This window comes from Musa acuminata, chromosome BXJ1-6 (genome assembly GCF_036884655.1).
Source record: "Musa acuminata AAA Group cultivar baxijiao chromosome BXJ1-6, Cavendish_Baxijiao_AAA, whole genome shotgun sequence".
Taxonomy (NCBI): Eukaryota; Viridiplantae; Streptophyta; class Magnoliopsida; order Zingiberales; family Musaceae; genus Musa; species Musa acuminata.
In genome coordinates, this window is record NC_088332.1 from 38,609,227 (window position 1) to 38,678,712 (window position 69,486).

Genomic DNA, 69,486 nt, shown 5'->3' on the forward strand with positions numbered 1-69,486 from the left:
AATAAACATCGAGAAAAGAATGTGTTGGAAAGAGGGCATTCAGTTGCTTTCTCATGTCACTGCACCTCCCTTATGCTTGCAAAAGAAGAGAAGAATTCAAAAGTTGCATTCAAGCCTGAGACTTTTCCTCTGTAAGATTCATATTTTTTTTTTACAGCTCTTAAAGTTGAGACCATACCCAATTTCAGCACATGATAATAGATCTATTGGCAAAGAGAGACCTTTCTTTAGCAACCTTTTTCTTCACTTTTTTTATTTGGTATTTGAAACGTGAGGTCAGCCCATTAATGGCACAATCATGCAAGTGCATATATATATATATATATGTATATATATATATATATGTATATATATATATATATGTATATATATATATATATGTATATATATATATATATGTATATATATATATATATATATATATATATATATATATGTATCTATATATATATATGTATGGTTTGTCCATGGAAGTCACACAACGAAGTCACTTGTGTGAAGAATAGGCCAGTGTTTCTTGAGTTGTGGAACGCTGGGAGATGGATGAACTGAAGGAGGGCAACCAGGAAGCTGAAAGCAGAGAAAGGAGGCATGAAAATGGAGTCTTCACATTTGTTGATTGGGTGGATGTGGTTTTGATGTTGCTAGGCACAATCGGGGCGATTGGAGATGGGTGTTCCATCAACTGCCTTCTCCTCTTTGCCAGCAATGTCATGAATAGCTTAGGTTATGGCAAGGCTCAAGACAACCATCCAGATTTCATGCACAACGTCGAAAAGGTACTATGCTCACTCAATTCTTCGATATGGGTTTGCTGATACAAGGCCAAGGATATCAAATTTGCTCATAACAGGCATTCTTTTCCTCTTTGCCAGTACTGTCTGTACTTTGTCTACTTAGGATCGGCAGTCTTGGTGGTGGCTTTCATGGGTAATGTTTATGAGCTCAGATTTCTTTTGTGACCTTATCTGGATCTGTTATATGGACACAGAGCTATGCTAATGGAATGATGTGTGTCTGCAGAAGGGTATTGCTGGAGTAGAACAAGTGAAAGACAGGTGCTACGGATCAGATACAAGTATTTGGAAGCTATTCTCAGGCAAGAGGTTGCATTCTTTGATTCACAAGAAGCCACCACATCAGAGATCATTAACAGTATCTCCAAGGATACTTGTCTCATACAAGAGGTCCTAAGCGAGAAGGTAATCATCGCTCATGAACCCTACCAATCACTGCCTTTCTTTTTCTTCTTCCTGTTTGGAACGATTGATGAATCATTGGATGTGTTCTCGATTAACGGATCCTTTGGGAATGATCTACAATATACATGATCTTTGTTACTCCTCACTGGGAACGATAAATATGATCCTCGACTTCATGTGCATCAAACAAAACAACGTAATATATGTAGCAAGAACATGAGATAAAAAGCTCAGAATGAGCTGATGTAAATTATGTGATCACGCTTCGATTTTTCTGAATTCAGCTGTCCCTTCTCCATGAGCAGGTGCCTCTTTTTATCATGCACTCCTCGGTCTTCGTCTCTGGTCTGGCGTTCTCCGCTTACTTCTCGTGGAGACTCTCCCTGGTAGCATTACCGCTTGTCCTGCTTCTGATAATTCCAGGCCTCATCTATGGCAAGTATCTTCTCTACCTTTCGCACAAGTCCCGTGAGGCATATGCCAAGGCAAATGGGATCACAGAACAGGCTCTTGGTTCGATAAAGACCATCTATTCTTTCACTGCTGAGAAGAGCATAGTGGAGAGATATGCCGCTATCTTGGACAAGACTGTGAAACTAGGAATCAAGCAGGGTATTGCCAAAGGTCTTGCAGTAGGAAGCACCGGCCTGTCTTTTGCCATATGGGCTTTTCTTGCGTGGTATGGGGGCAGGTTGGTCATGTATCATGGCGAGAGTGGAGGCAGGATTTATGCAGCTGGAATCTCGTTCGTCTTGGGTGGACTGTGAGTACCTCTCGTTCCTCCTTGGATATATATCTTAGCTTGTTCTTGTTCGATTCGTCAGGCGTCACTTCTCATGCAGATCCCTCGGCATGGCACTCCCAGAGGTGAAGCACTTCACAGAAGCATCGGTCGCGGCAAAGCGGATACTGGAGAGGATCAACAGATTACCTCGGATCGACGCTGAAGACCCCACTGGCATCAAACTGGATGGCATCCATGGCGAGGTTGAATTCGATTCCGTCCAATTTACCTACCCATCGAGACCAGACACTGTCGTCCTCAAGGATTTCAACCTTCGGGTCCCCGCCGGAGAGACCATCGCGCTTGTAGGCACCAGCGGCAGCGGGAAATCCACCGCCGTTGCGTTGCTGCAGCGATTCTATGACGTGGATGTGGGAACGGTGAGGATCGACGGTGTGGATATCAAGAAGCTGCAGCTGAAGTGGCTCAGAGAGAAGATGGGCTTGGTCAGCCAGGATCATGCGCTCTTCGGGACATCGATAAAGGAGAACATCCTGTTCGGCAAACCTGATGCCACCATGGGCGAGATTTACGCAGCCGCCATGACTGCGAATGCTCACAACTTCATCAGACAGCTGCCTGAAGGCTATGACACCAAGGTAATCGAGTGCATCCCATCAAGGATTTATGTCGGTCATGCTATGTTCAACAAGATACATCAGCAATCTGAGACTCTGTTTGCAGATTGGAGAGCGAGGAGCACTTCTATCGGGCGGCCAGAAGCAGCGGATTGCCATTGCCAGAGCTATCATCAAGAACCCTGCTATCCTTCTCCTTGATGAAGCCACGAGTGCGCTCGACTCGGAATCAGAGAAGCTGGTACAGAATGCTCTCGACCAAGCTTCCATGGGAAGAACAACACTGGTAAAATATACTGTTCATCTTCCGAGTAGAACCGAATATTTTAGCATTGAGATCGTAATAGTGCTTGCCATTGTGCTGGGTCAGGTGGTAGCTCACAAGCTCTCCACCATAAAGAACGCAGACCAAATAGCGGTGGTTGATTGCGGCAGGATCGTCGAAATGGGCACCCATGACGACCTAATCAATGACAGGAACAGTCACTACTCGCGACTGGTGAAATTACAGAGGATATCGAGCAATATCGATCAAGAACCAGAGAGCTTTAGGCCTTCTTCTGTCACGAGAAGCAGTGCGAGCCGCCTCAGCCTAACCAGAGCCAGCCCAGCATCCTTCTCGGTGTTCTCCGAAGACCAACCCTCCACCACGTCTTCTTCTCCTGCTCCGTCCTTCTCCAGGCTTCTCGCCATGAACTCGCCAGAATGGAAACAAGCCATAGTTGGCAGCATCTCAGCAATTATCTACGGTTCCATACAACCCATCTATGCCTTCTCGATCGGTGGCATGATTGCAGCATTCTTCCTTCAGGACCATGCTGAGATGCAAGCTATTATTCGTCGGTATTCCTTAATATTCTCCTCCCTCTCGGTGGTGTCCATCATCGTCAACCTCTCACAGCACTATAACTTCGCATACATGGGGGAGCGTCTAACAAAAAGAGTCCGGCTACGGGTGCTCGAGAAGATTCTGACCTTTGAAGCAGCATGGTTCGACGAAGAGTCTCACTCGAGCGGCGCATTGTGCTCGCGATTAAGCAATGAGGCCTCCCTCGTCAAGACACTGGTCGCCGATCGCATATCCCTGCTGGTTCAAACCGCATCCGGCGTGGTGATCGCCATGAGTATGGGATTGATAGTAGCTTGGAAGCTTGCTCTGGTCATGATTGCCATCCAACCCTCGACGATGATATGCTATTATGCTAAGAAGGTGGTGTTGTCCAGAGTATCAGTAGGCATGGCGAAGGCCCAGCATATCAGCACTCAGATTGCCATAGAAGCTGTCTACAACCACAAAATGGTCACTTCATTTGGATGCGCAGATAAGGTGCTTGGACTCTTTAAGCAAGCCCAGGAGGAGCCCCTTAGAGCCTCGAGGAAGAAATCATGGGTGGCCGGAATTGCGACAGGAAGCTCGCCGTGCCTTTCTTTTCTGTCATGGGCATTGGACTTCTGGTACGGAGGGAAATTGGCACAGTCCGGTGAGATATCGGCTGGAGATGTGTTCAAGACGTTCTTCATCTTGGTAAGCACCGGCAAGGTGATTGCCGAAGCCGGTAGCATGACTTCCGACCTGGCCAAGGGAGCAACTGCAGTAGCTTCGGTGTTCGAGGTGTTAGATAGACAGTCCTTGATTCCAGGATCTACCAATGTAAGCTCTCTTTTCCAGCCATCTCTCTCTGTTTTCACATCGTGGTTCGACGACTGATGATTAGCGTTCTTCTATTGTCTGGTGGAGGACAGATGGATCGTCAAAGTGATGAAAGGAAGCTGAAGAAGATACAAGGGAAGATCGACATTAGGAAGGTGGATTTCGCGTACCCGACGAGGCCGCAGTGTCCCGTGCTGCGAGAATTCAGCTTGGAGGTGAAGGCAGGGGCGAGCGTCGGGCTGGTCGGCAGGAGCGGCTGCGGGAAGTCGACCGTCATCTCTCTGATCCAGAGGTTCTACGACGTCGACAGAGGAGTCGTCAGAATCGACAACACAGACGTGAGAGAACTGGACATCATCTGGTTCCGGGGATTCACCGCGCTCGTCAGCCAAGACCCTGTCATCTTCTCCGGCAGCATCCGCGACAACATCGCCTTCGGAAAGCCGGAATCCTCCGAGGAGGAGATCGTTGAAGCCGCAAGAGCCGCCAATGCGCACGACTTCATATCGTGAGTCTTCCCGTCACTTGTGAAGCAGTACGCGCATAAGCTAACAGCTCCAATTTCTTACGATGCAGATCGCTGAAGGATGGATACGACACTGACTGCGGGGAGCGAGGAGTGCAGTTGTCAGGGGGGCAGAAGCAGAGGATCGCAATAGCGAGAGCCATCGTGCGCAATCCCACCATACTGCTGCTGGATGAGGCCACCAGCGCACTGGATGTGCAGTCCGAACGAGCAGTGCAGGAGGCCCTCGACCGGATCATGGTGAACAGGACCACCGTCGTGGTGGCCCACCGCCTCAACACCATCAAGAAGCTCGATTCCATTGCTTTCGTAGGGGAAGGGAGGGTGGTCGAGCGTGGAACCTATGCTCAGCTGATGAGCAAGAAGGGAGCTTTCTTCGACCTCGCTGCTCTATCTGCATGATGCAGGAATCAATACAGCTTCATAGGATGCGATGCATTCAGCATTATTAGGCATCAGCAAATAAACCACAAGAGAGAGAGAGAGAGAGAGAGTTTAACGAGATGTGATCTGAAATGGTGGATAGTTTCCATGACATGACATGTCTTCTCCAATTAACGATACAGCAAAGGTTTTAGAAGCATGTCATGATTTACTTGTGACTAGTCTTTTTCTAAGACTTGACTTAATGGATAATTAAGCTTCTGTTACTAAAATACATGGCATTAAAACCAATGGATTTCCTACATAAAATTGTGACGCTCCAATAAAGCGACGCTATATAAATATATATATATATATATATATATATATATATATATATATATATATATATATATATATATATATATATATATATATATATATATATATATCTGATGCAGATTTAATGGACGGAGCAATTCTTCTTCCCTTGCGAAATTACATGAAGAAACGAACGAGAGAGGGATTTCGGGAAGGAGAGTGCCCAGAAAAGGTTGAAAGAAACACCGATCTTTGCAATCAAGATCCGAGCCAGCAAAGAAAAGGAATCCTAACTGCAACTCTAGATTATCAATGACCACATAGCCCTATCATCGAGATTTGAATTCGATGGAATTCAGAGTACAAAATCGTGAAGGCAAAGAAAGGGAAAAAGAAGAAACCCTAACCGCAATTCTGTGTAAGGAGGACGACGAAGGGCGAGCGAAGTCCACGAACGCATAGATGAGGGCGATCCAAGAATCGTCGGCTTCAGTATCGGATCGTTGGCGGAGGAGGAGAATGCAGGGGCGAAGGCCGATGGCTTCTGGGAGCCGCCACCGATGGTCGTTAAGAGCAGTGTGGCGGTGGTGCCGCGAGAATTAAGGCTTTTAAAAACGGCGCCCGCTTACAACGAACGATTGGTCCCACAGGCGGGAACCACCGGTTTCCTCCAATAAAAAAGAAGGGACACGTGAGGGTAACGAACGAATGGTCATTAGTACTTTTGCAGTGATCTAATAACCCCGGAAACTTTTCACGGGCGACGTGGTCATTTCGCGATAGAACACGCAACTCATCTCGCGTTGCATGGAATAGATGGAAGGGTCTTTATGACATTTCCATCATCGGAATTTTAGTAAAATAATCAAGAATTAACTTTGGGGGAAAGTGAACAAACATAGGATTGGATAGAATATTACTACATAAACATTACATGTTGATGCTAACAAAATAAGCAATTTACCAGACCACATAATGTGTCACCCTGAAGTACCAGTCCAGTTGAACTCATTCAAGAAACGATACATGCTCTAATGCACATTTTATCAAATACATCTCGTACCGGAGACATACTTCAAAAGAATACAGATGACAAGAATATTTTAATGACCCATAGCACGCCAGAGAGAGTCATCATCTTCATATACACTTTTAGTCAATACCGGGGAAGACGGGTAGTCGAGAACCCAAAGCATTATGCTCGAGGAAGGAAGACTTGACCGACTAATTACCTTCCCTGTACGAGGCCACTGAAGACTTGGCTGTTCCCAGCCAATGTTGCCTCCCACTCGACGGAAGATAACAGGATTTGGGACAGAGAAATCACCACTTGTTTCATGTCTGGTCTTAATATTGGATCTTCATCCACACATTGCTTGGCCAGCATTGCCATCTTAGCAAAAGGATTAGGAATAGTCGAATCAGATTCTAGCATTACTAAAACATTAAATAACAGAATGGTAAAGAATTCATCGATGTCACTGCTAGTGTTATGTAAACATGTTGGGTCATACTAGTAGTTAGTTACCAAGATGGTGCAACCTCTTTACTAACTTTATAACATACAAAAAATCTAATTAAAGCATAAGAGAAAAAAATGACTTTCTTTACCGCTAGTAGAACAGCATATGACAATTTTGTCATAGGATGGTTGTTGGACCTACAAACAAGAATAAAGCAAAGGACAAACTAATTGAATGTGTCTAGCATGGAGTCCAGAATAACTTTTCAATCATTAACAGAGGTAATCCTGACATCTACATTTTGATTAACTGAATTTTGACAGATTCGTGCTTTTAAATTTTGGACAAATATGAGCTCTGTAAAACTTAGACATGAAGAAGAGAAACTTATATTAACCATCTAATCAGCTGAAAACACTCACCTTATAGACACAGTCATGAGGATACAGATCCATCAAACTGGGATCGATATAGTCTCTCAGGCTTCCCATGCTCATTGAGTTTGGAGAGTTTCTCAAAGCAGCTAACATCTGGAAAGTTTCAGCAGTTTAGAAGTGAGAGATGCTTAAAAAAGATTACCGCTGGCAGAATCAATGTCAGATGAATAACGTTTTTAAAATTTTCTTTTGGGAAAAAAATTGTCAGATGAAAACACTAGATATAGATTCGACAAGACAGCATGCTATTTACTTGCAAGTAAAACTCTTTGGCAGTTCAACAAATAAATTTTCATGTAAATAAATCTGCAGTTAAAGTTGAAGACCATGTATCAATGTTAACATAAAAGGTCAAAAGCTAGTTAAAACGGGTGATATAAAGAAGCATGATGGAAGGTAAACATTAGAACTAGATGCTGATTTGCAGATCAAATGAACATCACAAGTTTAGGTAAAATATTATTCAGTAAGTACATTAATAAATGCCCTTGGCAACAGATATGCTACTTGGAAATTTGCACTTTGTCATCAGAATTTGCATTTAAATTTCTTTAAGGTAGTCACCAGTTTATGATTCAATATTCTGGCTTTTGATTATAAGGCATTTAACCAGGTTGACAATTTAAATTGAAAAGCAACTTTCTGTAACATTTCCTAAATGACATTCAAGTTTTAATCTGTAAAAGATTCTACGTGTGAATTATTGATTCCTTTTCTTGTCCTGCTTTTGTTCTACACTTAGTAAACTTGACAAGCATACCATCTTGTCTTCAGGTTCTAGATTGCTGCATCTTTTCTCAATGCACATAACAACGTCATTCTCATATTTCAGAAGATCAAGAAAAACATTTGGTAAAAATGCATATAATCTCTAGGTCTGCAAACAGGAAGACACTAATATTCTAACAACAAAATCAGCCAATTATTTAAGATTACAAGGATGAATAATCTATTTCATCATTTAAACAATAATAGAACTTGTATCAAACAGATAAATTAAAAAAAATTTGATGTTGGATAATTTTATAAATTTAAATTTTGGAACATCTAAGCATCTGTTGCCAACAGATATTTAACAAAAGGACTTACTATTGATGCCAAAGAACGTCTCTCTGAATTAGATAAAACCATTCCTTCTGTCCTTGTTATTGCTTCTTTGCCTGATATTAGCTCAAAAAGGACAACCCCAAATGCATAAACATCACTTTTTGTGGTGGCAAGACCATCACGTAGGTATCTGCATAAATTATAAGAGGAAGTTACTACTGACAAGATACTCCACAAGGAAATTACAAAAAATGTCTATGTATCTACTTACTCTGGTGCCAAATACCCAAAAGTTCCAACAACTTTAGTAGTAGAAGCTTCTCCATCACCTGTCTTTGCAACAAGTTTAGCAAGCCCAAAGTCTGATATCTGCAAAAGGGAAGAGTTCATGCTATGAATACTTACAGAGAACAAAGCACTGGCAACACCACAATTAAGCCAGGTCAAACCTTTGCTCTGAAAGAACCATCAAGCAGGATGTTGCTTGTCTTGATGTCCCGATGAACATAATGATTTTTGGTATGCTCATGAATGTATTCTAGGCCTCTAGCAGCATCTAGTGAAATTTGAACCCTAGATATCCAAGATAGTGTCGTCTGTCCTGTACGTAAAGAGAAAGGCATGTTGTGCACCTTAAATGGGAAATCATCCAAATGACAGAGCACAATGTCTTATACAAGTGTCACATGATAGATATAAGTATAACTATATAAAACATACATAATATCTAAGATGGATGGAAGATATTAGCTGGACTTGTACACTAATGTGATCACACAATAATTCTAGGTTGCTTTTAAGCTACTGAATAACTTATCATGTTCTATATGCAAGTAGAATCACAAAAAAAATAAAAATCACTATCACTTAGAAGCCCTTTACCTAAAGATGTTACATTTGTCTGCCTTACTTGAATAAAGCTTAAGTAGACCTTTCTACAAATAAAGCTTAAGATGTTTCATTTGTCTGCCTTATCATGTTCTATATGCAAGTAGAATCACAAAAAAAAAAATCACTATCACTTAAAAGCCCTTTATCTAAAGGTGTTTCATTTGTCTGCCTTACTTGAATAAAGCTTAAGTAGACTTTTCTACAAATAAAGCTTAAGATGTTTCATTTGTCTGCCTTATCATGTTCTATATGCAAGTAGAATCACAAAAAAATAAAAATCACTATCACTTAAAAGCCCTTTACCTAAAGATGTTTCATTTGTCTGCCTTACTTGAATAAAGCTTAAGTAGACGTTTCTACAAATAAAGCTTAAGGTGTTTCATTTGTCTGCCTTATCATGTTCTATATGCAAGTAGAATCACAAAAAAGTAAAAATCACTATCACTTAAAAGCCCTTTACCTAAAGATGTTTCATTTGTCTGCGTTACTTGAATAAAGCTTAAGTAGACGTTTCTACAAATAAAGCTTAAGGTGTTTCATTTGTCTGCCTTATCATGTTCTATATGCAAGTAGAATCACAAAAAAGTAAAATTCACTATCACTTAAAAGCCCTTTACCTAAAGATGTTTCATTTGTCTGCCTTACTTGAATAAAGCTTAAGTAGACCTTTCTACAAATAAAAGTACATAGAATTTAGAACTCCTAGATCTGGTGTCTTATACATGTACCATACATGGGGTGCATTCACCGTTATTGCAGCAATACAATGTAAACCTTTTCTTAATGTTGGAGATGTTATCATCAAAATTACCACAAAAGATGCAAGTTAGCAAACTAATTACAGGAAAAAACCCATAAAATTTTAATATGGTAGAACACAATATAACAAGGATGATGTCTAAGCTTTTCGTGCTGCAAATGGATTAACTGGTTTTGTGTGCTTAAATTCACAAAACTATTTCCATCTTTCTGTGCACTAAAGGACCATGAAATAGAAATCATACCCTTGTTTTGTGGATCATGCAGATGACTCTTGAGTGAACCCTTCTCAGCATATTCATAGATGAGGAAGAGCTCATCATCAGTTGCAGCATAACCAATCAATTCTACCTTGACAAAATTGAAGTATAATGCAAAACAAAGATTAAAGATATATAAACCTCATAATTGTTAGTTAAAAAAGCACCAAATACTATGAGCTTTAAGCAGTTTTACCAGACTAGCATGATGGACCTTGCAGAGCACTTTCATCTCTGCCATAAATTCCTTAGTTTTCAGAGCAGCCATTCTTTTTATTGCAACCTCCTATACATCATTGTAACCATAAAGAAAGTCACGAACCGGAAATCAGAGATTTTTCCACAGCAAAAACCAAAACCTTACAAACCTGGTCTCGAAGGACCCCATAATACACAGAACCATATTTCCCATGGCCCAGTAGATTTGTATCAGAAAAGTTATCAGTAGAAGAAAGTATTTCTTCATGCTTGAAGACAATAGGCTTTTCCATGTCAAATGCATCACCCACCATACCTGAAGGGTAAGAGAACCTACTTGTGATACTGTGGGACTCAGAAGTAAAAGAAAGCAAGACGTTAAGAAAAATAATGACTTTTAGTCCAATGACATAAGTTATGTTTCAGCCTCTTGCAAGGCAAGAACTTCAAACACACTGAAATATCCTATGCAAACATGTAGCTATATAATAACAACAGACATGCAAATCATAAAGACAACAACCACCATGATAATAGTACCTTAACCAGCAGTTTCCCTAGAAGAAATTTTAGCAAAGATAAGCAGCTCAAATTACCATGGAAATCCTAATTGAAAAGATTTAGAAAGATTGATGCCTGACTAATTTTACAGTGCTTTAATAATCTAAATATGATGGTGACTAATCGATCATCTTTTCCTGTCATTTCTAAAAAGTATAATAGAAAAGAGCCCATTGCAGGGAAGATCAAGATTTTAGTTAATTTTATGCTAGGTTCCAATTTAAGCCATGTACAATTTTCAGGGATCTACAAAGTTTTCTATATATATATATATGTTAGTACTTCTCACAAGTTGATACCAAACAAAAGCATATCAAACTCATTCTACGGGTGACAAATACTTGAAAAGTTATTAGAGATTCGACTGTTTGACTGATACAAATCAAATACTGAAAAAAGAAGAAACTGTTTGACATAACACATGATTAGAGGAAATTTTATTCCAAATAACCAAATAACCACATATATGACGTGAAATGATATTGATCACAAACTGACCTTTGGGAATGTTGACATGGTGACTTCCTGCATCCCCGGTAGCTGATTTCAGATTCCCATATTTACAGCAGAGATACCTTCCTGAAGCACAACAGAAGCTAGTGTTCCGCAGAATATGGAACTTAAGGGACACAGGCCGATCAGGATCTTTTGTTTCATTCCTTGAATTGAAGGACTTGAAAGAAATGAATGAGAACAGTGCCACAATTATCAGAACAAGAGAAACACCCATACTCCCAAAAACCCATCCATAAGGGAAACCAGCTGATTGATGCACAGTCTTGGCTGCAAGAACACAATGGCTCAGGAATATCTTTTAGATTTCTCTAATGGATGTATATGTCTTCTTGAGAATTTAGTGAGAGTTAATCAAGGCTCCTTTTAGTTATCAAATAAGAACTAGAGAAATTGGAAATTATCAACAATTATCATTCAATGGGGAAAAATCTGTTAAAATATTCAGAAATTCTGTGAAACAAATGGCAAATTTATCTACTGCATCTCTCATCAAAATAATTACTGAGCATAAACATGGAAGAATGTGAAACATAATCTGAAATGACTGAAATAATTACCTATTTTAACAGAAAAGAAGATGCAGTATCTCATACCTGAAAATGTGGTCAATGGTGGTGAGAGAGCTGGAGCTGGAGAAGGAGCGATTCCAGTATCTGAAGAGTAAGGCAGGCCAGGAACTACAAAAGGCAAAAAAAACTCTAGGAATGAAGGTGCATCTAACAAACATAACTTGGTTGAGGTATGTAGTATATTCCAAAAAACTGAAAAATGGGTATGGAAAATACATTAAGATTGTTATCATAGGGGATTCAGCAAGAAATTTTTCTTCGAACTTTTTTTTTTGGATGCCACTTAAGCAAAAACAACAGAGGCATAAGGTGCCATAGCAATGGATCAGACTCTCGACCTGTGCAAAAGGAATCCGGTAAACACGACAGGTTACCTGGTTGGATGTCTACAATTAGTACTTTACTCCCTAACTTCCTGGACATATCCAATATACCAAAAAGCTTTCTTTATTATTATTAAGCTGACTTCATCTTCTCCTAAGAGTTCATGCTTACTGAGTACAAGGAACACCAACTCAATTCAATTATTTGGGGTAATGGCTTTTCAAAATACATCTCTAGAAGGTGTAATTGAACAAGAAAATTATCTATCAAATAAAAACGTGATCATCCACCTTAAAAGTGTGGGAAAAGAACCTATTGAGATCGGAAGGCAGCTCACCAGAATTCAGCGGGATGTAATAAACGTCGCCGACGACGACCCCATCAGGACCGGACATCCCATTCACCGTCTCGATACTGTCCATACTGACTCCGAACCTACTCGACAGTGATTCGATCGAGTCGCCGTCCTCCATCACGTAGGTCAGCAGGTAATTCCACAGCCCGCTGGAGCACCCGCAGAGCAGGTGCAGGGACACGACGGCCTTGGCCCGTGCGGCCCGTAGGGTCATGTTGGGCAGGAAGGCGAGCCCTTGGTAGGACTGTGCGACCACAGGATACACAGAGCTCACCTCCTCCCGCACCGTGAAGGTGGTGTTGGTGAGGTACTCGTTGTTGGAGAGGCACGAGCAGTTCTTGCGGATGAAGACGTAGCCAGGGCTGCTGCCCTCGTCCGCGGTGACGTCCTCAGGGAAGACGTCGAACATGCTCTGGATTTGGGAGAGGGGGACGCTGCGGCCCGCCTTGAAGGCAAGGAAGGAGGTGCAGACGCGCGTCGTGTCGGAGCAATTGAGGGGCGTAGACGAGGACGCCGAGGGAGAGACAACGATCAACAGGATCGAGACGGCGAGCGCGATCTTGAGGAGATCCATTTGCGCCCAAAATAGGACCTTTGAAACCAACAATTCAAGAAAAATATAAGAAAGTTCACAATCTCAGATTAGAAGAAGGAATTGATCGAATTCATGAGAGACAATTAGGGAAAAGAAAAGATATGGGTTAACAAAGCTCAGATGCAGGAGAAAGGAAGGAGAGGATTGGGTTTTATGGCAGCAATATTATGGAGGATGTGAGAAAGCTGAGGGTTACTGCGGTTGGACTTGCAGCCGTCACAGCATCTCCCACTGTAACCAGAGAGAGAGACAGAGAGAGATCACAAACGAACAGCAAGAGGGAAAGGGCGGGGATTACTTGAGGTACTTGAAATGCCCTGAATTGGTTCAACATATTACGAAACTACTCATAAGTAATTTGGGCATCTTATCGTCAAAGCATGTACGACGATAACGCCAATTATTCCCTCAATTTTGTCGAAATAAATTTAATATTATACATAATTCTCCACTGATAGCATTATTTTGTCCGTGTATTCACTCATTAATTAAAATTTCTCTTTCTTTCAAGTGCATAAACACTGAATGAGATTATAATTAGATTGAGATGTTGCTTGAACTATGGTACAACGTAACATTGGGAAAACGAGGATGATATATACATGGGTAGAATGGGAAATCCACAGTTACGCTCTGACGACACCCTTCTCCTAAGGAATCCAATGGATAAATATATGCAGGCCAACCCAAACAGGTCTCTGGCTCGTGACGAGATCCATCGAACGCAGCCACGGAAGCTTTCGGCCGTCCATCCTGCGGAGTTCTCTAGCAGCCCGCCGTGATCGCCGGATTCTGACCCTTGGATTCCGGAGCGCGAAGCTCAAAGCACCTCACGTGGGGTCGATACGTGTCGACCGCAAGAACCTCGAGAGATGCTGCGGTGATAAATGTCATCTTAGATGCCCACCACGCCGCTCCTGTTCGGCTGCGACAGGAACCACGTTTCTCCTCCCAGCAAACGTACGGGTGGGTCCCCACAAATGCGGTACGCGACAATGGAAACTGGGCGTTCCCTGTTTTAACCGTGACACTTGCCGCAGCCAAAAACCGCCCACGTGAGTGGAGATCTTGAGGGACGACGACGTGCGAGAGAATCGACAACGTTTGACGTTCTTGACTCAGAGTCAACACCACAGTAAGCGAGAAAATTTATTGATCGGAAGGCTAATTAATTAAACCACGAGAACAGTTCCCAAATCGAAAATTACACGTATTTCAAGCTCCACAGGCTGCTTGGCGTTCATGGCGTCAATGATCGGACGTCACAAGCTTTTCACGGATGTGTAGCTTTCGTTGCGAAGCCACAACAGCAAGATGAACCGGAAGCCCCAAGGGGAAAGGAAAGCTGAAGGACGATGGCAGAGGAAACGGGCCCCACATCCCATGCTCATGTGAAACTGTGCGGTCATATCGATGAGAGAGAAAGCAAAGCCATGATGGAAGACAGCAATCAATCTTCCAGTCTGGAATTATTCTCGTTCGTGGCGTACGCTACCAGAGACCGCAAGGCTTGTCATCGGCATCATGCCCTCCACCGCCTCCACGCTTTGTATTGTAATCAACATAAGTATAATGGCTCTCGCTTTCAGTGCAAGTGCTTATCGATCTCAGTAGAGACGAAGGAGGGAGAGTATTTTGCAAGACTGGTGCGTGGGACGGGTTGGTATGAAGCATGTGATGGGTCCTCCCTTGTGCCGGAAGAAACGAGCTGTGGTAGGTAGGCTCGGCCCCCTGGTATTCATAAGCTAATGGATTGCAGTTGGGAAGGGGACAAGGCGTGGGGACGGCGTGACTGTTCTCTTCATGTGGAGGATGATGGCGTTTTATGCGCATTCATTGGGATCGCTGTTTGTACACATGGGTTTGGTAGAGTGTTAAATGTGTAAGAAAGGATATCGTCACTTGGATGAGCAACAGAGCCTTCACTTGGTAGCCAAACAGGTTAGTGTAGTGGAAGAAACAGAGCAGAGAGAACAGGAAAGACACAGCACATTGCATCAAACACCACATGGGCTAACGGGGAATGCAACGCCCGCGATGTGTTCGGCAAAACGACCCACCGATAAAAGACGCCTTGTGCTCGGCCCGGCCTGGCAGTCTTCCTTACAGCTCTTCTTTTTTTACATTTTCCGGAATATTACCTCAAATTCCATGTCGATTCTGTGTAGCAAATATAAACCTATAGATGAGGTTAAAATTGAGTTAGACTAATCAGGATTAACAGATTTGAGTTAGACTAACGAGGTTAAAATTGATGATGACACTAATTTGGCTGAACTCACTGTTGTTAGAGTCGTTCTATTGCCAGAATCAACGCCTGGATCCCCAATTCCCCTTCCCCGTGCGCCGAAAGCGAGACATACAGGTGGGCGTACACCATCCCCTCCATCAACCCCACCATCGTCGACGCGATCGCAATCTGGTTCCCGAGTTTGGCACTCTGCCCCTTGCCCTGCTCCGCCCTTGTACCTCGCCGTTCCCATGCACCCCGAACAGCGGCCCCAGCTGCTCCGCCCGTCTACCAGCGATCTCGGCTGCGAGGGTGAGGTCGCTGGTGGTCATGTAGACGAGGATGGAGCCCGGGGCCAGGCCGGAGAGAGCTCCTTCGGAGGGATCGAGGGTGACTCGGCGGACGTCGGAACGGTAGCCGACGATGAGGAATACGACATTGCTGGCGCGCGCTACGGCAGCGGAGGAGCCGGCGAGTTCGGCACCCCGATCGAGTCCGTGATGCCGGTCCCGATCCAGCCGATCCAGGTCGTGATCGGGTATATGGTCGATCTGTCGAGAGAGCAGCGGCCATGGCGGAGCACCGACAGCGGATCACGGAGCGAGGGCGGAGGAACGCCGGGAAGCGAGCGGGCATCGGGAGTATGATCAGTGGCACATCGGTAAATAAAACCTGAACTCAATGAAAGCATGGCTAGTTACATATTATCCTAATTAGTTATCTTTACAATCTCAATATCTATATTTTCAAAAATTATATTAAAATTACGATTTTAGTGAAACATTTGACCTGTTGTTCTAATAAAATCTTTTTCTTTTAATTATAATTTTATAAAATTGTTTTTTAATCTTATATATAAATTTTAATATTTTATTTTCGTAAATATAAAAATTGTAATATAACTTTTAAAAAAATAATGATCGAAATATTAAAAATAACTAATTAATCTTTTAAAAAATAATTAGATCATGAAAATATAATCTATAATTTTTATATAATTAATATATAATTAGCCCATGAACGTATCATATAGTCTTCACAGACTTCCCCTGCGAGATAAGATAGTTGAGGACGTGTCAATCGCTTTAAGATTCGTGCCGACAGTTCAAGTGCCGACCCTTCAACCGATGGACTAATAGATATCGAGTGCAGAGTTGGGGGCCGTCGTCTCCTTCCTCGTGATCTCCACCTCGTGCTTGTTCTCATTTCGTCGTGAGTTACATCCTCTGATATATTCGAAATTTTGTGCTCGATCAATTTATGTTCTATCTCTCCTTATTGTCAATTTTTCTTTCTCTTTTGGTGCTCGTAGCAGCCTATTTTTGTTGTAGTTCTCCTCTTTCGATTGAAGTGACAGTATCTTTCCCGTGACCAAATTCTTACTGTCGATATCACTGGAATTCATGAAATAATCTAATCTAGATCCATGTTGACGTTAAGTTGGTTGTGTTCTTATTTTTCTGCTTTGTAGAAATTGTTGGATAGGGATACTAAACTGATAAGTTAGCAAGCACCGATATTGCTTATATATTCTTTCCTACTAGTGTAAGAGTTGTATGATCTGGTCATATTTTGTTTGAGCTGTGTTACTGATACAAATTGTTGCAATCGACAGGATATATAGCTGGGTGTGTTCAAGATGGTGAAGTTCACAGTGTAAAAGCTCCGGAATATGATGGACAAGAAGCATGACATCCGCAACATGTCTGTCATTGTTCATGTTGATCATGGTATGTGATGTTTCTCTTATTTAAAGTAATATTATGGTGTGAAAGGGTGCTAAGACTGGTGTCATAGTTTGCTGACAAAGAAAATGAAAAGATGTTCTCTACATACCTATTGATCATCTTCAAAGAAAAGATCTCGGTAGATTATCAGACGTCTACTTGTACATTAAGAATAAATTGTTGATGATAGATATGATCTCTTTTGCACGAAGAATTCATAATCAAAAGTTACTTTTAGTTTCTTCTAGTTTTATTCTTTGTTTGTAGTTTCTTGTCACGATACTGATTAGGTAAATTGCATTTGTCTAACAGAAGACGATGAGTAATGAGAGATGACAGATGTTTCTTGGAGCTCCAGGTTGAAGGTGAGGAAGCGTATCAGACATTTCGACAGTGTCATTGAGACTGCAGATGTGGTCATGGCTACCTACGAAGACCCCCTTCTTGGTGATGTTCAAGTCCATCCTGAGCACCGGACTGTTTTCTCTGCCGGATTGCATGGCTGGGCTTTGCCAAGAAGTATGCAGCCAAATTTGGAGTCGATGAGTTGAAGAATGAGTTGAAGAACACGGATTCTCCTACCTGTAAGCGTTGTCCAACTTTGCTATGAACCAACCGGGCAAATCATCGATCTTTGCATGACGGATCAGAAAGAGAGGTGGTGGGTGACATGCTGCAGAAACTTGGTGTCACCATGATAGCAGAGGAGAGACAACTGACGGGTAAAGCTTTAACGAAGAGGTTCATGCAAGCTTGGCTGCCGGCAAGCGATGCCCTTTTTGAGATGATATCTTCCACCTTCCTTCTCCTGCCAAGGCACAAAAGTATCGTGCGGAGAACGTGTACGAAGGTCCACTCGATGATGTGTATACAAATGCAATCAGAAACTGTGATCAGGACGGCCCTCTTATGCCGTATGTATCGAAGATGATTCCAGCTTCGGACAAGGGCGGATTCTTCGCTTTCAGACAAGTCTTTTCCTGGAAGGCTTCAACAGGAAGCAGAGTTCGAATCATGGGACGAAACTACGTTCCCGGGCAAATGAAAGACCTGTACGTGAAGAGCGTCCAAAGAAGAGACATATATGGATGGGAAAGATACAAGAGGCAGTCAAGGACGTGCCTGCCTTGTGGGAATACAGTGGACATGCTTGGATTGGATCAGTTCATCACCAAGAATGCGAACGAGGAGGAAGCCGATGCTTTTCCGATCAGGGCGATGAAGTTCTCTGTATCCCCTTTCGTACGTGTTGCCGTGCATGTAAAATTCTAATCCAGTGATATTTTTATGACACATCTTCTAACCTCTTTTTTCTTATGTATTTTTTTATCATGTTCAATACAAGATCGGTTCTTGTATCATTTATCGGGATCGGATTCACGACGTCTAATACCATATCGATTCCGATATCATTTATCATGATCAAACTTGATGAGATGATTAACTTATTGAGTATTAATTATCAAATCAAAATATTTAATCCCAAATACCCCATTGGATAGTTTTTTCTTAATGATATTTCTTGGCCGCTTCTAATATGATGATATATCAGGATCAGACTTGATAGAACAATTACCTTAATGAGAATTAATTATGAAACCAAAATATTTAACCTCAAATCAGTAATAGTACGCTACAATCACTCAAATTCAATTCTTCCTCACTGTCGATGTGCAAATCTTGCTACGCTGCAATCGCCCAAGTGAAGACAACTCAGTTCCTCTACCACAATGAGAAGCTGAGCTACAAAATCCAATCTCCAATGCCAGGAAAAAAAAGAGGACATTACCATGACATAAGGAGATCACCGAATGAACACAGAGAGCGAACATTTCTGGCAAAGAAACAGCTGCAAAGACAACAGCAAATCCACAGAATTCAAAACTTATTGTATCCCCTCCATTTATTGGTTAATAGTGAAGAGACAATAGCACCATGAAAGAAAAGAGAAAGAAACGGACACAAAGAGGGGCAGGACAGCAACAACATCCTCTATATAAGATTCTGTTGTGCTTCCTTCTATGAGGTGACCACATCGTGTTCCCTCTACCATTATATATACTACCGCAATGGTTAAATTAAGATACAAGAGAGAAAAGGATACGAGGTTTCGATGGTTATGTACAAAAGGTTGCCTGAACTAGATACCCTTTTAGGACTCTTCGACGTCTAGATACTGAGAGTGGGAAGCTGCAAGGAGAGCTGCTCCGATACTTGACCCATCATTGGCCAGCTTGATGACAACAGAAGCCGAGGCCTCTTCTCCAAGCATCTCCTTCACCGTGCTTCGCAAGCATTCGCTGAATATGTTGTAGTGTTCATAGAGCCCACCATCGATGGCAACAACCGTCCTCGGAGTGTCACCACCATCCTTGGCTGCAGAATCACGCCCAATCTTCTTCAGGATACCAACGATGCCAGCAGCAGCCAAGCGAGCCCCACGCTTGGCAATGATGTCGCATGCCTGGACTACCACTTTTCTTGTCTTGAGGGAAGTGTTAGGGATCTGGAATGCAAAGAGAAAGCAAAACACTCTTGAAAAATATGACAACTATAGCCAACCGGCTGCCAGGTACGTACAGTGGGAACAAAAGTGATCATACCCCCAAGAGCTCCTTCAGTTTAGTCCCAACTACTTTAAGATCAGGTGAGTTGTCGTGATGCATGGCTGACATGACTGGGGTCCTGCAAATCTCATCTCAAAAACTTGTTCAGAATGCTCTTGAAAAATCTGGAAGAGACCAAGACTTGACAACATAAAACAATTTTTGATCATAGGAGAGAGCTATAGACCACCAATTCAATCACATATAAGCATATTTTTACAGAATCAATAAAAATTCAACCTAAATCACTGCAACAATCTGCTAGTTATCACAAATTTAGACAACGAAATTAACCAATAAAATTTTCTTGATCTTGCTTTTAAATTTCAGTTAATGGAATCTTCAAACTTGAGTAGCAGCTCAGGTATAAGAAAACAATGGGCAAAAAGAAATTTGAGATTCAAATTTTATCTGACCAAAGCCTTGAGATATTTCTGATCTAAGAATATTAAACAAACTGCAATTCACAAATATGCCAGGTTTCAAGAACAACTTCCCACATTCTCAACTTGAGCAGTGTATCTGCCAGAAGAATGAATGAAACGAAGGAAGGTTCAAGAGAAGATCCCTTAATTGCTTTTATTTGCTATAGATAAAAAGAGGTTGGGAACAGGACCTAAAGAAAGTTCACAGAGAATTGTCATTCAGAATTTGTCCATGACAACTTGGGTATAATAGGTTTCCACTTTCCGGTGAACTGACTGAAACCAGCAGATTTCTGCCATTCTACGACGTAGACCATTTTGCCAATTCAGATAAAAGCAAATCAATTTTCAGTTTAGACTCCAAAATGGCTGAAGCTGATCTGAAACAAACTGTTCTCTGCCAATGTTATAGAGATATTTTATTGGTAAACTTTATAAAGCAACTGTTCCTTGCCTAATATAATTAATAAGTCAGGGACAATGCTTAATATTTGGACCTCATGTCAAACTATGAAAGAAAAAACAAATATTACAGAAAAATCAGTAGAAGCATTTCATTGATGTACAATGCTCTAGACTTTTCGCTGTACTGGCTCTTTGTGAAACCAACATCTAATTTGAACGGCTTCATTTTGGGTGTGAAAGTGTACCAGTGATGGTATTTGTAGCATGATTTTTGAAAGACCGCATCACCTGATCTGATAACATAAGCACTTATCTAGAATGGTAAAATGCTAGATTACCCATGACTTTCTCGCTATTTATTTCCGAACCCACCCGCATAAACTACTCATCTCAGACCCAACTCTGGTACCTACTTTCCTACCAGCACTTGTCCTAGACTCAACTAGCGAGTACCTTAATCCAGCTTAATTGGGTCATGTAGGAGCAGAACCCGACCCTTTGTCATCCCTACTAGATCACTGTCAGCTTTACATAATACTGCTATATTTATCAAAGGGAGAAAACATATTATGATAGATACCACAAAAAATTCACCTCATAATGGAGTGTACACAAGTTGAAAAAACATGGAACACTGAAAATTTTGTGGACATATCAAATATATGCAACTACCACTGGGAACAGCCTGAGAGTGATCCGATAAATATCATATCTAACACAAGCCTGAACCAAGTTTTATTTCAAAAATGACAAAATATGGTGCTTACATGTAGTCAATACATATATGACAATTTCTAACTCAATATACTGGATATGTCTGATGTACCAGCCTATGAAGTGACTTCTAAGAAGAGAAACTTGTGTCATGGCCTTGAAGCATTTAGAAGGCTTATAAAAAGAACGTAAAAAACACAGGCAGATTATGTGTGCCATCAGAGCAAACTTCCTTCTCTCCCCTCGTCTATGACTCCTCTCTTCCACAGCCAGAACTCAAAAGGCAAATTGGTCTACTATGCAGGCATATGATATATGCACAATTTGGATGCTGGTGTTCAGCCATTGTTACACCAGTCAGGTATATTTAGGTTCAAAGAAAAAGAAACAACAGAAGCAGAATGGCCAAAACTTTGATTCCAACAATTTGATAAAATTGATGGCACTAAAATCGTTATCTACACCAGTATATTTCTAGAGAGCTTATCTACATGGTCTTTGTGATCCACAATAATTTAGCCAATTAACTGCAGTAAATCTCTCCAGAATGCATTAAATCATTAATGCCTGTTTAACTGAATCTATGCACAAAGTGTAATAATTCCTTGATAACAGCGTAAATTATACCTTAGTATGAATGGGGTTTCAAGTTTTGGTGGAACACTATCTCCGAACAAGGCAGCTTCATTAGCCAATCTCAGAAGCACATTACGTAAAATTTCTCCCAGATACATTCCAGAGATCAACTTCTCAAAAATCTGTCATGACAAAATTACTTGAATATTTAGCATCTCTACAAATCCTCATAATAAAAAGGACAGTCATCTATATCCACATCACCTGTTCACCAGGGTTTAAGCTCTCGGTATCTAATGTTTGATCATAGTCTGTCGTAGGAAGATGAGATGACCTGAAATTCCCCCATTCCATGTTGATAACCTATAACAGCAAAATTTAAAAACGTAGTGGGAGTCAATAAACCTTGCCAAGAGCTATATAGTACGAACCTTGTTTTACTATATGTTGAATCTGCCATAATCCAAGGAGGAAAAAGAAATAACTTTTGAAGTCAGGCAAAAGAGTTTGTTTACCATCTCTCCTGATTTGGGTAGGAGACCATGCCACTTAGGTATCGCATGGGCTCTCTCTACGTAGGCTGCATTTGTACCAGTGCCTAATATCACACCAACAATTACATCATTGTCATAGTATCTTGCCCCAGCTAATGTCCCGATTGTATCATTAACCTACATTAAAAATTACTTCCATTGTTATCTCACCCAATGTCATCTAGATAAGACCATAGCAAAAATTGATTAACCACATAGTCAAGGAGCCACATATTGAAATCTCAGTCAATTGAGCCTTCATCTCAAACTGGAAGAAGGAAAATAACAAGAGGAATGTACCAGTGCTGAAACTCGCATATCAAGACATTGTCTTTCTATGGCCCTGGTCAATTCCGCCACCACATCTTCCCCAACCTGCATTCAACAACAGCAGCAGCACCTACGTTGAGAAATGATTCTTTTTAAACCAAGGAAGAGATTAAGCATACACATAAAGAAGGGCTGGTTGAAACCTTTTGTCCATTTAAAAAGGTGAACTCAAAAAGCATGGCTTGGGCCACTAATGGCTACTTTAAGGAATGCTAATTAGCACATGGCAAAGAAGATATAATATCTCAAGGAAAATAAAAATCTGCTCAGAAATTACCGTGCCCTCAATATTGAAACCTTTTGTCCATTTAATAAGGGTGCCTGATGCAATAGAAGTTTGCCTCACTGGAAAAGAGAAGGTAAATCCAAGTTCCCTCTGTCTACCGACAGGAATGTGAAAATCTTCACCTTCAGAAGCAACAAACTCTGCTAAAGCTGAAGCAATAAAATCAAACAGTTCCTGAAAATCATACTCAGATTTTAACAAAGTTAGGTACCGCCAGATATATAATATGGATTAAAAGCATAACAACCAAACACTTCACTCACATCTGAGCCTCCAACCATTAAATGGGGTGGAATTGAAACCTCCTTAGGTTCTTTCTTGACAACACGCTGTTCCTTTCCTCCTAGTTGTACACGCAAGACACGGAAGTTGGTTCCTCCAAGGTCTAAAGCATAAAACAATCCTGTCTCATCCCTGTGAAAGTAGTGTTCTAGGTGTCAAAGATATAATTTTGGAGTATAGATGCAAATCTATAGTGTGCCCAATAAAGTGTAGAAACAATATAATCCCATGCTCTAAGTTCATTTTTGAGAAGTGTTTTTCTTTGTATATATAGAGCAGTAAACAAATGTGAAAATGTTACATGTAATTACATAAACTACCTAAGTTTGACATCCCAAATGACAAGTCTGAAGCAATGTCTATTTCTTTATAAAAGATAATCCATTTCTAACATACTGTGAAAATCTTATTGTTCTCATGAACAACTTGCAAATACCATATGCATAATAAACAACAATGTCTTTTGAATATCCCAAACTCCACATGCATACTTACAGAAATTGGTAACGTGGTTCCTCCCAAACTAAAATTGAAACTTCTCTTTTCGATAAAACAAACTATTCCTTGATAACACCGAATGGAATGCTTGAAAAGGTAGCTTCAGCTAACCAAAAGTCCTATGCCAATGCTTGTGTAGCCTTAACATCAGAATGCATGCCATGGGTGAGAAATTAAAACAATCCATCTACTTGAACTTTCACTGCTCAGTTGAGACTTAAAATAGTCTATCTAATCAAAGTTACACTGATCTAGAACCAAATGTTATGTCAACACTACATGGTGCTTGAATCCCATCCTAGCAACTAATGTTTGAAAAACAACAAGGACTCTGAGACCCAGAGACCAGGAGATAGCTGCAAAATGGCAACTTCAGCCAGGTTTTCCCAAAGAGTGAAACCTAAGTTTTTTCTCCCTTAAAACTACCAAGATAGATAAGTTCAAGACCTGGCAAAGCTAATTTATGAGGAAAACGTCAGCTGATGCAAAATAAAATGAGGTATGCAATGGATCAATTATTATAAGAATTCCACCATTACGAAATGTCATCTGGCCCTGACATCAACCTTATTGTGCTCATCCCAGCCGCCTAGGGAAGCCTGCAGATGGATAATGGGCCGCTCGATTGTGGCTGGAATTCTATTCATATAGTTGTTGCTTTCTCAATGAGGCATAAAATTGGAGCATAGGAAGCAGGAGCCCTAGTCATATAGTGGATTATGCTTGTTATAGAGATGCAGGGCTAACAAAAGGAATATGGAGATATATAAATCCATGTTTAGGAAAAGGATATAATAAAATGATACTGCTATTCTAGGAAACATATTACAAGTAAATTATTAGTAACGAACCAAAAAAAATTACAACCAAAAAGGAATGGCTCAAATCTATGCTAAGAGTATATAAAGCATCGTCTAGCTATGTGTACCATATTTTCTTCTAAGTTTCACTTTTAATAGCATGATCTTGTGTAACTTTATGGTAATATTTGTAGGCCAGCCCATCCGTATATAAAAATGCCCCTATCATGATCTATGTGACATGGGAACCTCTAGTAAAGGCAGCCTTATGCACTCAAAGATTGAGAAAAGAACAAAGTTCATGTCACTGCATGCAAACCAGGATTTAAGAGTCAAATAATGCATTTGACATCAATATCCTCCCATGTTTACAGTAGAAAAAGGATGACTTTTACGGTTGGTTCTACTTGAACTATTGGATTCTAACCTGATCTGAGGTAGTTGTCATGGAAAATTAAATGGCTGACCCATCTTGAGTGAACTGAGATTATGAGACAGGAGCTGTTTTTACACAGTTAAGGGTGAAAGGCAGAAGGTCACTTAACAATACAAGCAAGATATAGAACGAACTCCACTGGCTCAAGGCATAACATCCAACAAAATGTACAGATAACCTGCCATAAGCCAAATTAAAAAAGAACACCAACCAAGAGATGTCCTAGAATAGTTCATTCAGACTATAATCATGAGAAATATATTAATGTCGGAGCAATTATTTGAAAAAGCAACAAAAAGAGATGCTATTTTCTGATTTTTTTTCATTTTACAGTATATATATATATATATATATGTATATATATATATATATGTATATATATATATATATATATATATATATATATATATATATATATATGTGTGTGTGTGTGTGTGTGGGTGTGTATGTATATATACATACATATATATACATACATATATATAAATATACATATATATATACATACATATATATATATACATACATATATATAAATATACATATATATATATATACATATATACATACATATATATATATATATATATATATATATATATAAACACACACACATATAGGTGGTGTGGTTAGGCGAGATGTGTATCGTCCCAAAGTCAACCATTCATAATCCAGGCACAAAAGAGAGGTATCATATATGGAGGAAGCAGAAACGCATCTACAGTACAAAAGAACAAAAACGTAGGACCTAATGAGCGCAAGGAAATACTTTTCAGGTTGCTCAGAAATCCAAGAATTAAAATATTTTCATCAGATATGTAGTTGAGTGGCCATGAAAAAGGAAATAAATTAAGAAGCAACAAAGATATCAAGAACAACTGCGAATTGCCTGTTAGGACAGGAGCCGTGAAGAAGGGAGAAAGAGATATCAAGAAAAAATGATCCTTGCAATCAAAACCAAAACTCTTCTTGCCAGAGAAGACACAATAGGCATATTCACAATCACAACACAAGCTGGGCAAGGCCCCCACCTTAACCCCCACACCCTATGAATCCAAGTACGATCTAGATATGCAAGCAGGAATTTACTTAAATTATTGATGTCACGGAGAAAAAAGGCATTTACGACCTAATAACAAGCCACAATTTCAAGAATCCGATGAGAAATGCAGCTGGATTTCAAGAATCGGTTGAAGAAATTATGCTCCTTTTCATCTGATGAGGAGAAAGATGGGCGGTACCCGGTGGGGAGCTTGTCGACGTAGCTGATGAGCATCTTGAGCTTGCTCCCGCCCTCGGAGGCGAGCCCGGCGTGCATTTCCACCATCATCGCGTCGGCCACCTGCCGCAGCTTCCCCAGGGGCGTGGCGCACCGCTCTTCGAGCTCCTTGAGCAGGGCCGCGGCACGCGCGCACCGGCCCGAGCTCCGCATCCGGTGCCGCACGACGAGCGCCGCCACCGCGCACGCCGCCGCGGCGCCCACCACCGCTGTCGTCAACGCCACTTTCCCCATGTCCCTCCCCCCCGATCTAGGATTCCAAGCCGATCCGACAAGCCCCCGACGACGTCCCAAGTAGGGTTGCGGGCTCCGTCTTCCAAGATCCTTCCTTTGGACGCCAAGAACGATCGAAATTACAACAACAAGTCGGGATTTCGGAGGAATGTGCAGCTCCCTACTCCTAATTCGGATCGCCAAGAGGTGAAAGGAAAGATCTCGGAGACCAGCACGAGACTTCGCTGCATCTGGGAACGGAAGAAATCTGTGTAGAAGATATAATAGAATAAAAATAATATATTAAGTGAAAACCGCCACTTCGTTCCATTTACAGTTTATTGGGTCAATTACCAAAAAAATTCTCAACAACACAATTTTTTCAGATGACGTCCCATCATTTATACTATAAATATCTTTTATATAAAAGAAAACAAAAGACAGTCGTTGGTCATCGTTGACTTGGATTATTTGGGTTGAACTACTTAGTATCTTTGACTATATAATATTTAAATTTTTTATTTATTCTTCTTAATTTTTAGATTATCTTTTTTTTTTTCCAAATTACTTTACTATCCCGATTTCTCAATTATCTCCTCCTACCACTTCATCGTCACCTCCTTGTCCTTTTCTCCTCTTTCTCCCACTCCATCTCCTCGTGATTCTAATCGACGTCGTCTCGTCTAAGGTTTAGACGTGAGACATCAAGGATAAATATTTTAATTTATGAAATCTTCTACGAGGCTCTGTGGTCTCCGATCATATTTTCGCAACCAAGTGATCGATTCATCTGGTTGTGATGCAATTGTATTTTTTGAGAACGTGTTTCGTCACAATAGATGGTAGATAGATAGCAGCAAAGAGTCGAGCACTGAGGAACGTAGGTAGAAGAAGCCATTGTAGCAGCCAATAAAGTCATGCAGCTCTGATGCATTACCTTCTGAACTGCATCTCTACGGGGCGCAGTTTAATGTACTCGTCGTAAATAAAATTTTCTCTGAGATATCATCGGTCTTGAGACTACCTTGCTTATTTTCAAACTCTCTACATGCCTGTCATTGGATATGCTAAGTAACAACATATTAGTTGTATATTACTTTAACTGACAAAGAAAAATAACTTATGTTTTAATTTAACAATCATAGGTGTCTCACAATTATATTTCCCTTTTTTTTTCTTACCGGTACCTGATATTATGTACGTTTATATCGTAGCTTAGGGAATAATACAGTTTGATCTTGTCTCAAAAGCGTAACGTCATCCTTGTAGATCTTGTCTCAAAAGATCCGATTGTGTAACGTCGTCCATGTCTCAAAAGCATTTTTATGGTCGAGATAGAACTTGAATCGTTTCATCTATACTGTATTCCTACGTGATAGATCGATATTGCGAAGGAAATTCTTAACTCAACCCCTCTAATGCTTAAGTTAGTTAGTAGGTTTTTTTATGTAAAGAGTTTGATCTTTTTTTTGGATTACGGAGTCGGTATTTATACCTACGGAGTCAACCTGAGGGTACATGGGCTATTGATGGCTGTCGATATCTTATTTGATGTGATCGTACGGGTGAGTATGTTCCTAACAATTTGGGTGGACATGTTCGGACCCTCGTTATGTGATGTCGAACCATATAATCCTGATAACATAGAGTTGGTCATACATCGTCCGCCAGGTTGGATATTTTCAAAGACATATGTTAAGTCGTTTATTATTGAAATATTCCCTATCAGTACTTATTTCTTCCTCATGCGATACTATAAAGGTAATATTTCTTAACAATTATGGGTTATATCGGTTCGTTTTCAATTCTAGAAACTGTACTACAAGTTGTGGACAGACTGCGGGTGGTCGGTCAATCATGGACTTCTATATGGTTAGTTTTTCTACAAGCTTTCATTTTCTTGAACAGGCACAGTATTTGACTTGCCATGCATCACAAGGGTTGATGATAAATTTGTCTTAATTCGCTAAGAAGCATCCAAACTTTTGATTCTCTGTATTGGTCAAATTATATTTTGACTTTTATTTTATTTTTTTTTCCAAAAAAATGTATGATTGCCAAATTTGATTAGTGTAGTACTGTGGCACAAAATTGAGATCAAAATATTAAAAATAATTAATTTTGAAATATATTTATCAATGTTGAAACGATATACTTTTATGTTCGCATGTAATCTTCGAAACTCGAATTGAGGCTACTACGTAAAAGAAATTATATTTTGAAGGCAACTCGAATTGAGATAAATCCTTACGTTCGCCATCGAAGAGTTCAGCTGGCCAGCACTTGGCTCAGCCTGCGACGGAGTGTCACCGACGTGCCTTCACGATGCGTTTCTTTCTCCTCGCAGTCCTCGCCGGAACGCAGTTTCTGGGCTCACGGTCGCGGACAAGATTAGCGGTTTCCACTCAGGGCAGCGAGTGAGCTCCGTCCTTCACGGCAGCGCACGCCAAGGAACTCGAATCGACGTAGAGTTCCACGACTGAAGCCATCCGATGCGGCGTGACAGCCGATGATGATCTCGTTGTCGTGATCCATTAACGGAAGCTACCTCATGACTTCCTCTGGCCTTTGGAAGGAAGAAAACAGAAACCCAATTCAAATCGCCGATCGGTGAGGCGACAACGCCACGCGTTAACGTCCTCGTTGGGTTCCCCATACGACTCGCCGTTGTCCCGCTCGAAGATGATACGCAGCCGACACGTGCCCGTTGCCCACTGGCTGTCGACCGTTAATTACCCGCCCAAGATTCCGTTTCACATGCCGCCGCCTCTGTTATAAATCCACCCGATCTCCCGACGCCTTCTTCACAACGAGCGCAATGTATGCTTCCTCCGTCTCCCACCCATCCCACCACCCTTCGTCGTTCCCGGCCCGACTTCCGAGCCGGCAGGCCGGACCGGGGGTTCCAAACTGGCCGAGTTCGATCCGATCCGCCGCATCGAGGAGACGCGCCTGCTGTTGGCAGTACAGCGGCGGCGGGCTGGTGGACCGGAGCATGATCGTGCTGAGGAAGAGGATCCACGAGATGAAGATGGCGGAGAGCAATTACGAGGCGCCGTCGGGATGGATGGACTGGGAGAAGAGGTACTACACCAGCTACCACGCCGACGTGTGCGAGATCCTGTGCTTGTTGCAGACGCTGCTGATGGGCACACGGCCGGGCGTGGCCATCGGGATGATGGCCGTCCTCGTGTTGAGCGTGCCCACCTCTGCCATGTTTATATCCTTCCATCTGATCGCGGCCGCGAACTCGATCCTCGCCGGAACGCACCTCGGTTGATCGAGGTTTTCGTGTTCCATCTGTGTGCTACCGAGTCTTCGTTTGACAATTCTGTAGCATATTTTTATTGTTTCATCGTGCCATGGATACGATCGAATGCTTCAGCAAATGCTAATCGGTGGTCTCCCAACAACTATTGTGGTGGCGCACACAGTTTCGACTGCATCGGCTGTCTGTTTATTTGGCTCTCGAGCGGCGCCGTATTCTTTATCATTAATTCATGAGCAAAAGACCTTCTTCATTTACGAATGCAAGGTTGTCAGACTTGTGGATCGACATATATGTAAATCACTGCCCTAAGTTTTGATGAAAATAATATGATAGAAGATAAGATTAATTATTAAAAAAAATTTATTAAAGAAATGAAAATACTTCGATACATTAACATGTTCCTTCTAGAAAGGATTTTCCTCAACAGAATAGAGGAATTTTCTCTATCAAATTTAATATAAGCTTTCTCTCGCTAGATGTCCGGATCCTAGAACTGGATGACAGTGGAAGCTATGCTGTGTCTATGAAGTGAGACTGTAATAGTTTATGATGAAGCCTGAAATTTATTTTTTGTTTTTCCTTCTTTTTTACGAATATAATAAATAAATCTTGGATTTGCTAATGACAAAGTGCAATTTACTTAGAAAAGCTTTCTATGATAACGGGGTTTTATCCCTCATATTTAATTTTTATCAAAGGTACTTTTTTTTTCATGATATAATCGAAGTATCCTTCATAAAATCAAAATATTCGTTGATGAATCTTTTTGACTGAACTGATTTGTATGATATGAACCAAACTAGATCAGTTCAAAATAAATTAATATTTGATTTGTTCAATTTGGGTTTAGATTGTCCCTTGTTTTTTTCTTGAATTACATCCCTAAACCCTATTTGACAAATGTAATAGGAATGTCAAAGAGGTCACTGTAGTTGACCTTTTTTGTCATTAGTCATGATCACCGTTAGCATCAAGAACATCGTCACCCAACATAGCGGTCAAAGGAGTCATAGTCGTCGCCTTTCCGTTGGGCCTTGGTGATTAGAGTGGCCTTCGTCGACGAGGTAGGAGGTCATTGTCGCTATCTTGGTGAGTGTTAGTGGTCGCGATCATCGTTGCTAGGGTAGGAGGTTGGCCTTGCCTTCTCCATGGGCCTCAATGGTCGCGATCAACATCGCTAGGTTAGGACATCATCGACAGGGTAGGACGTCGCCATCACCTTCCCGCTAGTTAGTGTTATACTCGATCATAGCATAACACAACCTAATGGTGATGGTACCATCTATATCCAATGGTCTACTGACTATGGGCGATGGTACTGACCTAGACCAGGTAATAATATTGCCTAAACTATAATACCATTTTGAATAATTTAATTTCTAAAATTATTTTAAAATAAAAATAATGCTAAATATATTAGAATCATGTTACGATAGTTATAGAGAAGTTTAGATAAGTTTGGTGAAATTTTCTTAAGTAATACTTACTCAATCACATATTCAAAACATAAATCCTATATTTGAACAGAAATCATCTAAAAATTAAAAGAAGTTAGAAAAAGTGAAACTAAATATTCTAGAATCATATTATGATATTTATAAAGGAGCTTCAATTGGTTTGGTAAAATTTTTTTGAGTTACACTCGATTTAATATTCAAAACACAAATCCCTTATTTGGACAATTAATCATCCTGAAATAATAAGATATAAAAAAATGATACTAAATATACTAGAATCAATGCTAGGATATTTATAATGAAGTTTGGATATATTTAGTAAAAAATTATTAAGTTGCATTTCTTGTTATACTCCGTTATACTTAAGTTATACTTGATCATAGATTCAAAATATAAATCCCATATTTAGATAATTAATCATCCTAAAATAATAAAAATTGATACTAAATACACTATAATCATGTTAAAATATTTACAAAACAGTTTGGATATGTTTGATAAAAAAAATTTGAGTTACACTTAATGACACTCGATCATAAATTCAAAATACAAATCTCCTATTTGGATAATTATCATCCTAAAATCAAAATAAATTAAAAAAATAACATTAAATATACTAGAATCATATTAGGATTTATAAAAGAGTTTTGATAGATTTAGTAAAAAATTATTAAGTTACACTCAAATTTTACTTGAGTTATTCTCGATCATAGATTTAACCAAAAGTATCCTATTTAGATAATTAGTCATCTACTCATTGAAGGGTGGAAACACATTTAGCTTTCGATGACAAATCACACAAGTAAACATTTACATTAGCATTAAAATGCTTGGAAGAAGCTAAGGTTATAGCGTGAAGTAAGGTAATTAAAAATTTAGTAGATAATGTAAAAAATCAAGATTAATAATTACCAAAATTTGCATGATTTTTGGAAGCTACAGTGTTGCTGTATTCTCATCACCTATTGCATCTTTCATTTACTAACACGAATGAACAGTTCATACAAAATTCAGATTGAATATTTTCCATATAAATAAAAAGCCTTTTGATTATTGTAATATATAAGGTAATATAAAGATTTTTTTTTCCTCACTATAAAACCTATTTTTGTGCTTGGTGATGTGATGTTGTCATTTCTAATTGGAGAGGAGAGGAGGTTGTTGCTGCTTAGTGATGTTACCAATGAAGCCGCTATAGAGAAGTCGATGCCAAAGAGGAGAGGATGTCATCGACACTAGTTGCCAGAGAGGAGTAACGGAGTCCACCACCGTCATTGCTCATCATGGAGAGAAGCAAAGAAGTTTGCCACCATTGTAAAGGAGCGTTGATCGTCATTGTCACCTACACTAGGGTTACACTCGTTCAGTGCAACCCCTCTTTGTCTTTTGATTCAAATCCACATAATCTCAAACCGGACTTGATCCGTTTTGCTAGATCCAACCCGATCGTAATCTCGACCGAACCAAACTAACCCTTGGATTAGTCAAGTTTGAATTAGGTCACCCGGTTCAATAAAATTGATCGACGTGATTTATTGAATCGGACACATTAGGTATTTTAGAAAAAAAAAAAAAAGAGGCACATGGGGTACCATATGATAAAATACCATTATTAAGAGCTTTTTATATATATAATGCCTAAGCTTATTAGCAATATTTACTTGAAAATAAAAATAAATATACGATTTTATTTATTGGAGACTATAAAAATTTTACCAGAATGCCATTGCACTTGGACATAATTTACGATGATAGAATCGAGACACATGTACGATTCTAAGTGCTGCATGGATGGATATAGGTGTTGTTGGCGCCACATGTGAATTAGAGGTAATCTGAAGCTTGCGACTGAGCTCTTACATATGATAACGTTGCATCATATAAATGCTAAAACTCCTTTCTTTTTATGGTGATATATATGCATTTTGCTCGCATTTGTAATGTTTTATAGCTAAATATCTTACATGCATGCCTTGGTGTCGTAAATTGAGACTATAAATCTTGAATATACATTGTACAAGTCAAATTTGTTCGGCAATCCTATGCAAGTTAAATCGAATCGATGTGCTCTTCTGACGACAAAATATGCTCCAAATTGAATTTTGCAGAATAATAAGAGTGCTAAAAAGTATCCGACAGAATTCTCCTCGAAGGTGAAAACTAATTCAAATCGATCATCTTTTACACCATTTATAGTCTTCTGAATCGCCTTAAAGACCGACCATTATGTTGGGAGTGATCCATGTCACGACAACATCAATCGATGATGTGCTGTTGAGTTCATCGATTTATGTTCCCTCCAAATCATTAGGGGGAATTCCCCTGATGAGATTCTATGCTTCACTGTACATCGAACTGTTCGATTCCACAGTTCCAATGATGTGATCCCTCGTCGCCATCTCTCAACCATACAGTGACTCGCTACTCTCCTACAGACATACCACTGTGGAAACACAGTGAGTTGATGCTTCTTGTCCCGGGAAGTTCTTCTTCCAGCAGAGTACCAGTTCGAACTCTGCTGCCCTCCACGATCCAGGCATCTGTTTCTGAAGTCATTGATGCGGTCATGTGCCTCTACTTACGTCAACTCCTTGTAGCTTGGAAGAGAAAGAAGAAGACGACTTCTTTGATCCCATCCTCGTTGACCAAAGTATTAGCATCACCGCCCACCATTAAAGGTAAGCTACTCACGTCTCTGGCGCGATTACCCGAACAGCGCCAATGATAAGCTCGTCTTCAGTTCGAAATATCATCTGACACGAAAGCATGAGAGAAACACCGGCTTCACGCATCCCAAGCTTGTTGTGGTTGGACCAGTCCAGCTGAGTCCGAGCAATAGATTAAGCTTCCTTTGGATCCCTTGTTCTGTAGATGACATAGCGGAGTGAATGCGTATCAGATGCATGGCGGCAGCCAATGGAACCTACCCTGTGAAAACCCACGTCTTTGCACGTGCTCCGTCCGTGATATTTAAGCTCAAGTGTCTTCGGTCTCGTCACCTCGCAGGAGACGGAAGTGTCTGCGTAGCAGTCTCTTCCGCAAGAGGCTAAACTTCGACTCCGCATTTTGGGATTTGCAATTGCCTTCGTGGGAGCACGCACTTCCGTGTTCCTCTGCGTTACATCATCGTCACCAGTGCATCGAGACTCTAAAGCACCTAATTGTAGTCATATCCAACGTTTCCCTTCTCTTCTCCCCGTCCAAGTACGTTTACTCTGCACCACGGTATCACATCGCCGGTGGCCCTGTAGTTACTAGTGAACTACTCCTTCCTTGGGGCCTTTACTGCTGCCAAGCCGGCGACCTCTTTGACCAAACCTTATGATCTGAGAGAGAGAGCTCTGCGAGCGAGAGGCCTGACGACAAGGACTGTGACGCCAAAAAGGGTAAGATACGGTTCACCAAACCCAGGATCTTTTTCTTTTGCTTTCCTCTATGGCTCTTAAGAAGAGAGCCAAAGGAAGGAAGCATTAAGTGATGGGGGAGACAAGTACGGCTCATTCGTTTGCTTCATGACCGAGGTGTGTATAAGACCTACGGTAGCGGATCGCTCGTTTGCTTCCCTGTTCTTTACCGTGATTATTTGCTTCCTGCAAGAAGTCGAGTGATGTGTATGTATCTTTTCCGAGGAGATCGACAGCTGCAGAAATGACAGAGACTTGCCGTGGTAGCCACATCTAAAGCTCCGACATAGTCGTAAGCATTGGGCTTAGTTTTATTACTTGCTGTCGCTTATCTTTGTCATCGTACGAAGCATTGCCTGCTAAGCAGAGAAGAAAGATCCACGCTTTTACGTTCTTCGAGGTGCGTTTCACACGTCCATTGTATGTAGTAGTGTTGTGTAGCAGTCGAAGATGAAGGCTACCGCGAGAAAGGAACAACCCATTGATGATGGCAGAGAGAGGACGTAGTAAAAATGTTTTCCCCTTCCTCATGTTTGAGACGGTCCCTCGTTGCCCTCTCTGCTCTTTCCCTGGGCAAAACCTCTATGTTACCGCCATTTGTGCTGATAAATCTGAGTGGAGATCACTGGAGGACACGAAACGAACTTGTAACTTTAGATTCTCTCTCTCTCTCTCTCTCTCTCTGCAGGAGCTCCTCGGTAATGGGCAGGGCTACTAGGTGGCTGAGGAGCCTTCTTGGGAGGAAGAAGGATCCGAAGGTCCACAAGGACACTGCCAGCACCAATGGCTACGAAATGAAAGATAGGATGCGGTGGAGCTTTGCCAGACCACGGCAAGCGGAAAGCATGTGTAGCAGTCCCGTGTCAGCGACGGAGGCGGCGTGGTTGAGGTCGTTCTACGACGACACCGAGGAGGAGAGCAAGCACGCCATGGCGGTGGCGGTAGCCACTGCAGCAGCTGCCAATGTGGCCGCGACGGCAGCTCAGGCAGCGATGGTGCGGCTGAAGGGCCTGGGCAGAGGAGGAGCAACGCCCTGTAGCAGCTACCAGTGGTGGGCTGCTGTCAAGATCCAGACTGCCTTCAGATGCCACTTGGTAAGGCTAAATCTAGTGGTCTTTGCCAACAGAATCCTCCTTTCATCATCATTTCTTGAGGCTGTCATTGGACAGGCAAAGAAAGCTCTTCGAGCACTCAAAGGCTTGGTGAAGCTGCAGGCTCTGGTAAGAGGCTGCCTCGTGAGAAAGCAAGCAGCCATAACCCTCCGCAGACTACAAGCTCTCGTAAGAGCTCAAGCTGTTGTTAGGCCTCGAGAAGCTCGTGTTCTGCCCCACCAAAGTCGAAGATTCGATGCAGAATTCTGCCATCGGACATCCTTTGTAAGACGGAATCCTCGAAACACATCTATGCTTCGTCTTCCATCAACAAGCGCCATCATCTTTGCACATTCTTCTTCGCAGGGAAGGTTCGATAACAGAGGCGATAGGTGCAGGCACATCGGATTAGAACAGAGCAATGACTTGGATGCAAGTCCAAAGATACTGGAGATGGACACTTACCAACTCAGGTCCAAGTCGTTCCGGAGAACAAGTTCTAACTTCGACGAATCTATGGTACCAATTTCCTCTCCACTCCCATACAAGGTTCCATCTCGACTCTCCATTTCCAGCTGCCGAAACCCTGACAAATCCCCCAACTCCAAGACGGCACAAAACACTCCTCGCCTCAGGCCAGAAACGCCGGCGACGAGCACGACCGCCGATATGGTTCCACGGCAAACCCCGAGCCCCTCAAGCTGTCCAAACTACATGGCAAACACGTCGTCCTTTGCGGCGAAGGTGAGGCCACAAAGCACGCCAAAGCAGAGGCCGGAGAAGGCCGCCAGCCCGAGGAAGAAGAAGGTCCTCGCAAGCGAGACCGAGTCGAGGACAAGGTCTCCCTTACGAGCACATAATGCGTATAACCTCTACAATGGAACGGTTGGGAAGCTTGATAGGTCTGCTAAGACATTGAGGAAAGCAGCCAGGGATCACTACATAGATTGCATGTGGTGAATCAGTGGTAGAAACAGAGCAGCTGCTTCATGAGAGCTTCTCTTAGAAATGTAAATGAGGATCCAAGACCAGACAGAATCTGTGTTCCCTAAACTCTTCCTTACCAGTAAATTGTGACAAAGTGGAGGAAGGGATGTGTAGATTCTCCTAGTCTGATTTAAATCTGCTGTATCTTCAACTCCAATCTTCTTTTGTGTGAATCTATATTAACATGCCATTCAATCTTGTCGAAAGAGTAAGCTGTCAAAACATGCCCAGTAGCTTTCTGCCTTGATGTCCTCATCAAGTTCTTTTCTTTTAAGTTTCATTTAGCATCCTTGGTTTTACAAGGAACTTTATTCATCAATCCTTGATTATAAATGCCAGCCAAGTGTAAATGAACACATGCCAAATGTGTGGCCATGGAACAAAAAACTGGGACAGGAACCAGAATATTGTCTTGCAAGGACAGGGACATTGAAGTACCTGGTAGGGTAGGGTTATCATGTTAGCACAAGTAACATAGGAGCAACTAGAAAATGGATTTGTCTGAATAAACTAAGAACAAGTTCTCTGCTAAATCTCTCTCTAAGGACTGATCAACTAGCCATCTTTTTCCTTAAACCATTTTCAGATTGAGCACAAATTCCAAGCCCAAGAAGAAGTGTGCAGGCAGGCATGGTATGCAATTGCTGGGTAGGAACAAGTGCCAGGCAGAATCTACCATGACATATTTCATAAATCTTTTACAAGTTTACAATGAGAAAATAAATTTCAATACTACAATTTAATCATATTCAGTTAATTCAGAGAGATACTAGGCTTTATGCATGAGAGATAACATACTTTTAGGCACTAAAACATAATTTTATTATCAGCAGAGGATAAAAAAAAAAGGTAATGAAAGGGGAAGTCATGTCAATATTGTGATATATGAACTTGGAAGTAAAATACCACATTCAGAATATGCTGGACTTACAGATGAATAAAATCAATAAAACATGAAAAACTTGATCACCTAAATCACCATACCAACTTCATCTATCACATAATGGGGTGACTTGCTGCACAAGGGCTCCCAACAATGCTAGATTTTGAGGATGAGCAGTGCATTCAGCTTTGCTCCTGCAAGTAAAGAACTTGTTTATTATTTACTCTACTATGAGTTAGATTAATGGCATACTTCATATACTGATGTCATGTGATTAGGAGTAAATGTAGAACATGAATTTACTGCCAAACATTTTACAAAGGTGGTCGGAAGCACTTTTATGCTGTGATGCAGTCATGTCCTTTTCAAGGATGACAAGGACATTCGATCACATGAATGATGTGAATAATGGACATAAAATGCACTAGATAATAAATGAGGCTGATACGATTAAGGTACAAAGGATGTGTCAGCTGATCTTTGAAGAACTATTCAATAATAATATGACAACAAGTGCACAAAAATTGTAAACTTGAGAAGAGAACTTACATTTACCACAGCAAAGCTCAAAATCCAACCACAAAAAAGATTGAATTTCTGCCAGAAACAACCATTAATCCTATCTTTCGCATGCAAGTCTAAACCAAAGGTTGTTCTACAATTTTTTAGTCTCATAAAAAGGAAATGGAAGTTGAATTTGCAGCTGCAAGGTTTCTTCAGTGGATGGAGGAACAATGATATAATCAGAGAACCAGGTTTTTCTATCTATTTTGTTAATCTTTATTCTCCAATTTTAATTTAAAGCATTTAAGTTGGCTTTTATGCATCTCTTGTGTGCATTTCTCTTCATCATTTGTCAAGTTTCAACCTGTAAGTTCTGCACCAAGATATACAACTCGAGAACTAACCACAATCTCATTCCCCACCTTTGCTTGCAGATCCCTTTGCACAACTAATACCAACATGTACTAGTGTTATTTTGGATATATAACTTCCCATCATTTAAATCTGGCACCAAGAGTAACCTATGTTGTCTTATCTGATGCATCATGATTATCCAGCTAACAAGTCAAGAAGATAAGATAGACGAAAAAAAGAAAAGAAACTCAATCTCTGCTTGTTTTGTCAAAGTCTCTGAGTCCATACGAAAATTGAATAGGAGGAGGGCACCAATGGAGACTTAGCTTTGAATTAATTGGACAATGTCCTCATATATGACTCAATCAAACCAAGTTTCTTCAATTTGGCAGTATCGATGTGACCATCAAACTTGGATTCTTGCTCTCTTACAAATATTTGTTCTCTGTTGATGCAAATTTCTGGCATCCTTCCGGCCATTTAATATAACCTACAATTGTTACTTCTCATCCCCATTGTGTCTATTCAAACATCAATCATAACTTCATGTTTCGTAGGATTCATCTAAAACGCATAGACAACTAATAAAATAAGATGGGGTTTTGTCCAACCTTTTTATCGATCTCCTACAAGCGCTTCCATGCCTTCGATCGCGTGCGCAGAGAGGGAGTAGCCTCGTGCCTTCGATACAACGACCGGAATATGAAAGAGGAGAAATCGGAGGATGTGAACTCCGAGGTCGGGATCGGGAACCCTAATTTTAGCACGGGGGAGACGTCAATCATAAATTTATTCTTTATTCTTATTTTATTATCTGCTGTGTTAATTTTATTTCACTTGTTTATTTAAAATTTGAAAATATTTTAATTTCAGAATTGACGTTTAATTATTAAATGTTTTTGATAATCTTAATCAGAAGAAAATACGTCAATAATGCCACGCAGTGACGTCAGAATACGATAAAACCGGAAGAAAAGAAAATTAATTTTATTTGAAGAATCACGGAAGATTTTTTTGTTTTGTGAACACCTATGACGAGGGGAGAGACAACAAGTGCTGATGAAGGAAGATGATCACAGTTTGATCCACTCAGACCCATCAATGAAGCTCATGGAAATGAACGGCTTGGCTTCCTCGTCCGTGAGCTCTCTCGACCATGACACCCTTCCTGCGTAGCTCGCCCCTGGGCCCGTGCACTTGTATTGTCCATAGAACACGGTCCTGCCATGAAATCAACACGAAACACCGATCATTTCACGCTTGTAATACAAGACTGATCCAATCTGCGAGTCTCAAACAGGGATTCAGGGAAGCAAGTGCGATACACGTCTGAGAGCACTGGAGAAAAAGGAGAAGGACGTGGATTTCTAGGTGGCTAATAAAGCATTGCACACCTCGGAAAAGCTACAGATAAAGGCTTGAGGACGCATGTTCAAAGGCCGGCCCATAGAGGGGACCGGTTTTAACTGTGGTGCATTTCATCAAACAGGAGGCCCCTTGCATCACAATCGATATGTTCTATCATTTGGATGAATAATTTCGATGTTTCTGTGTTTGATTCCGACTCAGACTGCAGGACTGAGAGTTCTGAGCAAAACCCGTGTGGTGTAGGCTGTACTTCATCGGACGATTCCACCCGGTTGTCAGTGGACAGATCCACAAAAGCGATGTATCACTACGGGTGGTGGACGTACATGAGGTTCAACAAGTACAAGGCATCAATTTTGACCTAAGATATGTAAATGCTTTACGTCGAACACCCTGTGGGCAAACGCAGCTTTGATCAGTCCTTCGTCCCCATCTCTCTCTCTCTCTCTCTCACGAATTAATGAATCTAAGTAACAAAGAAATCAATTGAAAAAGTAGAACGAAAGTAAAACAAACGAGGAAGCAAGGGCTTACATTTCTCTGTTGGGGTCTCCCCAATTGTACCACCCTCGGGGGAGTATGATGTCGTCCATGTAAGTGTAGGCGAAGATGACTCTGGAGAAGGTTCCCCACGCCCGGCCAAGGTACAGCGCCCCCGACCCCGTCACCTTGCAGTTCACGAACGAGAACCCCGTGTCCTCCAACAGGCTCATCCGGTTCTGCGCCGTCAAGGCTCCGTAGTTCTGCGCTATGGCGTGCACATGACACCCCTGGTTCGCGGCCCCCCAGCAACAGCAAGACAACAACAGAAAACAAAAACACAGTATCAGAACCTCTTCCTCTTCGACATGTGAACCGAATCCTGAGGCGCAGCGGTGCCTGTTCCTAGGCGCCACCCGCCACCTGTTCGTCCCAACGACCGGTCGCTGCCCTCTTTGTGCAACGTGACAAGCACAAGGTTGCACGCAAAGCTAACACATCCGCGTGCCGCGGTGAAAAGCCCGATTCCAACTTGATGTTTACGGGCGCAAGCAAGCGTTTCAGTGTTAAGAGGACAAAGCAGTGCCAAGCACCGAGATAAAGCCAGGTTTGTAAGCCATGCGCCCCGCCTTGTTAGGACTAATTATTGGCGGGTGCTGTCCCTGTTTGGAGCAGAGACTCTCAGCACGAGTTAAAGTTGCCGGCAGCGGCAGCGGCTGCTACAGAGGATGGTGTCGGTTGCCACTCCGTGGAGGAGGGATACGATGGCACAACCAGGGGTGATGTGGCATCTAGTTGGCACCCAACTCCAATGCCACAGCACCAATAAAAAAAGCCAATAAGTGATTCAACCCTGCTTGGAGTCGCAGGCTAGAACATCGGAGGACGACTCCATGGAGGTAAAGGGAGGGGATTAGATCGGATGGCTGACCTCGTAGAGGGAGAGAGCATTTCCAAAGATGAAATCCACGGAGCCCTCGATGTAGCAGTCCTTGTAGTAATGCCTGCCAACGTGATCATAGAGCGTGTCCTGCGCCCCCAGAAACTTGCATCCCACAAAGGCTGCTGTGTCTCCTGATATCCTCAGCGACACCGCCTGCTTTCCCATCGCCCCTGGCGGTGGTACAGGGGTGGTGTTCTGAAACCCCAACAAAGCAAGCAAGAGAACAGGATCAGGACGCCACACAAACTCCATTCTGATGGAACACGAAACACATACCTTGAAAGTGATGTTCCTTGCGATGAAATAAGGAGCATTGACGGCGAAGGTGGCTGAATTGAAGGTCCCAATGGGCTGCTTCTTTGGCCCGAGTGTTTCAGCTGTGTCACCCCACTGAACCACCGTCTTGTCTGCTCCTGCTCCTTGGATGGTGATGAAGGCTCTCATCGGTGACACGTTCACCTTCTCCCTGATTCACGAACAGACAACCGGTGGGTGCTCATTCCATCCACGAAAGCTTACACGAGGAAAACGGTGAGCTCAAGAACGTCACTCACGTGTACGTGCCGGCAGTGACCTTGATCACAACCCTCACCAGATTGATCAGAGGAAGCGAGTCGACGGCCTCCTGGATCGTCGTGAAGTCCCCGACCGACGGGTTCTTATCGACGGTGAGCGTGTATGAGGGGAACGCCTTGTTCAGCGCCCTGCCGAAGACGCTGTGCCGGAGGCCGCCGACCAACCTGACCCACCGCATGAACTGCTGTTCCACCATCCCGGCGCTCGTGGAGTTCACCGGCGGCGGCGCTCGGCGCCCCGGCCGGAGTCCCTTGGTGTGGCAGTGCACCTTGCCGGAGTCTACCAGCACCAGAAGGATTATGATGAATGCCACGGACTGGAACCTGAACATTGCGATCAGGGAAGGGAAGTGACGACGCTGGGAATGTGTCTGCAGGGGAGAGAAGTAGGAGGAGGAGAGGGGAAGAATTTAAGAGAGATCACGGGTTGTTCCACTGGGAAATAAAAGGAGCAGAGGCAGAGAGAGAGGGTTCACAGGTGATCCCTCGACGCAGTTAGGGTGCTTCTTTTAAGCACATCTATGTAGTGGCGTTGGTCCTCGTCGATCCCTTAGCCAAAAAGAAGAAGAAGAAGAAGAGATAGAGAGAAAAAGGGAAGTTGGTGGTTCGATTTGTGTCCGGGATTTGGATTTGCTTTTGTTCTCTTCTTGTTCTATTCTCCTGCTCGTGATTGTTTACGGAGCTAAGAATGTCCCTAATATATTCCAAATGCTACTGTATGTCGCCGACGTTACTGTTTCCTTCTTGCCCGTTCTGCTGCTGCTTCTGTAGCAGCCCGTGATCTCCCTCTGACCTGCCAAGAACTATCTATGGCATGAGCTCATGTGCTTCCCCTTTCATCTCTCGCCACAAGCACTGAGAAGGTGGGCATGCATCCACGACAACCCCAGCCCGAAACAGAGGAGGGAGAGTACGTGAGCTCGGTGGGGTGGTGGTTGTCGATTTGTTTAGATGCAGGTCGTGAGACTCGGCAAGTGTTGGTGATGATGTGTGCTTGTTGTTGCTTGTGGCCATGTCGTCACACGGCAGTGGTGGTGCGGGTAAAGGCAAGGAGGTGGCGGGCGGAAGCCGACACGAGAGCATCCGAACCACTAGCTTATGCGGTTGGGTCTTACGAGCCATTGTGCTTGCACTGTGACAGAGCCAGTGGCACTTCATGATCATATTATAATAAGTTGTCTCAGTGGTGTGCAGTGTGGGATGTGTGTCTGAAAATTTTATATTATTTTTTCTTCTTTTTGACTAAAAGAAATCTAAAAATTAGGTCGAATTAGAGTGACCACTGATAATTAGATACGAAAGTTAGCTTTAGGGGATAGTTAATGACCAAATTTTAATGGGTGCCTTATCCACTGTGATTAGTAGATGACAACAGAGTAAGCCTATCCAATAACTTGAACTAAATTAATTATCCATTAATTAAATTTGGGTGTAGTAAGAAAAGAATATGAACTTTTCATCACAAATTGAATTATAATCGATTTTTTTTTGGATCAATTACCATTGTTAGTAATTTAAATTACATAATTCAAATATATTTTGGTCCGTTAGTAACTACAAATAATAACTAATAGTTATTTTTTTTTATTTTGTTAAATAAATAATAATCAATGATTCTAAGGTTAAATTATATATTTATTACCTCTTATGGTTAATTATATTTAGTATCATGATCTCTAATTTTAAAGAGTTATATTAAGATCCTTATACTTATAAAGGTGAAATATTGAACCCCAATTCGCCTCACGTTGTTAACTTTATCGACAAAAGAAAATCGCATATATCACGTGTAAAAAGGGGATGAATAAAAAGGATAAAAAATTAATTTTATCATCCTCATTTGTTTCAAATTATTAATTTCATAGGAGGAGAATGGTAACTTCGGTAGCATCGATAAAAGGTCTTTTCTCCCCTTCGACTATTCTATCCTTCCAGACGACATCGATGACACACGAGACCGGTGGCATTCTAAAGAAGATTCAGGCATCGCTTCCGACCTCTATGAAGTGCTATCTTTAATTTACTATCATTCCGTTCGACTTTTGTGAAGTGCTATCTTCAACTTCGCTCTCGTCTGGTTTTTCTCTCTTCCGACTGTGTTATCTTTTCGGAAGACATACCTAGTGGTGACGATCGATAGCGCATGAGACTAATGACATTCTAGAGGAGATCTAGGAAAGAATCACAACATGTAAAGCATATCTAATATTATGTCATCAGATATTCTACTACATGCCAAATATCATCACATGTTATGTTTGTGTGATCAACATTCCTTGTTGTCGTGTTGTTACCACTCCTTTCCACCATTTTCATCAAAAATAGTCTTCCATCTCTTTCAGTAATTGGAGAGGCCAACCAGATAACATCATTCCCAGTTATCGGACGAGGTTCATAAGATCTGACAAGGAAAATACAGTGCCATTCGAAGTCATATACTCCAGTCCTTAATAATACTGAAAAATTACCAACAAGTAAGAGGACAAAAATACAAAAGAAGTCCGTAAAGGAGGAGTCTTTGTCTTGCCTTTCTATTTCCTAAGGCACATGAAAAAGAAAAGATGAGAATGAGAATAGACATTTTCGATATGCTATCTTTATTTCCAATCCAACAGGAGTAGGATGGAGCATCATTTCTGGTAGCTCTCTCAAATGGATTCCAGTGTTGGGTTCTTTAGAGTGCTTGGTTTTTCCCATCCACTACTTTGCCAAAGGAGCCAAAGTTGCAGGATGCAATGGCATGGTTGGTCTGATCATTATGATTCTTGCCTCACATCGTCGTCCAATGTTGTCCGAGAGATAAAGAACAAGTGGATATATATTTCATTCATCTCAGTCACGAGGCTAATATGAGATCGTAACCACGATTGTTGTGATGAATGAGATTGCTGTGTACTTGTTTCTGTTGCCTTCACTCTTTAGATGATCAATATTTGTAGTCAACCCTCATGAAACCCTACAGCAGAAAACACACAGATGAGAATAAACTTATGATACGTGAGATAGGCTGACCGCATATGAACTCGTCCTGATCTCGGGACTGTGTTTTACAAAGTATAACATGTTCATTTTTGTAGTAAATCCGATTCATTTTAAACTAGAAGATAAGATTTTCCTAACTATACGAAGAAATCTCTCTATTCTATTGAGGTTCGCTGCGACTCATGTACATACGTGACTCTGTTCGATGGTATAGAATCTACAAGAAAAAGAACTTACAATGAGCAGATAGTGAGGGAAGTGCTGATGAATCACGGCGGCGAGGAAGGACTGACCGCAGAAGCCATCAACGAGCACATCAAGGCGGCCAACTACAGCCCTGCGCCGGGGCACGACAACGTCTTCCTTTACCGTCTCGAGCACCTCGTACAGGAGAATCTCATTACTTGCAGCGACTCCGGCCTATACACCCTCACCGAGCAAGTAGATGCGAGTTCGGTCGACAGGGACGCATCCGAGAAGCACATTAATGTTCACGCCCATGCGCAGTTTGGAATTTAAGATCATGTCTTGTGTCTCTTCCTCATGCCCTGTTCTTACGCACAGATGGTTCAAGATGTGCCGATGAATCAAGCCGGAAAAGGACTGACTGCAGAAGCCATCTCGAGCACGTCAAAGCCGGAGGCAATGACGTTCCACCAGAGCAAGACCAGCACCACCTCGACACGCTCATCCAGAAGAAATTGGTCACTCCAGGCCAGTCCGGGCTTGACACCCTCGCTGAAACAGAGACTTCCGGTGGGCCGATCGCAGGTCCACCGTCACCACTCCACCATCGGTACTTCTTCCTTTGGAATTCGATCAAGAAATCCTTTTTTTATTCTTGCTAACGCACGCCGGATGTGGTTGGTTGATTGAAGATGGTGAGGGATGTGCCGACATGCCACGGCAGAAACGAAGTTCTGACCAAAGAAGACATCAACAAGCATCTCAGGGCGGGGACCTACGACCTGATAAGCAGATAAGATTTCCTCCAGTTGAGGAAATCTCTCAGCAGTTGAGAAGCAGATAAGATTTCCTCAAGACAGTTGAGGAAATCTCTCAGCAGTTGAGAAAAATCCTCCAACGTGTGTATAAATGACTGTCAAGAACTCACTATCAAAATGTATTAGGCAATTATATCTTATACATTTCATAGTTTCTTCTACAATTTCTATCTTTCTATCTTCTTCGCTTAATTTCTATCATGGTATCAGAGCTGTTTGCCTAGAGCAAGCCCTCTTCTCCGGAGTCCAACCATCCCTCTCGTGGCGACGCCTCCGCCCCTCAGCCGTAGCCATTCGCTGCAGCCTACTGCAGCACTTGCGGCTGCTAATATCAGATCCTAAAGGAAGCACAGTCACGGCCTTTGTTTCTACCGCCGGCTGCTGCTCCCTTGCCAACCGAAGTCTTCCGCTGAAAACTCTGCTGCTCTTCCGGCCACCAAACTCCAATACTGCATTACTGCAACTATCTCCAACATTGCAGATTTCTCCAGCATCGCTGCAGAAATCGCTGCAAGCTGCAGAGATTTCTTCCACCTCGCTGCAACAATCTCTCCTGCACTCTGAATCGCTACAGCCTACCAGTGCCTCTGGAAGAAGCAGCAGCCCTCTTCGGCATTGCATACAGCTACTCTTCTACATCTGACGTCTTCATCATCTACCTCCCGCCACAGCCATCGCTACCTTTCTTGCTGCAGATTGCTCGCCCATCACTGCAGTTCATCACGCTGCAGCCTTCTCTGCAGTTCATCACGCTGCAGCCTTCTCTGCAGTTCATCGCGCTGCAGCCTACTCTGCAGCGCATCGATCTGCTTTTCTCCTCCTCCCTTCCTCCTATATCTTTACATCTTCTATAAAGATCACTTGACCCGCCACAAAATATCTGGGATGTCTTCATTTTCCTCTTCCGTTATTCCTGTCCCTATTTTTGCAGGGACTCTGAGCACTTCTCAAAGTCTTATCACCATCAATGCTGCAGCACTCATTCCCTTCAAATTATCCAAAGGCGGCAACTTCGCATCTTGGCGGGCACAACTTTCTAATCTTTTATTTGGCTATGATCTCTTAGGTTACGTTGATGGCTCTCTCCAGTGTCCACCTGAAGTGATCGACATCCCAGGCGAACCCAATCCAGTGCCAAATCCAGCCCACCAACTATGGTTACGTCAAGATCGCCTCATCCTCCAAGCTATTCAAGCTTCCGTTGCTGGATCCATTGCCCCGCTGATATCCTCATGTACGACTGATGTAGAAGCATGGTGCAAATTACAAACAACTTTGGCAAATCGCTCGCGTACTCGCATGCTCGGACTTCTCTCCAATCCGATGAAAATGAAATAAGAGGGAAGTACTATTGCTGATTATCTACAAAATATCAAAGTTATCATCGATGATTTAGCTTTGATAGGTCATTCTCTCAGCGATGAAGAAGTCCTAATCCATACCCTAAATGGCTTAGGAGGCGAGTACAAAGAACTGACAGCAGCACTTCGGGCACGTGATTCACCAATATCATTCGAAGAACTTTATGATAAGTTGATCGACTATGAGACGTACTTGAAGCGTGATGATAAGTTGCCCGGACCACCTATTACAACTCAGGTCAATCAAAAATCCAAGAGGAAGAGCAACCAGTACAATAAGCACGTCAACAACGATTTGGCTAAGCTGCCTCCTAGCCTTATGGGGCCCAGACCAAACCCTCCTTACCCATATCAAGGTGGTAACTTTCATAATACTCAGCCGTCGCGTCCTGACTTCACAGGCTGCCAACGAGTTGTTTGCCAACTATGTGATAAAGTTGGACACTCCGCGAAAGTCTGTTGGTCTCGTCCCAGACTCCCTACTCCATCACAGTGGCCTCAGGCGAATTTCATGGCTACTCCAACTCCTACTCAACCTAATTGGATTGTGGATTCGGGCGCCTCTCATCACATCACCTCTGATCTTCAAAACTTGTCCATCCACAACAACTATGACGGAAATGAAGATATCATCATCGGTGACGGTAAAAGAATTCCTATTACTCATTCTGGTTCCTCAACGCTTAGTTCACTTACCACAACCTTTACACTCGATGATGTTTTGTGTGCACCTAACATTAAAAGAAACCTCATTTCCGTTTCTCAATTCTGTAAACAAAATAATACATCAATTGAATTCTTTCCTAACTTTTTTCTTGTCAAGGATTTGAGCACGGGGGCATCCTTGGTCCAGGGCCAGAACAAAGACAACATTTATGAGTGGCCATCCACTTCACAAATTACCCTTCCTACTGCTCACTCCTCAATCGCAGCTCCGGTTGATGTATGGCATCGTCGTCTTGGTCATCCTTCCCTTTTTATTCAGCAAAAATTACTTTCTCGTTATTCTCTTCCTACCTTGAAAATCAATAGCACTATTAATCATTGTGATGCTTGTCTTCGCAATAAAAGTCATAAACTACCTTTTGGGACAACCTCCATTTCTTGCTCTAAACCATTTGAAATCATTTATACCGACGTGTGGGGCCCTGCCCCAATTCCTTCTTTTGACAAGTTTCGTTTTTATGTCATTTTTGTAGATTATTTTACTAAGTACACATGGTTATATCCTCTCCATCATAAGTCTGATGTTTCTACTGTATTTACCAACTTTCGAAAGTTGGTCGAGAATTTTTTTCAATCTTCCATTAAAATAGTTTACTCTGATGGTGGAGGCGAATATCAAGCCCTCACATCCTGTCTCTCTGTGGTATACAACACCTCAAGTCACCCCCACATACTCCCCAATTGGTTGGTTCTGCCGAACGCAAACATCGGCATATCGTTGAAACTGGTCTCTCCCTTCTACATCAAGCATCCATGCCACCATCTTTTTGGTCAGTAGCTTTTCAAACTACAGTTTATCTCATTAATCGTATGCTCACTCCAGTCTTACAATACCAGTCACCATTTGAAAAATTATTCCACAAACTTCCAAACCTTCATAAACTCAGAGTTTTTGGCTGTTTATGTTATCCATGGCTCCGTCCCTATGCGTCACATAAGCTAACACCACGATCTAAGCCTTGCACTTTTATAGGCTACTCTCTTGAACATAATGCTTTTCGATGCTATGAACCCCAAACTAAAAAGGTCTTTATATCACGTCATGTTATCTTTGAGGAGTCTGTCTTTCCTTTTCAAAATAATCCTACCATGTAAACTACTCCGATAAACATACATCACTGGAATATCCCTCCGATCTCATCACACGAACCTCCAATGACACCGTCCAGTCCTTACTCTCAAGATTCACATACTACTATTACTCCAGTTCAACAGCTTCTCACTCCCTCTATTCCTCCACTCCCTTCCTCACAAGTTTCCCCTATTAATGAAGTCATACCCTCGGCAACATTGCCACTGGCTTTACCTTCTCCTAGATCTAGTGACATTGTTGTGCCGACGGTTGACCCGGTCCATGACAGTGACTCGCCCTCGGCTATACCACCAACACAATCTACCACTTCCACCCCCCTAGACATCCAATGACAACACGCTCCAAAAGTGGTATTTTCAAACCACGTCAAGTCCTTGACTTACATGCTATAACAAATTCCTCCACTGAGGCCAGTGAACCCACTACAATCACTCAAGCTAAAAAATCTTCTCACTGGCGTAAAGCCATGTGTGACGAATATGATGCTCTCCTCCATAACTCTACATGGACCTTAGTACCCTTTCATCACACACAAAATATCATCGGGTGTAAATGGGTCTTTCGAATTAAGCGGAACCCAGACGGATCCGTTGCCAGATACAAAGCACGTCTAGTCGCCAAAGGGTTTCATCAACGACCTGGTGTCGACTTCACAGAGACATTTAGTCCCGTTGTTAAACCCACGACAATCCGTCTTATCCTGAGTTTGGCTATCTCAAAGGGCTGGCACATACGACAATTGGATGTTAACAATGCCTTTTTACAGGGGTCACTTACTGAAGATGTCTTTATGCAACAACCTCCTGGTTTCGTTCATCCTCAATATCCGAGGCATGTCTGCAAACTTCAAAAAGCTATTTATGGACTTCGTCAAGCTCCAAGGGCTTGGTATAACGAGCTTGGCTCGTTTTTTACCTCAATTGGCTTCATCAATTCAAAGTCTGATACCTCGTTATTCATTTGCCAGCACAATGGAAGCATAATATATCTTTTAGTATATGTGGATGATATTATTGTCACAGGAAATAATCCTTTGAAGACTCAGGCATTTCTAAAGCACTTGGCCGATCGATTCTCCCTCAAAGATCTAGGAACTTTAAGCTACTTTCTGGGAGTGGAAGCAACATTTACATCTTCAGGTCTCTTCCTATCACAAAGAAAGTATATTCAAGATTTATTATCAAAGGCAAACATGCAGGATGCGAAAGAGGTTACAACTCCTCTCTCTACCAGTGAATCACTTAAATTATGTGATGGAAGTCCTGCTACAGATTCGACTCAGTATCGACAAGTCCTAGGCTCCTTACAGTACTTGGCTCTCACCCGTCCAGATATTTCATTTGTCGTCAATAAGTTATCGCAATTCATGCATCGACCATCTACTACGCATTGGTCTGCGGTCAAACGAATTTTGCGGTATCTTAAAGGGACTCTTAATCATGGCATTTTTCTTCGCAAAAATACTTCACTCCATCTCCATGCCTTTGCTGATGCTGATTGGGCAGGGAACTTTGATGATAGAACATCTACGTCCGGATACATTGTCTTCCTTGGAGCTACTCTAATCAGTTGGAGTTCTAAAAAACAAAAGACGGTTGCACGATCTACAACTGAAGCTGAATACTGTGCCGTCGCCACCGCCGCTGCTGAACTCAATTGGGTCACAAATTTGCTTAAGGAACTCAATGTCAACTCCACGGTTATTCCTACAATATATTGTGATAATATTGGAGCTACTTATTTATGTGCCAATCCAGTGTTCCATTCCCGCATGAAACACATAGCCATCGACTTCCATTTTGTGCGAGATCAAGTTGCCAGACATCAACTCCGAGTTTCTCATATACATACAGCAGATCAACTAGCCGACTCACTCACAAAGCCTCTCGCCCGTAAACTATTTTCATCTCATCGGTCCAAGATCGGCATCCTTCATGGAAGCTCAAAAGCAGATAAGATTTCCTCAAGGCAGTTGAGGAAATCTCTCAGCAGTTGAGAAGCAGATAAGATTTCCTCAAGGCAGTTAAGGAAATCTCTCAGCAGTTGAGAAAAATCCTCCATGCTGAATGTGTATAACCTCCCTACTGAGTATGTATAAATGGCTGTCAAGAACTCACTATCAAAATGTATTAGGCAATTATATCTTATACATTTCATAGTTTCTTCTACAATTTCTATCTTTCTATCTTCTTCGCTTAATTTCTATCACGACCTTCCGTCGGAACAGCTCGACCAGCTCGTGCAGAAGAATGTGATCGTCCCCCGCCAAACCGTCGTGAACACCATCTCCGAGCATTTGGACGTGCGCAAGCTGAAGCCGCTCGTCGATCCAGGTCGTCCGATCGACAGGGACGCAGCGAATCGGAGCATGGAGAAGGTCGTGGATCACATGCGCGCGAGCGAATCCCAGCATGGCTTATTACTTCCGGCGGAAGAGGCGACAGCCCGACCTTCAGAAGGCCGTAGCAGAAGTCCAAGCTCCGCAGTCCCAACACTCATCAGGTAGTACTGCACCCGAAAAGTAGATTGTAGGAAAAAAAAAAGGATAAAATCAATAATATAAAGATCATAAATAATAAAATAATATTTTTATTATTTTTTAAGAGATTATAAATAATAAGGGGTTATGAATAGTAAAAATGAACGTAAGTTTCTTTATAGAATAATCAGACCTAAGTTGTGTTTCTTCTTATGCTGGAAGTAATCTTCTTCCTATATATATACACTCCTACATGACTCACCAACCATCGCACTACGCTACCAAATCATGCCGACCTTCGACGAACAAGGACGCATGGAAGAAGGCCGATGGATGGACCACCGCTGCTTCCACGACCAAGCACGCATCGAAGACGGCCATCAGCGTTTCTCTACTCTTACTGACGTCCGATGTTGTAACTGGTTGATCCAAGATGGTGAGGGATGTGCTGACATGCCATGGCGCAGACGAAGGCCTGTCCGCGACAGCCATCAACGCGCACCACAAGGCGGGGAAGCACGACGAGATATTCTAGGAGCAGCTCGACTTGCTGGTGCAGAAGAATGTGATCGTCCCGCACCGAACTGTCCTTTACACCGTCGCCGAACATTTGGATGTGCGCAAGCTGAAGCCGCCCGGAAAACCGAGCTTGAAGAAGGTCAGGAAGTGATAGAACAAAAGAGAATAGATTCCGACAGTTGGAGAAGGGAGAGGCAGATTTAGAGATGTAAGGAAACCTCACATAGTTATATTTCTTCTCCATATAATAATAATAATAATAATAATGAATAAAAGAAGCTGCTACAAATCAAGCCATATGAATTAACTTAAACATAGTAGCCATACAATTCAAGCGATCGAAACAGGAAACCAGTAGAAACTGATGCAACATGTTCAAGCTTCCTCAGAACATGAGGCTCTAATTATGAGCACCACCAGAGAGCGCAGATGACTCCACGCCGGTGTAGTTCACTCATTTCAGATCACAAGCATCAAGAACAAGGAGGAGGAAAGGATCATCGATCAATAAACAAATGAAAGAATATGGGCGATCGATCTCCAAGTCTGTGACAGGAAGAGATGCGAGCGGATCATGAACCTTTAGAGGCTACAATCTTGCTGGTCTTTGCAAAGCTCCTTCCTCAGCTTCTGGGAGAACAGCTGACAGGCGTCCATGCTAAGATCAATGGCGGCAGAGAGGGCTATAAATAGCGCGACGTCGGCCATGCACGACACGTGCTGCACCCCGACCTGCACCGACGGCTTGCTCGCCTTCCCCTCCCCCTCGACGGTGGATCCCATCACGAAGCCTCCGAGGAATGGCCACGGACCGGCCACCACGTCCCCGATGACGCTGGGATCGATGCAGAAATGGCCACCTTTGCGGACGCTGAGGGAGGACTCGGCGATGGGCACGCCGCCGATGGGTCCGGTGTCGGGCACCAGCTCGAACCTGCAGCCCAGGGCGTCCACGGCTCCTCGTTCTCGCCAGGCCTCGAGGCGGCCCCACGGCTTCCAGTTGGTGGAGGATGAGGAGGAGGAGGAGGAGGGGGGGACGATGGCCCGGAGGATAAGCCAGGCGCCGGGGTCGGATCTGGAGACGCGGTCGGAGCCGGGGGACGGCACGAAGGGCGTGACCATGGACGCGGCGGCCACCTGGGATCCCGAGAGGTCATGTATCGTCACAGTCCAGCCCTTGCGCTGCTCCCTTCTTCGTTGGTTCTTCTCTGCCCCTAAGGAGCCAAACCAGCATCTCATGCTATTGTTGTGGGAAGCAGCATCAGATGGCAGTGATCTGTGTTCAGAATGAAACTAAGCAAATTCTTCACATACAAAATGAAACCTTTCACTACAAATTTTTACTTCTTGTCATAACTATCTCTGCAATTAAATAACATAACGTTACGTCGTAATCAATTCACGTTAATTTTGTTTCCATTTTTTGGTACATTGTGATTGTTAATATCTGTGATTTCTTTTGATTTTAGAAATATTCATTTACACTAAATTATTTTTTTCCTTTCCTCTTCTGAATTATAAGTTTTATTTTTTATTTTTTAAAAAATGAGTATTGTTATTATTATTATTATTTGCTTAAATAAACATAAAAAAAAGGAGGAAAAAATAATATGTGCTGCCACGTACATAGACGAGGATCGGGTGCTCCGCCTACGGTCGATGGAGAAGCGGCAGCTGAAGACAGGCTGCCGAATACATCCGCTGCGGCTGCTGCCGCAGTTACCCGGTATCTGATACACCACCGGGCTGCACTCCGGCTCGCCGCCAAACTGAAACACGAACCGGGGGTCCGGCTCCGACCGCACCACCAGGTGAAGGCGCGCCGCCGACCGCCCGTGCCCCACCATCACCCACCCGCTCTGCGCCACCGTCGGCCTTGCCGGCGCGATATCCAGGTCCACCGCCACCCGCACCCGCCCCAGCAGGCGCCCCGAGTTGAACCCGCACGTGCTCCCCGTTCGGCCCACGTAGACCGACACGGTCAGGCTCGCCCGCTTGCCCGACAGCCGCTGCAGCGTGGCCGGGTCGAGGCTGATGGCCACCGGTGCGGAGGGGACTGCGGACGCGGGCGCCTCCATCAGATTGGTCGTCGACGTGGGGTCGGCGGCGACGGGGAGAGGGGTGGTGTGGGACGAGGAGGGGCAGTCCTGGAGCTCGATAGAGCAGAAGCATGGGGTGGTCGAGGGGTGCACGCCCGGGCCGGCGGGCCTCGATATGGCCGGCAGCTTGAGCACGAGGGATTCGACGATAAGCCGAACGAAGGGACAAGGATCCATCTCCTTCACCCACTTCTTTCCTCCGCCCTCTTCTTCTCTCTGTTGACCCTTAATAGTGATGTTATTGATGGTGTGAGAGTCCCTTCATTTGCGTAAGCTCAACCTTGTAATGAGCAAAAATGACGCACGTATATATATATATATATATATATATATATATATATATATATATATATATATATATATATATATATATATATATATATATATATATATATATATATATATATATATATATATATATACACACGTGAGACGTCACATAGAGGTATTAGCTCCATTTATTGCCACATAATAACCCTTGTCAATGGTCTAGTTACATTATTTTGGAACTATGATATAATTATTTTTAGGAAAAAGAATTATTGTAACGCGGTATAAAAATATTGTAACTTGGTTAGTTCATTTTATGAATCGGTCCATATGAAAAAAGAAGAAAAAATAATAGAGGATTGAAAGTATTTTGGATATTAAGGAAAAAAAAGTTGTTTGAAAATTTTGAATATAGGAGCACTTTTGAGAAAAAAGAAATCCTTTAAGGATGAATTTTCTTCGAAAAAAAAATCCTAAAATATAATGGCCAAAATTCCTGATTTAGGCGATTGCCTTTTTTTACCCAGAAATGGAACAGTATAATTAGGTTGCACGATTCCAAGTCAATACATCCCCTTCGTGGAAGTTGGTCCCTCAGAGGTTTGCACCGATCTGTGTGGGAATCCGCCGGAGGCAGAGGCCTCTGGTGATGTAGTGGGTGGCGCCCGTGATGTTTACGGGACATGGCGGGCATTAAGAACAATGTCGCAATCCTCCACCTGCGCCTGGGTCCCCTGGATTGCAGGGAAGATGGCGGGTCCCTGCGGGAAGCATGCAGATGTGGGAGTTTTAATGGTCACTGTTACACAATGCGTGATCTCCTGGACTTCATTCATCCACCACAACTCACAGCGATCAATGTTTTCATGCTCAATGATAGGATTAACCTACATCTGTAACACCATAAACTTTATCCGAGATGACTCTGAATCCAAATAGATTTTAGGTATTCTATCCTGCTGAGTTTTCTGCCTCGTTAAAACGCACTCATTTCCCGAGTTCTGGCAGTAATCTAATCCATGAGACGATGCTTTGATGATAAGATTGATTTACGTGTGTGCGAAAGAGAGAGAGTAGGAATATGACCCGGGGGGGGAGGTGCGTAAAGATTAGATATGGCTAGGCTGGATATGGTGGGCAAGATGCTGTCTTGGGGCCCTCGACACAGCTGGATACTGGCTGGCTGTGTCGGACCCAAGTTTCCATGTGAGCATGGCCGCATGCCGACGCAGAACAGCGATCCCTGGCGTCCACACTCGTTAAGTCGGACAACGAGACCGAGGCTGATCTGACGTCGTCGCCATGCGCGACGAAGAACACGATGCACGCCGACATCGTATCCTCCGCTCTTCCGCATGACGGGCGTTGCGGCGGCGGTGTATAAGATACATGGTGTACCTCTCTCATGCTGCGTCCTTGGCCTTCGTTCGAACACACGGCGTTGGGATTCACGACGCTTTTGCTCGAAGCACTGCGTGTACTGCGTCCATCAAGTCAAGGGAGCTTCTGATCGGGGCTTGATGGGGAACGTAAGGATGTTGCAGGTTTCTCTTCTGTCCAAACTCCGAACCTATCATGTGTAATGTCTCCAGGTAGAGAGGTCAGATACGGAGAATATGTGATATTTCTATCTATAAGAATTATTTCAGTAAAACTGGACGACCAGTAATACCAAAAATGATTACGTGGTTGATTAAGATTTTAAATTGGATGATCAATAATACCAAAAGCTTTAACTCTGACATTCCATACTAGGAAAGATCCAAATACATAACTCATAACATGCGAGTGCATCAGACATCCTACTCGTTTTGCGCATGTAGATCCAAATCTCCAGGTTTGACCGGTGCATCCAATCATACATATGCTTCCGGTGGATATCCCTGTTATTCGTCATGGCGCCGACGTACTCTGATGTGGCCTCTTGGAGAAGCGGCTACGTAGGGCATGTGCGATCGTACATCCCCGACGCTGAGCATGTGGTTGGTTCCATGGCTCGTGAAATCATTGGCGACAACCAGAAGGCGTAGCACCAGTACAGGATAGGATACGCACGCATTCATCTAATGGCAAACTGATTGGGAGAGAGAGTTCCAAGAAGAAGGATGCCATATCATACACGTATCTGCAAAGTCAAGAACTATAAGCAATTCAATACGATGACAATAACAGGTTTTGTCTGAAATCTTTTCGAGCACTATCTTCAATCTAAAGAAATAATCGTACATCTGCACTTACTAGTGTGGGAATTTTAAGAGCAGGATAAGTCTGGAAAACCATAGCATGCTTGAAGGAAGAGATGAGGTCCACTGGATAAAAATCTGTAGCGTCATCCAACTTCAAGAATTGCAGGAAGTTTAGCAGAAACCAATTAGACATTTGTTTGAAAATTTTCTGCACAATGAATTACAAATTGGTAAGATAACAATTTCTATGTGAGTTTAGAACTCCAAAATCTAAAGCTGAAACCTAATTTTCTACATCCACCAGAAAGCTAAATTCACAGAAGAACATAGAGGATTGAATTGGGCTGCAACAATATAAATTTGGAAAAAAAAGGAGCAGTTAAGTTAGAAGGATACAGTCCTTATTATGTCAAACACTAAAATTATGAGAATTCTTGGTTGGAACCCTCAGATAACCACTTATAATCTCAAACAGAGTCATAATGCTACTTCCGATGAAGTAGAATTCACCGAAAAATGAACCAGGATTGAGTAGGGTCACCCATCATAATCTCAGACCACACAACTCAATGACAACCACAACTGAAATTTTGTAACACATACCCAAGACCCGATCTGAGAAAATTTTGCATGTTGACCATAACCTGATCCAAATCCTACAATTCGGTTCTCAAGAGACCAAGAGATATCAAGATTCATAATCAATATACATTCTGTTACAACGCAAGCCAAGGAACTCGCCGCAAGCCATACCTAAACATGAGCAACCACTAATAAGGTTAGATGCCAACATGACATTCTTCTCTGACCTAGATTTGCTCCTCCATCAAACTGAGATATGAAGAGGATTACCTATAAATAGAGCCTCCCAAGATGCTTTAAATGCTTAATTACATAGAGCCAAAAATCATCCTCAAGCCTTTCCTGCTAGTTCATGAAAACCAACAATTGCTAGCTAAATCTTATCTAAACATGAGCAAAGCTATCCATAAGAAGTATCCAATAATGTTGACTGTCTATCAGACTAGCTCAATTATTTAATTTTTCTAATTTACTACTACTTCCATTCAAATAATACATAAACTTGAATTTTTGACCTATGAACTACACACACTATGCCTTAATAATTAGGATGTCTCAAATAAAACAAAATCTTATGGTTAAATGAAACTTCCCTTGAAACTAGTATCTGATCTAGTTTCATCCATCGAATTTATGAACAAGGAGAAGTGAAAATAGAATAAGTAGATCCATCACAGAGGATCTTTTGGTCATCTTAAACTAATTGAACATGAGTTGGAGAGAAAAATCAAGATCTTGTACTCTAACTAGCTTATAAACAATTTCGCTGCTGCAAAATCTCATGTTACTTCCAACAAATTCTTTGTACCAGTATCCAATCCCTTTGTAACAGTTTCATGGCAACCTGTGCTAGACAAATGACTCGACTAGACCAAGCTTTCTTGCCAAGTATCCATCTTATTCATGCTTCAAACTCCGAAAGAGAGTCAATAACTTCATGCATTATTATAAATCAAACCATATAGGTTTGCGATGTTGAAATTATAACAAAAGTTTGCTAGCATTATAACGACTCAACTAGATAAAGCTTGCTTGTCAAGTATCCATCTTATCAATGCTTCAAACTCCGAAAGAGAGTCAATAAGCTTCATGCATTATTATATATCTATGCTGAAATTATAACAAAAGGTCACAACATTCAAACGATTTACATGATATGAAGTCCACTCTATGACAAGTTGACCAGATAATGAAGCAAAAGCGGACAAAAAAGATAGCATAACATTCCTCATTGTGAAAAAGAAAGCTTTGAAATTTCTGAAATTTCAGATAATTTTACCAGTCTCGCTTCAAACAACAATGAGTATGCATAACATCATACACAATCCAAGTTTTTTGTATCCTTATCAAATTGGAAAACTAGAAAAAAATCTCTACTACTTCAAAATACAAGAAGTATACACTCATCATAACAAACACAATTAGTTTTTGTTTCCTTACACTATCAAGAAATCAGGAGAAACAGCTTAAGAGTATATTCCCCAAGCGTTCACCTGACAAAATTCCCCACCTTGCATCTAAAGTTAACCACATCAATATACGTTTTCCTACTACTATGCTAAGAGCTATTGTAGCTACGAATGCTTAAGCTTACAAAAACAGCATGAAGATAAAAAATCTACACAAAGATAATGATGAAGCTCAAAGGACAGAGCATTACTATCTTTTGACCTAAAAAACCCAAAAAGAACGAATTAGGATATTGATATTTGAAACCCACAACAACCGTGGCCACACACCCAGATTTAGTTATCGCCTAAACCAACAAACGCCAGATTCATAAGCTGCAGAGCAGATCCACCAGACAGCAAGAGGAAGCACGGCCACCTGGTTCCAAATGCACGATACAAACGAAAAAAAACAACGCGACGATCAGATTCTTGCATCGAGCAAAGCCCTCCCTAGTCCACCTACCGAAACGAGATGGAGAGCTAGGGATCGGAGAACCGATACCTGGGCACGCAGATGCAGACGCTGATGCTGCCGTCGAGTCCGTCGATCCGAAGCATCAGACGATCGTCGACGTTCGTTTGCCACCGCTACGGCAATCTTCCCCTCTTCGGCGCACTCTTCCTCGCTCTCGAGATCGGGGATTTGGTTTCGGGTGTTCGTTAGCGATGTATATAAAGGGCGAGCCGCCTGGTAACACGCGGGCGACCGACATGGCGCTTTCGGGCGTTCAGATCAAAATTTTCGAACTGAAACGGGTCAAATCGGTTGACCGACCAAAAATCCCGGTTCAATTTGGTCTGGTTTAATTTCGAACCGTAACTAAATAGCTGAAGTCTGAAAGATCATCAACAAGGAAAGCACAACTGAAGACCACAGCAATCACAGTAAAATTACCGATAGATGATCTATTTCAGCTACTGTTAAACAAGCTCTCAGATTATAATGGACCTTCTTAAAAGAACTTCTACTTGTGCTGACTATGTTTGCAGAAAAACTATTCACTGATAAAAAGCCAGTAACACAAAAAAGCTGAAAGTTTATAGAACCACAAAAGACCAATGGAAAACTTGCATTCTAATTCAGTCAAAAATGGGCAACTGAAAATGTAAGTATAATCGGTTGCCTATTACACTCTATATCATCTGGCAGCATTTCACTGACTGCAGGATAAGTTTATTCTCCTTCAAAATGCTCTATTTTTTATTCCTCGCGCACACTCTAATTCAAAGAGGAATTGGCACAAACTCTAGAAAGCACATACTGCTAGGATCCCGCTGGTAACAGACTGGCTACCGGCAAAAGACATGAAGTAACAAAAGAGGCAAGAAAGCTTCCTCATCACTGTCCCAGTTATCTTATTCTGATTCGGCGCCTTGCTTTTGTCATTACAATTAACCATAAATTCGTTATACCCTTCGAAGTCTGCCTCAGTTACCAAAACTGCATCGCTTCCAGCAGGGCAACTTAACGAATGCCTTGGGTTCCACTCGAATCCACCAGCCACAATATAGGAATCTGCTAGATCATCAGCAGTTGCAAGGGCTTTCCCTCCTGCGCGTGCACGACATGATGAGCTCCTCCGAAATTTATCATCCACAACACAATAACCTTTTATATCATCTTCAGTTACAAGAACTCCATTCGACATGTCTGAACTTTGACTTGCGGGAAGGTCAAACTTGCCCCTGCTAAACTCTTGAACAGCCTGGACAATTCATATGTACAAAGTTGAGGCAAGAAATAAAAGGTACCTAGCTGAAGTACATCACAGTTTGTGCGCACTGAAGAATCAAATTGAACCACAAAGTACAATAAACATAGAAAAGCATAAACTTTGGAGCCAAATATATCCAAATGGATAAAGTCAATTATGTTGAAGAAATCCCAGTATAAACTAGGTAGCATCCGTGCACCCCAATTCAGGTACCAACTTAATCTTTCAATAAACCACAAGCATGTAATATACTTATGTCAAAGGTGACCTATATGAAATTCCATACCTGCCACTGTGCAGGAGCCAATAGGACCCGGGGCCTTTTAGATCGCACATATTCAAGAGCTTCCAGAGGTGTCATATTCTTATGTTTAATCTGCAAATATAGAGTAGTGCATGAATTTGAACGTTCTTGTTAGAGACCAAAAACTTCATTATGTTGTTCAAACAGAGCTAGATAGGCTAACTGTCACTGAACTAGATAAGCTAATATACCCCAATGAAATGCATGATTTACAAAACAATTTATCCTCAAAGGATGATAACTACCAGATAACACAAGACGACGGTGGCACTACGTCCTCTTCCTGCTTTACAATGAACATATGTCATTGTCCCACTGGATGCATTGTCTGAAAGATAGAAACCGGTCTTTATCAAGCTTCAAAGGAAATAAATAAGAAAGATACCCAAACACGGGAACCAAAGTCATCATTTGCCCATACTTTAGAAATGATAGATTCTTGCAAGAGTAAATGGTGATGCAATTTGTGTAATCTGATGTAACAAGATGGTTATGCTATTATAATACATCCAGCAAGAAGTCATAAAATAGGCCATAAAATTTAACCTATCATTCACTTGAAATCTTCCAGAGATTACAAAACTTTTGAGTGTGTAGTGCTCCCACAGTTCAAAACGTAAATTCCACATCTTGGCATTTGGTTAACGACATGAAACCTCACTTTACTTTTCCAAAACATACCCCTGCATCAACTATTTTACAAGAAAACCTTCTGGGTAACCAAACTGAAGCAGATAGTGGAAACCTACCCACATGAACACTAACAAAAATAGACGATTTTTCTACCATGATGAACTAAGCTGAAGCCTTATATTGCTAAATGATTAGTAAAGCACAAGAAACAGTTTCCATGTAGTTGTGATAGAAAAGACTATGCACAAGGACCTAAATCTCATCAATTGAATGTCCACTAGTCATGTTTTAACCACTATTTTGCCTCATATGCCATCTGGAAAATTAGACAACCAATTTCGTTTAATCTATCAATGAACCACTTATCTCAAGAATAACCAACTAGACATATAAAAGAAGAGCATGTGAGCCTACAGCTAGCCTTTATCTATGTGCTATGTTACTTTAAAAAAAAAACAAAGAAAGAAAAAAAAAGAAATGAAATAAGAAAGAACAAAGAGTGTTTTAGCTGTTGTTTGAAGGCACTGATTACTTAGCAAACCCTGTTTTAGCTGTTACGATAAGGCCCTTAATTTTATTGCTTCCTGTTGCTTTAGCTATGTCCATATGTAAGTCAAATTATATCAAGGGGAAACAACATATTTTTCTATTATATGATTGGTTGATATCAAATGCTCCAGATGCCATGGCAATTTGGAGATGCATTTTGCAATGAAACATATGAATTTGCTAGCAATATGGAAGTAGGGATGAAGAGAAATCCTTACTATGGATGAAATCAACAGCTAGGCATATGTTCGCAAGAGATGGGGCAAAAAGATAATCTCTTGTAGGAATCACTAGGTGATCAATCCCATGAGCCTGAATGGAACAAAAAAGGAGTAAACAGAAATGCATCACTTCAAATGAAAACAAGCCACAGATACTAGAAACGAGGCCCAAAATAACTTGTTTTATAAACCTACTGCAGTACACAATTAAAATTATATACAATTGAGATAGAGTGATATAGAGCCCCGGATTGTTTAACAGTTCATTTCCTCAACAAGTCTATCAGTTTTCTAATGATAATACATACACCAGGCAGAAAAGACAAAAATTACAATATTTTGAACAGATAGTTGAACCTTACAGAAGAACTGCATCGCACAAAAACACAAATTTTGCCTATGCAAGGATGACCAAAATGCAATATTTACCTTGTACAACTTTGATGGAACCAAAGTTTCATATGGTTCATTCAGAGTAACGACTCCTCGAACTCCAATCTGCTGCAAGCGAGGGACGTCTTTGGGAAATGGTACAGCACCCAACAGTACGAACTGAAAACACACAGAGCAAAGCCACAAAGAGTTTCAAAAGCTCAGAATATCAATATCCTTCAAGTACGAACGAAAAGCAATATCCAAAATCCCAAACTCATATAACACAACCCAACAGAGCTAAGAATTTCAAATTCATAATTGCCGATTTTGTGAAAAGATAGCGTTTTTATGACACTAAGGGTACCAAATTGTGGCCACTGTAGTTGCTTCAAAACTGAATCTCGAAGCAGGAAAACAGTCCACAAATATCAAGATGTGTTTAAAGAAAAGAAAATAGCTACCTGATCGATCTCATCCCACCATCGGAACTCAGCCTGCATCTTGTTCCGAACGACATTGTATACGAGGGTGGGGTAGAAAAGAATCCGAGCTCCCGCTCCCACCAACGCCTTCTTCGTCCTAGAACTGGCGATCTGGCGGTCGCCAGAAGCCCCCGATCCCGCATCACCGAACTCATTGGTACTCATGATCGTACACACAAATTAGAACCCTTCTTCGATCGAGATATCCAAGGCTCGGCTCTAGACAAACACTCGACAAGCAGAAGGTACCTCGATCGGGAGCTCGGAGAGAGAGGGACTCGACCACGGATAGAGAATCCGCGGAGAAACTTGGAGAAAAGGAGAGAAAATCGCTCGAACCACGCGGCAAACCGGGGCCGACGAGGACGGACGAGCCCGGTGACGGACAACGGGCGGAGGGAGTGGGTTATGAAAATACCGATCCATCCCCCCAAAACGACGCCACCTTCCCGGGAACACACTAATTAACCCAATCCACCGCAATAATTACAAGGAGAACTTAGCTCCGCGAGATCAATCCACGGTCGAGATATCCTGGTGCAGGATAATTTCGACGTGATCGCGGGTTCTACGTACGACCTTCCCAAACTGGTACCTCGCTCAGTTGACCGTCCGATCCAGATCAAGCGGCATCGAGTAGGGCGCTTTCTGAAACCGGCGACGTACGTTCAATTCTGGGCGCCCACCGATACCACCCGGTGGGCCCCCGACGCGGAGAAAAAGCAGGGGAAGAACCACAGCAGTGGATCCGCCACGTCAAGCAGGATATCCCGTGGGGGCCCCCCAGACGACGGCGAGCCCGTCAATGTCACGTCACGACGCAGGTGGCCAATTAGGGGAAGATGACGCCGCGTGATGGAGCCAAAAGGCGCGATGGGGTCGCGGGCGCCGAGACGGTTTGGTGTCCGTTGCCCGCATCGAGACACTGTGACGTCCGTCTTTCCAACCGCTAAAACATGAGGACGTTTGGATCGGCGCGATGGGGTTAGGTGCGCTTCCACCGACCGAGTCGGTGAACCGCATTGAGAGCGATTCAAGAGGGTCGCTGGAATCGGACAAACGGGTCGGCACCCGCAACGCGGACGGACTCGCCGATCGAACGCGGCCGTGCTAAGTTTGGGCTGCACTCTGTCGGCTTGTAATTGAGCTTAGAAATCAACACCTCAACGAATACATTTGTCTGAGGGGATAGTCATAAATTATCATGTTCTAACATTCAGAATATATTTTCATTGATTACGACTAAGACAAAAAAAAAAGGGGGTAAATTTAGGAAAAATCATAAAGATTATACTAACAAACACAGGAAAAAATTTCGCATAAAGTCGTCAAAGTACAATTAACCTTTGGATTTGAAATCATTGTTTATATTTTTTTGTTCAAATAACAATTAAAGTGAAGCTAGTCACAACAACGAATCTTTTTATGATAAATAGTAAAGAGATTAGGTAGTATTAAAATAATAAATTTTAGTATTATTTGTTTATATCCATTTTACAAGTTCCTTATGGGCACTATTGTATCTAAAATAGTAAATTTTTATTCATCGTATTATTTAATAACTTATAATTAGATATTGTTAAAGAAATATTTGTTACTATCACATTGTCCAAGGAAACCTAGATATTGAGTATAAGATTACGTTATAAATAATCATGGATTAGGTAGTACTAAATTTGTATTCCTTAGATTTTTTAAGCCATCATCTAATAATTAAATAATTGACTGTTATATATTCAAATGGGCTTAACCATAAGAGTGGGGCTAATTATATATTACCTCCTATAATTAGTTATAGAAAGTAAAATATTTAACTTTGTTTTTCCTTACATTGTCTATTATGCTGATAGAAATATCATAGGGTTTACTACTGAGTATGTGCTGACTCTACCTCACTTTGATTTATTACTGGGCACGTGTGGTATTTTTATTAGCAGAGTTGATGTGAGAGGAAATAAAATTAAATATTTTACTTTTATAAATATAAGGATTCCAATATAACTTTTGAAAGCATAAAAATTAAGATACTAAAGATAGCTAATTGCACAGTGCATCTTTTTCTTGATATACTTGTATTATATTAAGTTAGAAACTTTTTTATGATAGGGTCTCATGACTTCATAACTATGATTGATTTGATACATTATCAATTGTGAAGTGCTATAGACTATCAAGTTGGTTATTAAGAAATATTTACATAGAAGAAGCTCAATATTAAATCTCATTATTAGTAACTCGAAACCCATATATAGATGTATACTTAAAGATTTTTCACTTTGAGATTTTAAGAATCAAATCGAGTCAGTTTGAGTAGTCATCATCAAACTATCTACATGAAATACCTATAGAGTTGAGAATCTTGTGCATCATTTTTGTTTTAGCAAGTTAGCTCTACTATGAAGTCAGCCAATATAAGGTGATAAGCTCTTCCAACCCGATTGATCATTCGAAGAGTTGACTCGAGAAATCTATATTCGAGCAAACTTGATAAAATGATTAATCCGTCATCATAGGGACAAAGTGCATCTGAAAGTAAAAATAGAATTATCTTTTCGAACACCAACTTTTCAAAGTTTGATTATTGGTGTCATACTAATTTGATGAGAAGTTCGATCGATGTGTTCGACTAACGAGACATCCGAGTTGGTACGATTATTGGTGATTGACTTGACATTCATTCATTTATTTCAACCCTCTTATCAACATTCAAATCTCAAAAAAAATTATTAATTATTAAATCATAGGATTTTTCTATTAATAGTTAAAATATTTACTAATTATTAAAAAATATTTTGATTACTTGCTCATATTTAGTGAAAAAGGTTCGATCGTTGTTCATATATAAGGGTTCTTACTTTGATGGTTAGGAGATTATCGATGTAAGGACATGTTAGATATGAGTGCTGACATGAATGCTGACCTGAGTTGGCAGGCATTTTCTAATCATTAATGAATCATCAGCATTAAATTAATATTTTATATATATGAATTTTACTGAATTAGATTATGAATGAATTGATACATCACCACTAAACCAAAAATCTTAATTATAAATCTCATAAAATTTTGGGGTAACCATGTGACAGTGATTAGATTATGAGATTGCTAAGGAGAATGAAGATGAGTTGAGACCTAAAGAATATATTTTTAGAAGCACATTTAAGTGCATTTCCGAGCCATTGGATGAAGACATTTGAAACCAACCTGGATGAACATGTGAAGTCCACATCTATGAGAGCTCAGGTGCCGAATGACAATGACATCGCATCTTTTTCGGGACTCTAATTGATTTATTTCTTTTGGCATAGATTGGACACGTCGATGTTTCTAATTTCATGCAGTAGTCACTGAATCTTATCATAAATTTAACTTTCAATTCTATTATAGTCACAAAACCACCTAATAGCATAATTTTAATTCTCTTCAATATCATTTTAAAATTAACATATAAATGAAGAAAAAAATTAATGACCTTAAGAAATCAAGCGGCCCATCAATTTTACTCGATAATAATTTTTAATATGAATATACGGTTTGGATTGAAATGAGGGGAAGTAAATTAGTACTTACGTAACGAAAACTTATTCAATAAAGTCGTGTCAAAAATGTTTAACTTAAAAATATACGAAAGCATAATGAACATAGTGAGAGTAAGAAATCGGTTTACAATGTAAATGAAAAGTATAAAATAAATGTAAACTAGATTTTATAATGGTTCGATCATCCTGACCTATGTCTATTCCTGATTCCTCTTCACTCGAGGTCATTGGCTTTTACTATCGATCTTCTTTCCAACGGGTGAAGATCAACTATCCTTACAACTCTTTCTCATTTTCATAAGCTCAAGAGAAAACCTTTACACCTCTCTCTTTTAAACCTCACTCCTCCTTTAGAAATCTTCTAACTCTAGGAGAGATTTCTAACTCTACGAGAAAGAGATTCACTAACTATAGAGATATTATAACACTTTTTTTTTCAAGTATATTTTTCTCATTTTCTACTCAATTTCGTATTTTACTAAGCAGAAAACGGTGAGGTATTTATAGACCCCAAATGACTTCAAAAATGGAGCAAAAAAAGGTCTTATCCTGGGTTTCATGGGTCCTAATGGTACTATTGCCTACAACACTGACATTAGGCGGTACCATCGCCTAGACTGGAGGTACCATCGCCTGATATAGTCTAGGAGATTGTGTTTAGGCGGTGCCACTGCTTACAGCTTGCAAAAGTGTGATTTAACTTTTCCAACTCATAGGTGGTTCCACCTAACCTTTGGTTACCGAATGGGCATTCCACTTGACCCAAAACAACCTCAACTTAGGCCCAATGAGTCCCTAATTGAGTTAGAATGATTATACTAAAAATTAACTTAATATGACTTGACTATGACCAATTAAGGCATAACTAATTACAAAACTAGAATTCTATGCTGTCCGACATATAATTGGTTCATTCGGTGCTTCATCCGATCTTTCGATGCATCATCCTCTCCTTCAGTGTATTGCCCAATCGGTATGTTGACTTCCCGCAACTTTCGATCACCTTTGCGCAATATCTGATCCTTCGACCCGATGCCCGAACTCATGGCACGAAATCTTTTTTTTGTCGATATGTCGATCGATCCTCCAGCTCGACGTCTAATCTCTTGACATGTTCCACTCCGGCCCAACATCCGATTCTTCTTGCTTTAATCGAAGTTAGTCCTATGTCACTCAAAACATAAATTAGATCGTTAACTCATTAATTGATTTCATCGTCAAACTCCGAGATTCAACGAATATAATTATTCACTCAACTCAATCGTGATTAAACACGTGGTAGTTACCACGGTAAGGAAAAAATGAACTAGTATACAACCGAGCAGCATCAACATAATAAAAAATACTAGAGGATCTCGTTATTTGGTCATCTCGTTTTCCTAAGTTGGCTCAAACTTAATTTGTTTCATGGTGATAAAGGAATCTTAAAAAAGCTCCGGTGGTAATTCGTGTTCACTTAGAAGTATTTTTTTATTATTTATTCTTTGATCTTGATATAGTGAGATATGAATTTATTTACAAATCTAGATATTACTTGATAGGGGATTTAACACGAAGATATTTCCATGTCACTATCTAACTTGGATGTCCATTAGTATCACATATTCCGATATAATTATAACCTACCTAATTCTTAAAAGATATATTTTTATAGACAAATCCAAAATGATCATAATAAAACATTTAAGTATCATTGAATGATACACAGCAAAATGATAGTTTTTGGTCATAGACCACAAAATAAAAATAAAAACCTGGTTGATACATTTATCATTTACTCTGGCTTTTACTGATGGCCAGTAATTATTTTTCATCATCATTCACATAAACAATTACTCGATGCAAGCGCAAGTAAAACCAAACAAGGCTAGACTGCAACCAAAGACCATTTTGAATGACTCAGAAAAGAGGGAAGAGTGGTGATCCCTAAATCACCTTGCCGATGGATCAAAAAGCTCATATGTTCTTGCAAGGTTATCTATCTCAAGGGCACTGTTCTGGCTTGCATCGCTTTCTGTGTGTAGGTTCTCACTGCAAGTGACCAGGCTCTCGGTACCATCACGAGAGGTCTCCAGCTCCAAGCAATCTTTTAGCTGCATCACAACATCTCCCATGGTTGGCCTCTGATGTGGCTCTCGTGATGTGCAGTTCAGTGCGATATCAGCCGACTTCCAGGCAGAGTTCACTTCATACATCCCAGCTCCCAAAGAACCACCCCGAAGCTGTGCACATCGCTTTTCTCACTGAGCCGTGAGGTGTTGTAGTAACTGCACAAGAAATACAACAGTTTCCAGTTATCTCCCTTTTCAGTTACTCAAATTTGTATATACTGATGCGCAACGAGGATTGTTGGTTTAATATAAAGAAGATCATATCATCTCAATGAAAAGATTTCATATAAGCTAAGATCTAAAAGAAGCTGCACAAGATAAAATACAAAGCTCTAGTATTGTGACTCCTGCTTGTATCATTTCATATCAACAAGCCATCAGTCTATAACAGGAAAGATCAGTGCAGATAATTGTAAGCGCTTGTTACATAAATAACTAGATTTGACAGTCTAATTTGTAATGCCTTCCTAAACAAATGCATGGAAAATGTGAATTTCTTGCAATTGCAAATACCAATAAAGCATGCTGTAATTTTGCTGTATTTCTAAAAGAATATCTTTCTCGAGTCTTAGAATATTAGAATGTGCTCATTTAAAAGAAGAAAGAGATAGAGTATGTGCTTTTTTCAATTATACAAATAAACCATTGTTTCACAAAAAATAGAGTATCCACTAATGTAAGAACCCTTCAGAATTCATTATTTTCCTTCTGGCTTGCCCTCATTGTTCTTAACTTGCTACATTATATG

The 69,486-nt window shown here is 41.5% G+C and overlaps 9 protein-coding genes and 1 long non-coding RNA gene across 13 annotated transcripts in view; 4 read left to right on the plus strand and 6 right to left on the minus strand.

Annotated features, from left to right (window-relative positions):
• The first annotated feature begins 473 nt into the window (after positions 1-473).
• On the plus strand, positions 474-5,324 carry LOC135676866 (putative ABC transporter B family member 8). Its single transcript, XM_065188521.1, has 9 exons — positions 474-779; positions 876-930; positions 1,024-1,202; positions 1,508-1,965; positions 2,045-2,585; positions 2,671-2,850; positions 2,935-4,215; positions 4,308-4,723; positions 4,792-5,324. Exons 1-9 carry the CDS (start codon positions 540-542, stop codon positions 5,141-5,143), a joined length of 3,702 nt encoding a protein of 1,233 aa, XP_065044593.1. The 5' UTR covers positions 474-539; the 3' UTR covers positions 5,144-5,324.
• A 990-nt stretch (positions 5,325-6,314) lies between these two features.
• On the minus strand, positions 6,315-13,641 carry LOC103989130 (lysM domain receptor-like kinase 3). The gene is made up of 11 exons (XM_018827415.2): positions 12,788-13,641; positions 12,151-12,234; positions 11,540-11,824; positions 10,651-10,796; positions 10,479-10,568; positions 10,268-10,373; positions 8,822-8,973; positions 8,644-8,741; positions 8,415-8,562; positions 7,311-7,418; positions 6,315-6,818 (listed from the first exon to the last, which is right to left on the minus strand). Exons 1-11 carry the CDS (start codon positions 13,377-13,379, stop codon positions 6,654-6,656), a joined length of 1,974 nt encoding a protein of 657 aa, XP_018682960.2. The 5' UTR covers positions 13,380-13,641; the 3' UTR covers positions 6,315-6,653.
• Positions 13,642-14,723: 1,082 nt separating this feature from the next.
• On the plus strand, positions 14,724-18,718 carry LOC103989801 (uncharacterized). Its single transcript, XR_010514456.1, has 3 exons — positions 14,724-16,291; positions 17,246-17,360; positions 17,670-18,718. It is a non-coding gene; the product is annotated as an uncharacterized LOC103989801 (long non-coding RNA).
• Positions 18,719-19,231: 513 nt separating this feature from the next.
• On the minus strand, positions 19,232-27,019 carry LOC135676867 (hexokinase-2-like). The gene is made up of 9 exons (XM_065188522.1): positions 26,490-27,019; positions 23,496-23,646; positions 23,224-23,406; positions 22,917-22,991; positions 22,599-22,754; positions 22,348-22,446; positions 22,135-22,265; positions 19,961-20,042; positions 19,232-19,863 (listed from the first exon to the last, which is right to left on the minus strand). Exons 1-9 carry the CDS (start codon positions 26,759-26,761, stop codon positions 19,510-19,512), a joined length of 1,503 nt encoding a protein of 500 aa, XP_065044594.1. The 5' UTR covers positions 26,762-27,019; the 3' UTR covers positions 19,232-19,509.
• Positions 27,020-29,558: 2,539 nt separating this feature from the next.
• On the plus strand, positions 29,559-30,020 carry LOC103989802 (uncharacterized). The gene has a single exon (XM_009408748.3). It carries the CDS (start codon positions 29,559-29,561, stop codon positions 30,018-30,020), a length of 462 nt encoding a protein of 153 aa, XP_009407023.2.
• A 5,332-nt stretch (positions 30,021-35,352) lies between these two features.
• LOC103989803 (protein IQ-domain 26-like) lies at positions 35,353-37,329 on the plus strand. Its single transcript, XM_009408749.3, has 3 exons — positions 35,353-35,966; positions 36,042-36,248; positions 36,330-37,329. Exons 1-3 carry the CDS (start codon positions 35,385-35,387, stop codon positions 36,921-36,923), a joined length of 1,383 nt encoding a protein of 460 aa, XP_009407024.2. The 5' UTR covers positions 35,353-35,384; the 3' UTR covers positions 36,924-37,329.
• A 2,324-nt stretch (positions 37,330-39,653) lies between these two features.
• On the minus strand, positions 39,654-42,902 carry LOC135580818 (probable pectinesterase 53). Of its 3 annotated transcripts, none has more exons than XM_065188524.1 (5): positions 42,037-42,880; positions 41,759-41,948; positions 41,471-41,677; positions 40,594-40,829; positions 39,654-39,912 (listed from the first exon to the last, which is right to left on the minus strand). In XM_065188524.1, exons 1-5 carry the CDS (start codon positions 42,387-42,389, stop codon positions 39,765-39,767), a joined length of 1,134 nt encoding a protein of 377 aa, XP_065044596.1. In that variant the 5' UTR covers positions 42,390-42,880; the 3' UTR covers positions 39,654-39,764. The 3 variants fall into 3 exon arrangements, with proteins under 3 accessions (XP_065044596.1, XP_065044595.1, XP_065044597.1); XM_065188525.1 differs by lacking the exon at positions 39,654-39,912 and adding an exon at positions 39,954-40,452 and having other exon boundaries at positions 42,037-42,902; XM_065188523.1 differs by having other exon boundaries at positions 41,471-41,948; positions 42,037-42,889.
• A 9,599-nt stretch (positions 42,903-52,501) lies between these two features.
• LOC103989135 (uncharacterized) lies at positions 52,502-54,605 on the minus strand. The gene is made up of 2 exons (XM_009407901.3): positions 53,848-54,605; positions 52,502-53,497 (listed from the first exon to the last, which is right to left on the minus strand). The coding sequence occupies exons 1-2, from the start codon at positions 54,495-54,497 to the stop codon at positions 52,804-52,806; spliced, it is 1,344 nt and encodes a 447-aa protein (XP_009406176.2). The 5' UTR covers positions 54,498-54,605; the 3' UTR covers positions 52,502-52,803.
• Positions 54,606-59,888: 5,283 nt separating this feature from the next.
• On the minus strand, positions 59,889-63,495 carry LOC135676868 (phosphatidylglycerophosphate phosphatase PTPMT2-like). Its single transcript, XM_065188526.1, has 6 exons — positions 63,068-63,495; positions 62,661-62,783; positions 62,229-62,322; positions 61,074-61,156; positions 60,811-60,900; positions 59,889-60,515 (listed from the first exon to the last, which is right to left on the minus strand). Exons 1-6 carry the CDS (start codon positions 63,251-63,253, stop codon positions 60,057-60,059), a joined length of 1,035 nt encoding a protein of 344 aa, XP_065044598.1. The 5' UTR covers positions 63,254-63,495; the 3' UTR covers positions 59,889-60,056.
• A 4,873-nt stretch (positions 63,496-68,368) lies between these two features.
• The window catches only part of LOC135676869 (putative leucine-rich repeat receptor-like serine/threonine-protein kinase At2g19230), a 7,308-nt gene continuing 6,190 nt past the window's right edge, over positions 68,369-69,486 (minus strand). For both annotated transcript variants that reach the window (XM_065188528.1, XM_065188527.1), the window contains one exon: positions 68,369-68,894. The gene's annotated coding sequence lies outside the window, so the exon portion shown is untranslated. The remainder of the gene's footprint in view (positions 68,895-69,486) is intronic.

What these genes read in the sequence shown, in the direction of transcription:
- LOC135676866 (XM_065188521.1), top strand. Translation starts at nt 540, where the DNA reads ATGGATGAACTGAAGGAGGGCAACCAGGAAGCTGAAAGCAGAGAAAGG. An exon ending in CTGAAGGCTATGACACCAAG is followed by an intron (nt 2,586 to 2,670) that starts GTAATCGAGTGC and finishes CTCTGTTTGCAG; the next exon opens with ATTGGAGAGCGAGGAGCACT. An exon ending in AATGCGCACGACTTCATATC is followed by an intron (nt 4,724 to 4,791) that starts GTGAGTCTTCCC and finishes CTTACGATGCAG; the next exon opens with ATCGCTGAAGGATGGATACG.
- LOC103989130 (XM_018827415.2), bottom strand. Translation starts at nt 13,379, where the DNA reads ATGGATCTCCTCAAGATCGCGCTCGCCGTCTCGATCCTGTTGATCGTT. An exon ending in CCATGTCAACATTCCCAAAG is followed by an intron (nt 10,797 to 11,539) that starts GTCAGTTTGTGA and finishes CTTACCCTTCAG; the next exon opens with GTATGGTGGGTGATGCATTT. An exon ending in ATGGGGTCCTTCGAGACCAG is followed by an intron (nt 10,569 to 10,650) that starts GTTTGTAAGGTT and finishes AATGATGTATAG; the next exon opens with GAGGTTGCAATAAAAAGAAT.
- LOC135676867 (XM_065188522.1), bottom strand. Translation starts at nt 26,761, where the DNA reads ATGGGGAAAGTGGCGTTGACGACAGCGGTGGTGGGCGCCGCGGCGGCG. An exon ending in TAATGGTTGGAGGCTCAGAT is followed by an intron (nt 23,407 to 23,495) that starts GTGAGTGAAGTG and finishes TATGATTTTCAG; the next exon opens with GAACTGTTTGATTTTATTGC. An exon ending in AACTGAAGGAGCTCTTGGGG is followed by an intron (nt 19,864 to 19,960) that starts GTATGATCACTT and finishes TTTGCATTCCAG; the next exon opens with ATCCCTAACACTTCCCTCAA.
- LOC103989802 (XM_009408748.3), top strand. Translation starts at nt 29,559, where the DNA reads ATGTATGCTTCCTCCGTCTCCCACCCATCCCACCACCCTTCGTCGTTC.
- LOC103989803 (XM_009408749.3), top strand. Translation starts at nt 35,385, where the DNA reads ATGTTTTCCCCTTCCTCATGTTTGAGACGGTCCCTCGTTGCCCTCTCT. An exon ending in CTGCCTTCAGATGCCACTTG is followed by an intron (nt 35,967 to 36,041) that starts GTAAGGCTAAAT and finishes GTCATTGGACAG; the next exon opens with GCAAAGAAAGCTCTTCGAGC. An exon ending in TCTGCCATCGGACATCCTTT is followed by an intron (nt 36,249 to 36,329) that starts GTAAGACGGAAT and finishes TCTTCTTCGCAG; the next exon opens with GGAAGGTTCGATAACAGAGG.
- LOC135580818 (XM_065188523.1), bottom strand. Translation starts at nt 42,389, where the DNA reads ATGTTCAGGTTCCAGTCCGTGGCATTCATCATAATCCTTCTGGTGCTG. An exon ending in GTCACTGCCGGCACGTACAC is followed by an intron (nt 41,949 to 42,036) that starts GTGAGTGACGTT and finishes TTCGTGAATCAG; the next exon opens with GGAGAAGGTGAACGTGTCAC. An exon ending in ATGCTCTCTCCCTCTACGAG is followed by an intron (nt 40,830 to 41,470) that starts GTCAGCCATCCG and finishes GCCGCGAACCAG; the next exon opens with GGGTGTCATGTGCACGCCAT.
- LOC103989135 (XM_009407901.3), bottom strand. Translation starts at nt 54,497, where the DNA reads ATGGATCCTTGTCCCTTCGTTCGGCTTATCGTCGAATCCCTCGTGCTC. An exon ending in AGCACCCGATCCTCGTCTAT is followed by an intron (nt 53,498 to 53,847) that starts GTACGTGGCAGC and finishes TTCTGAACACAG; the next exon opens with ATCACTGCCATCTGATGCTG.
- LOC135676868 (XM_065188526.1), bottom strand. Translation starts at nt 63,253, where the DNA reads ATGAGTACCAATGAGTTCGGTGATGCGGGATCGGGGGCTTCTGGCGAC. An exon ending in AGCTGTTGATTTCATCCATA is followed by an intron (nt 61,157 to 62,228) that starts GTAAGGATTTCT and finishes TCTATCTTTCAG; the next exon opens with ACAATGCATCCAGTGGGACA. An exon ending in TGGCTCCTGCACAGTGGCAG is followed by an intron (nt 60,516 to 60,810) that starts GTATGGAATTTC and finishes TGAATTGTCCAG; the next exon opens with GCTGTTCAAGAGTTTAGCAG.